The 72,089-nt window shown below is 43.1% G+C and overlaps 1 protein-coding gene across 1 annotated transcript; it reads right to left on the bottom strand.

Moving 5' to 3' along the window:
* Positions 1–28,416: 28,416 nt before the first annotated feature.
* LOC127673007 (cytochrome P450 3A11-like) lies at positions 28,417–53,343 on the bottom strand. The gene is made up of 13 exons (XM_052168522.1): positions 53,273–53,343; positions 51,363–51,456; positions 49,231–49,283; positions 47,271–47,370; positions 42,512–42,625; positions 42,344–42,432; positions 41,930–42,078; positions 39,110–39,237; positions 38,146–38,215; positions 35,266–35,426; positions 33,123–33,349; positions 31,292–31,454; positions 28,417–28,512 (listed from the first exon to the last, which is right to left on the bottom strand). The coding sequence occupies exons 1-13, from the start codon at positions 53,341–53,343 to the stop codon at positions 28,417–28,419; spliced, it is 1,515 nt and encodes a 504-aa protein (XP_052024482.1).
* Positions 53,344–72,089: the final 18,746 nt, after the last annotated feature.

Genomic DNA, 72,089 nt, shown 5'->3' with positions numbered 1-72,089 from the left:
TCTTCCAAAGTCTTAATGTTAGTGCATTGTTTTTCCTCGGGGTAGGGAATGTTGTTGTGAGCACTATGGGACATCCTGCAAACCAGAACTATGTCACCCAATGTCTGGAAATAAAGAACAAGCACACTGTTGCCTATGGAAGCCCAAAAGGGACAAACATAGAAAGGGAGGGGACCCTTGCCAGCTCTCCTAAGAGAAAGGCACAATTAAAGATGAACACATACACTTAGCTAAAGTTCATTACCCCAACACTAAAGTCTACCAAATAGTCCTAATGGCCACCTAGGAGGGGCTGTTCTATATTGACATGGTCTTAGACATTTGTAAATGAATGCCCTGTGTGTCCCTGGGCCTGTGTCGTGTCTATGTGTCCATGTGAGTTTGTGTGTACATGGGTTTTTGTGCGTGCTTATATTTTCATGTGGATGTGTGTGTGTGTGCATGGGCACAAGTGCCCATGTGTGCCTTCACTTCTAGCAACACTATTAGAGGGTTTCTCAGAAATAGGGCATCTGTGATCATATACACATGATGACATACTAGGAAACCCATGCTAGAATGATCTTCACAGAGCAGGTCAGGACACTGAGAAGACCCTAAGAGGAAAATGCTGTTTCCAGGGATGCTTGTGCTACAGAGGGGATGGTTTGGAAATTTCTGCCTGCCTTCTCAAAACTGCAGGTCGTCCTGAAGCCAGGCTTCCCAGTACAGTGTAGAGGCATGAGTTTATGGACACCACTGTGTCCCATTGTACACATTGAAGACAGAAGGACAGCAATTGGTAGTGCTAGTAACCCCATGAGAAAGTTTCTGAGGAGGCACTCACACTGGAGGACCTCAGGAAGTGACCTCACTTGCTTAAAAGTCCAGATGAGGTCATAATGCTGGCTCCCAGGTAAGCAGAGCCCAACAGTTGCCTTACCTGACTTGTCTGGAGGCGGTTGACGCTGAAAGATGCTTTCTTGTTTCAGGTCTTCCCGTGGCTCAGGCCACACAAAAACCAAGAGTAGTCGCCTTGGACGCCTGTGGAGAAGCTTGATCCACACTCTGACACTCTGCTGGCACAGTTCCCCCAGGGATCCCCAGGTAATGAGGGCCAGCCTGTAGCAGGGAACATTCTGGATAGCCCCCCTTATCCCCTGAGGTCCCTGCCTGGGTGTGTGTTTCTGAAGACACTGAGGATCTTTCTTTATGCTCACTCTTCAATGGACAGTGTATTATTGCTGATGTTTCTGAGTTTCTACATTTATACCCTCTTGCCTTCCTAGGACTTTCCACAGAATAAACAGGAGTCAGGCTATCAGCCCAAGACACCCAGGTCCACCAGGAAGAACAGAAAATGTGTTAAAGAAATACTGTACTATATCCCAGGTGCTGTTCAGCGCAACGACTACACTTCCATCGACATTTTTCTTGACATATACAGAAACTATGTTACCACCTGGGAAGTGCTGGACCAAATGATGAGAATGTGAGTGGCTACATTCAACACAAGTTTTTGGAGGGCTCTCCTCTTCTCCAGGACTCTGTGCTCCCAGGGCAACGATGATTGTACCCTGGCAGTGTTGGTCCTGGATCTGAGCTTGCAAAATGACATGGCCACATATGGTTGTGGGACTCTAATTTGTGTCTTTCCATGTCCCCAGGTAGTGTCAAACACTATCATCTCTTGTGCTTTTGCCCAAGCTCTTTCCCCATTTGTATAAAAGGTTCTAGATCCTATCTGACTTATATGCATTAATGGAACCAGACATGGGTTCCTGGGGGACCACCTAAGTATCCTGGAACCAAACAAGAGCCTTGACAGGGAGCAGCAAGGCTTCTACGGATTATGTAAACATCCCTGAAGACCTGTGAGCACAACATAGAAGTCAGAACACTACAGAGAGACCCTAGGATCCATGCTGCCTTTCTAGATACCTCAGACCCAAGTAGCTTCCTGTAGATCTATTAGTAGGTTGGAGAAACAAGGCCCTAATGATAACACCCTCCTGGTATGCCACAGGTATGGTACCTTCTGGCCTGATTCAGAATGGGACGAACAAATAAAGAGGTGAGTGGGCTTCAGATGAAAGCGAGGTAAGATTCCATCTGTGCAGTGAGGTGCAGGGGAAGAGGGAGGCCAGGGCCCAGTTGTGCAGTGAGATGTGGGTGGGAGGTAGAGGGATGCAAGGGCCTGTCTGGACAGTGTCTGTGTTGGGGGGAGTTTGTACTGAGGACTAAACACTTGTCGGGTGCCCTCTTTGGGGATTCCCACTAGAGGGATGATACCTGAGATGTCACCTGCAGGTAGAGAAAATTGGAGGTCTCCAATGGGCTCCTTGGTTCTGAGCAGCTGAGGGAAGGATGGAAGCTGAATGGCCCTGGGAGAGTCCATCCCCACTACAGCCCAGCCCCATCTGTCCTCCAGGGGACAGACAGCGTCTGGAGCCCTATGCACACAACCTAACCACTCCTTACACTCCTAACCACTATGCCCATCAGCACACAGGCTGGTGGCCATTGCCTTATCTGATGGGGCCCACAGCTCCACTGGTGATGCAAGGTCAGGCTTCCGACTCTACTTCACTCAATCCTCCTCTTTCCTGCAGTTCAATATTCATTTTTATCATCTACTGGCTTAGAAAATTTCCAGAGGATTTCTGTGAATCAGCAAATCTTAACATCATTAAGCACCTCAAGGTGTATGTGCTGCTCAATACCGCAGATGGAGATCCCCAAGCCAGGGAACTTTTCTCGGTGCTGGAGGATGTCGAGGCTAAAAATCTCAAGCTGGAGAATGGTGAGGAGGCCTGGGTGGACTGCCTGGGAAGGTAGGAGTGGGTTTAGATGATGGGTTCCACCTGGGAATGCTCTAGTGCTTTGGCCTGAAGCCAGGGCTGGACAGCAGTCAGGTAGGATGCCCCAGTATGTGGGAGTATCCAGGCCATCATGGGAAGCTTACCCAATCCTAGGGTGCCTTCAATAAAATCCCATCTTCTTCTGCCTTTAGGTGGGAAAGCAACCCCAGAGGCCCAAGTGCAGGATGTCCAAGTCTCTGCGATGCAAGAACGTCTGCCTCCAAGGCCAGCTTCTGAGGCCGAGCCACAGGAAATCCTGCCACCCCGAGAGGACACTGAACTCTTGGAAACAACACTTGTTCAACCCTTTCAGCCAGAAGCTGGTCCAGTGCAGCTTCCAACTTTAGAGCAACCTCTGCCAACATCATCTGGTACACAGTCACCTGTAGCTGTGTCTGCTGACGTGTCTACAGATGGGGCTGCTGGTGTGGCTGCAGAAGTTGCTGCAGATGTGGTTGCAGATGTGGCTGCATGTTTTTCAGCTTTCCAGTACATAGTTTTCTCTGCAGTGGTGCAATTAGGTGCACCAGAGTGTTATTTCCCATTGCCTGAGGTAGACATATAGCTCTAAAATTACCTGCTGTGGTATACCAGCAGTGGTTCCCACATAAGGTGTTATTATTTCTTAAGAAAAATTATCTCCATTTATTGTTGGATGTTATTCTTTCATATTGTTGATTTCCTTGTTGAATTTTTATGTTTGGATATTAATGAAAATGATCTGTTTACTCATCTTAAATACTATAGTTCATTTCCCAAGTGGTATTATTTACTCATATCTACCTCTGCACTGCATCTCTGAGACACACGTCAATCACAGGAAGGGAACCCTGGCAGGCCATCCTGGATTCAGGTAAAGCAAGCCTCTGAAGTTGTAGTAAGTGGGCAAATGCCAACAATGGTGAACAGTATAAACTATGTGACTGTGACCTGGAGGTCTTGGCCTCAGCAGTGCCCCTGACAATTAGGGACACAGATTCTAGATGAGCCATATTGGGGCTCATGGACAGAAGTCTCTACTTGCTGGGCTTCTTCCCTGTCAAACTGGACAGTGGAACCATGCAGAGGAGAAAGTCAGTTTAATTGTAAACAAGCTCCCCATTCTCGCCATCCCTGAGCCCAAAGCATCACGTTTTAACAGATGGTTATCATAAAGAATTGCCAGGCTTTACCATAATTCTAGGGGTGATCAACACAGGACAAGGGTGAGTCCCTGAAAATTTTACACATTTGGTCTGTGGGGAATGGGTTGCATGTAGTCATACTTTTCTCTCTATATAAGGAAGTCTGCATGGGTCAAAGTCAGGAGTCACCAGGAAAAAATGGCTCACTAAGTCCTCATCCTGGGCATGTGTGATTCCTGAAACCTTTTAGCAGATACTCAGTGAGGTCTGGGCCCCTTCCAGGGTGCAGGGCAACTCATGTGGGCTCTGATGATGGAGGACCCACACACAAACCACATCACTGGCCACCTTGACATTTGGCTTGGGAAAAGTTTATATACAGCTGGCTAGCCCCTGTCTCATCAAGAATTGAGCTGTACACTTCATCTAGTTCCTGAGCTGGGGTGTCCAGTGACCCTGAGGCCTGGAGACACAGGGTTACTATGGTCAAGTTTAGGAAAACCCTACACAGGCTGCAGGTTGGCTTCCTGGGTAAACAATGGAGGCCACTGCAGCACAGAGAGCACAAAAGTGGTAGCTAGAAGTGATGGTGGCAGGGGGTCTAGCTGTCATCTGCACACAAGGAAAGGGGACCTAGTCCATTGCCAAGGTGTGTAGAGAATCTTGAGGAACATTATTAAAGCTGGTAAGCAAATCCAACAATTCTGCAAAGGAAACACTTCTGCACATGAACTGAAATGAAGTCATCACACAGCTGCACAGCAGCCATGGGCAGATGACAATATTGACTGGACACCACGTGGGCAGGAAAATAAGCAGGCATGGCCATTTGCACAGGCCAAGGTTCTGCCTTGTCTCCTACTCTCTGCAGTGTTTGAAGTCCTCTCAGAAAGTATGTAAAGGAGTGTAAACAATGGGTAAGGCCTACAGCAGAAATGATAGCATGTAGGTTAAAAAGAAAAGATAATGAAAGTCAAAAGATGCTGACAGCATCTTGTATTGAAGAATGGTACCATTTGAAATTAGCAGCATAGGAATCAATCAACACATTCCAACCGATTACAACATACAGACAGCAGGGGCATTCTTATGTGAAAGTCCCTACGCCCATTCTGAGGGACTCAGCAAACAATCACAGTCCATATCAGGAATTAGGAGATGCTGTCAGTATGGCACCTGCTGAGAAAGTGTAGGACCTGAGCCAGGATCCTCAACATTCATATCAAAAAATGGTGTGGTCATGTGCATAGGATAACCTAGATGTTGGTGCCTTGTTTTGTTTGTTTTCAACTTGACAAAGGGTAGGACAAACTGGGAAGAAGGAACATTAGTTTAGAAAAATGCCACCATCACATTGGCCTGTAGGCAAGTCTGTGAAGCATTTTCTTCATGAATCCTCTTTGTGGGATGGTCCAGGCTATTGTGGGCAGTGCCATCCCTGGACTGGTAGTTTGGAGTGGTGTGAGAAAGGTTGAGCAAGCCAGTAAGCTGTGTTTCACCATGGCTTCTGCTTAACTTCCTGCCCTCTCATTCCTGCCTGGGTTTCTGCCCTGTCTTCCCTTCATGATGGACAGTAATCTGAAAGTGAGATAAATCGAGGCTTTTCTGAAACTGTTTTGGTCAGTGTTCTAACACAGGAATGGAAAAGAAAACTAAGAGACCCTAGGGTCAGGCGGGACCCCCTAGCTCAGTGCTGGGCCAGTTTTATAGCTTGGTGAGCACTGGATTCAGAGAGAGTACAGCTCAACAAAAACTAAGAGCAGAGGGACTGAGGAAGAATCCTCATGTCAAACTCCTGCTTCCACCCACATGGACATAGAGATGAACACAAACACACACGTTCACACATACAATACACATGCACATACACATACACATACAGACATAAACCACACGTATACACATATTTACACACACACACACACACACACACACACACACAGTTTCACAGTTTTACTGCTGTGAACAAATACCATGAACAAGGCAACTCTTATTATAAGGACAGCTTTTATCTGGGGCTGGCTTACAGGTTGAGAGATTCAGTCCATTATCATCAAGGCAGGATCATTGCAGAATCCAGGCAGACATGATGTAAGAGGTGAAAGTTCTACGTCTTCTTCTGAAGGCTGCTAGCAGAATACAACTTTCAGACAGCTAGCATGAGGGTCTTAAGCCCACACCCACAGTGACACACCTACTCTAACAGAGCCATATCTCCTAATAGTGCCACTCCCTGTTTCGAGCATATACAAACCATCAGACACATACAGATATACATACATACATACTTACATACATACATACATACACAAACCACACAAACACACATATACACACAAACCACACAAACACAACTACATCACTGCCAATTTCAAATCACACCTCAAGCAGTTCTTACCAGCTATGATCAACAGTCAGGAAAGTAATCAGAAGGGTAAATGGAGCTGAAACCAGAACCTAGGTGTATACACAGAAAATAATTCTCCTTTTAATTTAGTATTTTATGTCTATCATTTTATCTGCATTATTTTTCATGATAGTCTTCAATTTTAATATGTCTTCCTATATACTCCCTCTATTTTATCAGAAATGTTTTGAATGTAATCTTTTGATTTTTATCACAAATGTTTCTAATTCCACCTTCAATTAATTTAGAAAGAGTTTTTATATCAACCATTTTTATGTAAAAATTGCCATGAAATAGTAAATTTTAACATGTTTGTTTATTTTTTGAATTTTACCAGAAATATTTTCCATGTAAATCTTCAATGTTATCTGAAAATGTTTATAAATCTGCCTTCAATCAACTTAGGATTATTTTTATGCCTATCATTTTATCTATATAATGTCCATGATAATCTAATTTTATCATGTTTTTCTGTATACTTCTACAATTTTATCAGAAATATTTTCCATGTAAATCTTCAAGTTTATCAGAAAATGTTTATATTCTGCTTTAAATCAACTTAAGAATACTTTTATGCCTACCACTATTATATCTATATAAAATTTCCCACGATAATCTTCAATCGTAACATGATTTTCCTACTTTTTCTACAATTTTATCAGATATATTTCCCTGTAAATCTTTGATTCTATCATAAGATGTTTCTATCCCATATTTCAACTAATTTAGCAATGTTTTACATACATGCCTATTATTTTACACCTTGAAAATTGACAATTTTCAAGTGTTTATCTGAAATAGTTTCTATGTAAATCTTTAATTTCTTCATAAAGTGTTTTACCTCCCTTTAAAAAATAAAATAAAATAATAAAAAGAGTCTCTAAGCAATTTATAAAAAAATAAAGTAAAATAAAATAGAGTAAAACAATTAATTAAAGATCATAAAAAGGGAAATAACGATTTATTATAGCTGCTAGGACAAAAGATAAAATATTGACTGCGTTTATGTATACAAAACTTCACTTATAACTAAGTTATAGTTTTAACCTTTCTATGAACATGTAGAGAAGAAAAGTGATAGTTGTCACTAGATAATTACTCCTCATGGATATGCACGTAAACATTCTCTGTTGTAAACTTCCATTTCAATTTATGATTTGATTTTTGTGTGAAGGTCTGATAAACTCTGTAACCTGTGATCATGGATTCTGATAGATGTCTAAGTACTGAAGACAAAAGAGAAAGGGCACTACTTCTCTCTCTTCTCTCATGTGTGCTTTTTCCTCCTCCTCCTCTCTCTCTCTCTCTCTCTCTCTCTCTCCCATTCTCTCTTACTTTTTACCTTTCTCCAATTAGAAGAACTTTCCCATTTCCCCATATAGTAAATTTCTGCTTTTCTCTCTTAGATAGCTTTCATAGGAAACTTTTTACAACTTAGTAATAAACTCATTAACCACTTCTTTAAGTGTCCTGTTTTTCTCCCTGCAGACTTCTGACTAGCAAGCTGAAAGTTAGAGCCCAGCAGTTCCTGCTGAGATAGAACAAAGACCACATTGCTTAATCCTCTGCTGTTAGGCTACAGGTGTTAATCACCTAAGCCAGCAGTCTTTCACCCTCAGAAAGAGCAAGGAAGTTTCTAGGACCTTTTAGAAGTTATCATCAGCATTTTATTACAACTAGAAAGCCCTGAGACCCTCAGACTTCAAAGCCATCATTACCAGAGTCCTACTCTGTGCCTCTACCACTACCTTCTCCAGGCCTGTAGGCTCCCAGCCTTTGGCATATGAAGGTTTTATTCAGGCCATAAAACTCAACATATAGCCAGGACCACCTTCCAAAACTAAAGGAAAGCCTTCCTATTCCATGGAAGTCCAAAGTTCTGAGAAAGTCTACATACTAACCTTGCTTTTTTGACTTCTGTAGTTCTACTTCTGGCTACCTGTCTTGCTAACTGAAGCATGTCAACCCAAGACATGTTTTTTTGTGCTTTAAAGCTCACCCTGAGAAAGACTTGTGGCTACACTGTGATACCAAATACCCAGTGTAGTCAACAGGCAGCTAGAGACTAAAACTGGTTGACTAAAATCCATATCTGAGCAGTCTTCTCTGGTGAAAACTGAAGTAACTAAATAATGTAATGGAGCACTAAAATAGTCACTTCCATCAGCTGTGGCCATCCAGGGCAGGCCACACACTCACTCTTCTCAGATTGCCAATGGTACCAAGATCCAAGATCTCACTGTTCCATTAAGAACAGCCGTGGTTAAACATTTCCACAACAGGGAAAGACACCCCATGCTGCAATTCTGTAAGCATGCAGAAGTGAGAGTTCTGTGGAGCCAGCTTGAGGCTTCAACCTGCACAGGGCAGAGCCTGATGAGTACCTCTGCCCCTCTACCAGCACTGTGGTAAGATGGAGTGGCCCAGCCAAACACCAAGCTCCTTGAGTGATTTGGTGAGCTTCAAGGCTGCTTTGAAATTCTGATTTCTGCATATCCACCCCAGGTCACTGCCCCATTTGAGACAAGTGTTCTGCTCTTCACTTCTGCCTCAGGGTCTTTCCTCTCCAAGTCTGGTGTTGCTCAAGAGAGTTGCAGAGTCTAGGTGAGCAGAGCAGTTTATCATGGTCTTCGCCTTAATGGAGAGTGTTGTGCTCTGAGACTTCATCCTTTTCATGAGAATTTGCAAGCTTTATCATAAATTGCTTTTTTGCCCTTTAGACAAGGTCTCACTCTGTCGATGTGGCTGGTCTAGGACTCTCTATGTAGACCATACTGGCCTCAAACTCATAGCAATCCCCTGCCTGTGCCTCTTGAGTGCTGGGATTAAAGGCATGCACCACCATGCCCAGACATTTGTTTATGTTTGTTTGTTTTTTAATGTCTAGAAGCTATTAAACAAAATTTCCCATTAAAATTCAAAATTTTACTTTTTTACTGGTTTTGTCAGAGTTCTGACTTTTATTCATTTCCTCAAATAATATCACTATTTGGCTTTCATGACTTTTTTGGTAGTTTTCCGTTATGTCCCTTATGTATTATTTATCTTTATTCTTGGGAAATCTCAACTTCTTTCTTTGTCTTTATTTTCTGTTTTTCTAAGTGTTCCTCAGAGAGATTCCTACTTCCTTGGTTTTTTAGCCCTCTTCTTTCCTAATAAAAGGCTTTAATATGTCTTTTCACCATGACGTTCTCTGCACCCCAAATTTAATATATCACACTTAATTTTTTTTTTAATTTGACGTATTATGTGGGTTTTGCCTACATGTGCATATAACCACCACATTTATGCAGTACCCACAGAGGCCAGAGGAGGGCGTCTGATTCTATAGAACCAGAGTTACTGCTCATTGTGAGCTGCCATGTGAGTACTGGGAACTGAACCTGGGACTTCTGAGAGATCAGTAGTGCTTTTGAGCCATCTCTGCAGATGTAATATTAATAAAAAGAATAATCTATTAATCAATGACAAAGAATTAATTGTTAATTGATAATTAATTGATATTATTAATAACAAGTAAGTAGTACTGAAAACTAATAAATAATTATTGGTTAACAACCTTCTGCCTACTGTTAACTAACAATCAATTAATTATTTATAGTTGATAACTTACTGATATCAATAATTTGGGGGCTGATCATGGAAATTCAATTAATAACCAGTTGCTATTATTTACTTTATTAATTTTTATTTGTTTCACTAATTGCTAATTTTTAATTAGTGCTCAATGATTGTTTAAATTATTTCTGCATTCTATGGGGGTTATTTTATTTCTTCAGAGTCCCTTTAGTAAAATAATGCTTCACTTCTAAGCAGGTGAGAATGTCCTGGGTTTTTGTCACTGATTTTTCTTTAGTAAGAAAACCCATCTATCTGTATGGCGTTCCTCCTTGGAAACTTTTGTGACTTTAGCATATGATGAAATGCATCAGCAAGCCTCAGGGTGATCTGTTACCACTAGGTCCATTAGGTACCATTTGCTGATAACTTACAATAATTTGTATGCATCTAGTAATCTGAACTGTCTATGTCTCTCTAATGTCTGAGGAAAAAAGAGGCAGATGATATCAAATTTCTCTACCCCCACCTTTATTTTTTTTAATTAGTTATATTCTTTATTTACATTTTGGGCCAGGTTCCTGGACTAAGTAGAAACATAAAAGGGAGCTCAGCACTGGGTGTCTCTGCATGGTTCTTCTTGAGTGGAGTATGATTCCAATGGAACCAGATAACTCAAGCTCCTGGTACTACCATAGTGTCCTGGCTAAGATGGACTGTCACCTTGAACTATGAACCAGAACAAGACTTTCTTCCCTTAAATCGCCTGTACTGTGTCACAGTAATAACAAAAGTATAAGATGGTTGTGTTATTGTACTGTGAGTCTTTACTGGTGGTGCCAGAGATAATATTTGTAAGTCAGATCACAAGAACACCTAGTTTTCTTTGCTATCACAGAAACAACATTGGAGAAATGATCAAATTGCTTCCTCTACAATGTTTACATTTTTTTATTTAATTTTATTCAATATATTTTTTATTTACATTTCAAATGATTTCCCCTTTTCTGGTCCCCCACTCCCCGAAAGTCACATAAGCCCCCTTCCCTCCCCCTGTTCTCCCACCCATCCCTTCCCACTTCTCTGTTCTGGTTTTGTCTTATACTGCTACACTGAGTCTTTCCAGAACCAGGGGCCACTCCTCCGTTCTTCTTGTACTTCATTTGATGTGTGGATTATGTTTTGGGTATTGCAGTTTTCCAGGCTAATATCCACTTATTAGTGAGTGCATACTATGATTCATCTTTTGAGACTGGGTTAACTCACTTAGTATGATGTTCTCCAGCTCCATTCATTTGCCTAAGAATTTCATGAATTGATTGTATCTAATGGCTGAATAGTAAGTACTCCATTGTGTATATATACCACATTTTTTGCATCCATTCTTCTGTTGAGTGATACCTGGGTTCTTTCCAGCTTCTGGCAATTATAAATAGGGCTGCTATGAATATAGTGGAGCATATATCCTTATTACATGCTGGGGAATCCTCTGGGTATATGCCCAGGAGTGGTATAGCAGGATCTTTCGGAAGTGACGTGCCCAGTTTTCTGAGGAACCGCCTGACTGATTTTCAGAGTGGTTGTACTAATTTGCAACCCCACCAGCAGTGGAGGAGTGTTCCTCTTTCTCCACATCCTCGCCAACACCTGCTATCTCCTGAGTTTTTAATCTTAGCCATTCTGACTGGTGTAAGGTGAAATCTCAGGGTTGTTTTGATTTGCATTTTCCTGATGACTAGTGAAGTTGAGCATTTTTTAAGATGTTTCTCCACCATCCTAAGTTCTTCAGGTGAGAATTCTTTGTTTAACTCTGTACCCCATTATAAATAGGGTTATTTGGTTTTCTGGGGTCTAACTTCTTGAATTCTTTGTATATATTGGATATTAGCCCTCTATCTGATGTAGGGTTGGTGAAGATCTTTTCCCAATTTGTTGGTTGCTGATTTGTCCTTTTGATGGTGTCCTTTGCTTTACAGAAACTTTGTAATTTTATGAGGTCCCATTTGTCAATTCTTGATCTTAGAGCATACGCTATTGGTGTTCTGTTCAGGAACTTTCCCCCTGTACTGATGTCCTCATGGGTCTTCCCCAGTTTCTTTTCTATTAGCTTCAGAGTGTCTGGCTTTATGTGGAGGTCCTTGATCCATTTGGAGTTGAGCTTAGTACAAGGAGACAAGGATGGATCAATTCGCATTCTTCTGCATGCTGACCTCCAGTTGAACCAGCACCATTTGTTGAAAAGGCTATCTTTTTTCCATTGGATGTTTTCAGCCCCTTTGGCGAGGATCAAGTGGCCATAGGTGTGTGGGTTCATTTCTGGATCTTCAATCCTGTTCCATTAATCCACCTGTCTGTCACTGTACAGGGTCTTCCATGCAGTTTTTAACACTATTGCTTGGTAATCTTGCTTGAGGTCAGGGACACTGATTCCCCCAGAATTTCTTTTGTTGTTGAGAATAGTTTTAGCTATCCTGGGTTTTTTGTTATTCCAGATGAATTTGAGAATTGCTCTTTCTAACTCTATGAAGAATTGAGTTGGGATTTTGATGGGTATTATGTTGAATCTGTATATTGCTTTTGGCAAAATGGACATTTTAACTATATTAATCCTGCCGATCCATGAGCATGGGAGGTTTTTCCATTTTTTGATGTCTTCCTTTAGTAAAATAATGCTTCACTTCTTTTTTTAAAATATTTTATTTTCTATATTCTTTGTTTACATTCCAAATGATTTCCCCTTTCCTGGATCCCCCTCCCACATATGTCCCATAAACCTTCTTTCCATCCCTTCTCCAATCACCTCCCTCCTTTTTCTCTGTCCTTATATTCCCTTCCAATGCTAGATTGATCCTTTCCAGGATCAGGACCCTCTCCATACTTCCTCATGGGAGTCATTTGTTATGCAATTTGTGTCTTGGGTATTCAGGGCTTCTGGGCTAATTAATATCCACTTATCAGAGATTGCATTCCATGTGTATTCTTTTGTGATTGGGTTACCTCACTTAGGATGATATTTTTCAGATCAAACCATTTGCCTAAAAATATTGTGAATTCATTGTTTCTAATTGCTGAGTAGTATTCCATTGTGTAAATATACCACATTTTCTGAATCCATTCCTCCTTTGAGGGGCATCTAGGTTCTTTCCAGCTTCTGGCTATTATAAATAAGGCTGCTATGAACATAATGGAGCATGTGTCTTTACTGCATGCCGGGGAATCCTTTGGGTATATGCCCAGGAGAGGCAGGGTTCTCTGGAAGCCTCATGTCAGTTTTCTGAGGAACCTCCAGACTGATTTCCACAGTGGTTGTACCATCTTACATCCCCACCAGAAGTGGAGGAGTGTTCTTCTTTCTCCACATCCTCACCAACACCTGCTGTCTCCTGAGTTTTTGACCTTAGCCATTCTGACTGGTGTAAGGTGAAATCTCAGGGTTGTTTTGACCTGCATTTCCCTAATGACTAATGATGTTGAGCACTTCTTAAGGTGCCTCTCGGCCATCCGAATTTCTTCAGGTGAAAATTCTTTGTTAAGATCTGTACCCCATTTTTTAATAGGGTTATTTGGTTCCCTGGGGTCTAACTTCTTGAGTTCTTTGTATATATTGGATATTAGCCCTCTATCAGATGTGGGGTTGGTGAATATCCTTTCCCAATTTGATGGTTGCTGTTTTGTCCTTTTAACAGTATCCTTTGCCTTACAGAAATTTTGTAATTTTATGAGGTCCCATTTGTCAATTCTTGATCTTAAGGCATAAGCTATTGGTGATCTGTTCAGGAACTTTTCCCCCGTGCCCATGACCTCAAGGGTTTTCCAGTTTCTTTTCTATTAGTTTCAGTGTGTCTGGTTTTACATGGAGGTCCTTGATCCACTTGGAGTGAAGTTTAGTACATGGAGATAAGAATGGATCAATTCTCATTCTTCTGCATGGTGACCTCCAATTGATCTAGCACCATTTGTTGAAAAGGCTATCTTTTTTCCACTGGATGTTTTTGGCTCCTTTGTCAAAGATCAAGTGACCATAGGTGTGTGGATTCATTTCTGGATCTTCAATTCTATTCCATTGGTCAACTTGTCTGTCACTGTGCCAATACCATGCAGTTTTTAACACTATTGCTCTGTAGTATTGCTTGAAGTCAGGGATACTGATCCCCCAGAATTTCTTTTGTTGTTGAGAATAGTTTTAGCTATTCTGGGTTTCTTATTATTCCAGATGAATTTGAGAATTGCTTTTTCTAACTCTGTGAAGAACTGAGTTGGGATTTTGATGAGGATTGCATTGAATCTGTAGATCGCTTTTGGCAAGATGGCCATTTTAACTATATTAATCCTGCCAATCCACAAGCATGGCAGATTTTTCCATTTTCTGAGGTCTTCTTCTATTTCCTTCTTCAGAGACCTGAAGTTCTTGTCATATAGATCTTTCACTTGTTTGGTTAGAGTCACACCAAGATACTTTATATTGTTTGTGGCTATTTTGAAGGGTGTCATTTCCCTAACTTCTTTCTCAGCCTGCTTATCCTTTGAGTATAGGAAGGCAACTGATTTGCTTGAGTTGATTTTATAACCAGCCACTTTGCTGAAGTTGTTTATCAGCTGTAGGATTTCTCTGGAGGAGGTTTTCGGGTCACTTAAGTAGACTATCATGTCATCTGCAAATGGTGATAATTTGACTTCTTTCTTTCCAATTTGTATCCCCTTGACCTCCTTATGTTGTCTAATTGCTCTAGCTAGAACTTCAAGTACTATATTGAAAAGATATGGAGAGAGAGGACAGCCTTGTCTAGTCCCTGATTTAGTGGGATTGCTTCAAGTTTCTCTCCATTTAGTTTGATGTTGGCTACTGGTTTGATGTATATTGCTTTAACGATGTTTAGGTATGGGCCTTGAATTCCTGTTCTTTCCAATACTTTTAGCATGAAAGGATGCTGGATTTTGTCAAATGCTTTTTCTGCATCTAATGAGATGATCATATGGTTTTTTCTTTGAGTTTGTTTATGTAGTGGATAACATTGATGGATTTCCTTATATTGAAACATCCCTGCATCCCTGGGATGAAGCCTACTTGATCATGGTGGATGATCGTTTTCATAATTCACTTCTAAGCAGGTGAGAATGTCCTGGGTATTTGTCACTGATTTTTCTTTAGTAAGAAAACCCATCTATCTATATGGCGTTCCTTTTTGGAAACTTTTGTGACTTTAGCATATGATGAAATGCATCAGCAAGCCTCAGGGTGATCTGTTACCACTAGGTCCATTAGGTGCCATTTGCTGATAACTTACAATAATTTGTATGCATCTAGTAATCTGAACTGTCTGTCTCTCTAATGTCTGAGGAAAAAAGAGGCAGATGATAACAAATTTGTCTCCCCCCACCTTTATTCCACAAACATTTCCTTCTTCTAATTTGAAGCTATATTCCATTGTGAATATAATGAAGTCATTTTAGGCCAAACATGATAAGTCTCTCATGGTGTCTGTGGGAGGCTAGCCTGCTGTCTCTTTCTCCCAGCCGGCTGCCTTGGTGGTGAGATGCTTCAGGCATATTCTGGTAACTGCCGCTGAGGCAAAGGACACTTCCACCTCAACAAGTTTTTTGGACAACCACGAAGATCATTTGTTTTAGAGCCAAAGATGAGTGACCAGGGCCTAGGAACATTAGGTTATAAAAAGTAAATACCATGCTACAAAACTGTAACAGTTTGGTGACATTTTATAGTACCAGTAAGAAAACAATAAATCAAGGATATGTTGCTAACACACTGGCCTGCACATCTGGTAGCTGGGCAGCTGCAAGATAGGGATACTTTGCCATGGGTGTCAGAGGTTATTTGATGCCACCCTCAGCCTCTGGGTTGGTAGACTTCATAACATGCAGATCCTGTGAGAGTTGAAGGTTCTAGTGTCCCTGTCCTGGAGGTAGGTGAGCAGGTCATGGCAGCAAAATATCCTGGGAAGAGCCTCAGAAGACACGGATTTATCGAACAACAAATTCCTATGCAAGGAGAAGTGTGGCCTGAGTCCAGGTGTGGTCTTTTTATAAGCCCTCTTCCACTACATCTGGGCCCTGCTTCTATCAAAATCAAATGAAGCCCCTATGAACTGTGGGGATGGTGACCCCCCTCCCAGAACCATGGACAGGTACCTGCTTCTGATTGCTGGGGACATTAAACCTCATTGGCTCACCCCAGTTCTGAATAAAGCGAGAGATACAGCTAACTCCAGAACTACTTATGTATGTCTGCCATGTGTGCCCAAGTGCCCAAGGAATCCAGAAGAAGGTGACAGGTGGGTGTGGACTGTCCAGTGTGGGTGCTGGAACCTAACCTCGGATACTCTGGAAGAGCAGCAAATGTTCTAGCCCTCTCTCATTCTAGCACCACCAAATAATTTGTTACAAATGAAAATGGGGAATTTTGCTTTACAGCTCCTAGACATAAAAAAAAATAAACAAAAACATCTAGGTGAGCGTGGTGGCGCATGCCTTTTATCCCAGCACTGAGGAAGCAGAGACAAGATCCGGAGTGGGCAGACATCCAAGCTATAGGGCATGGACAGAGGTCAGAGAGGACCTTGCAGGAGTCAGCTCTCTTCTTCCCTCATGTGGGTCCCAGCGATCAAACTCAGACTGCCTCTCAGGTTAGGCAACAAGTACCCTTACCAGCTGAGGCATCTCCCCAGCCAGAGATTTTTTTTAACTTATTCACTTTACATCCCACTCACTGCCCCCTTCCCAATCTCTCCTCCAACATTACATTCTCCTTCCCTTTCTCCTCTGAGAGGGTTGAAGCCCGCCCAGCTATCCCCCTATCCAGGCACTTCCTCTCCCACTGAAGCCAAGCAAGGCAGCCCAGATAGAAGACCATATTCCACATATAGGCAACAGCTTTTCAGATAGCTTCTGTTCCAGTTGTTTGGGACATACATGAAGACCAAGCTACACATTTGCTACATATGTGTGAGGGAGGCCTAGGTCCAGCCAGTACATGTTCTTTGGTTGGTGGTTTAAACTCTGAGAGCCCCAAGGGTCCAGGTTAGTTGATTCTATTGTGTGAGGGGCCACCCGTTGCTCCTGCAAACTCCATTACAAGATGGCGTTCGCATCTAGCTAAAATGTATCATTAACCGGCTAACAAATCAGTGCGCATGCCTGAAGTGATTTAACGTCCTTCGGTCTCTGCCTACCTCGTGGCGTAATATGGGCTGATGAGCTGCAACCAATTAGGAAGTGCCACGTCCTAGGCGGGCTTACCAGCCTATATAAGGGCCGGTTTTTCAGACCGTTGGAGTCTCCGTTGTTGTAAGCTTATGCTCTCCCTCTCAAGAGCCATTAAAGCCTTTCTACAGAAGGATCCTGAGTGTGCCGCGTCGTTTTGCTGGCGAGACGGTAGCGCGGGATGACTGGTGCCAAAAACCCGGGAATACGACCAGACCATCGTCAGCACCAAAGTGGAGACCCCTTAAATTCAGGTTTCAGAACTGTAGGTAATGATGTTCAGAGAGGTATGTCTTTTCCGGACTTTGGCTTGAGTTTTCTCCGCTTCAGGAAGATAGTATTGAGGCCTTGGTTATTGTTCTAGGGGCACTTGTGGTAACATTTGTATCCATCAAGGTTGGTGTTAACATTTGTATCCATCAAGGTTGCTGTTAAGTGTAATAAGATCGACATAGATAAGCGGCAGCAACTGGGTCTGCATCTCAGTCTCCTGTAAAGGAGCTGAGCACAGTTTTTTTACTTTCGCTTTCCCGCAGGTTTTTACTTTCACTTTCCATGCAGGTTTTTACTTTCACCTTCCTCGCGCTGGTAAGGCGAGCGGTGGGCGCTCCCCCCCCTTTTTTTTTATCATCATGGGCTCCTCCCAGTCGGTTGTTACTGCTATAGAAGCCGTGTTGAAACAGCGAGATATAAAGATTGCCAACCAAACGCTCAGAAACTTTGTAAAGGAAGTGGATCGGGTGGCTCCTTGGTATGCCTGCTCCGGCTCACTAACTTTGGCCTCTTGGGACAAGCTGGGTAGGGACCTCATTAGACGAATGGAGGAAGTGTTCTTGAGGAAGTCCAGGATAGCATGTCAGAAACTGAATGCAGTGAGAGGTTAGGCGCGCAAAGGAAGAAACGGGCCCAGTATAAGGAAAATGGACCTCCCGGAAAGTCTGCTGACAAGGGAGTGTATTTTAAGGAACCTAGAGACTCTTTATTTGTTGAAAAGTCAGACAAGGGGACTAATTTATACCCCGTCCGAGAGCTGAAAGCTCTGCAATTAAGTAGTTCAGACAGCCCTGGAAGCTCAGAGGATGAAAGCCTCGACCCCGAGGAGGAGGCTGATCTAGATGAGGAAGTGGCAAAATATGAAGAGGAGAGTTACCATCATTTGCAGGGCAATAAGAGACACCAAAGACATTCACATTATGGGAGAGCCACTTCACAGGTGGTCCCTTTGGCACCCCCTCTGTATGAGGTCCGCCGAGGATCCTTCTCCCTCCTACCTGATAAGGTGAGAAGGAAGCTACACTCGGCCTTCCCTGTTTTTGAAGGCCTAGAGGACGGGCGGGTATACGCGCCCGTGGAATATAATCAGATAAAAGAATTAGCAGAATCAGTCAGAAAGTATGGCGTTTGTGCCAACTTTACATTAGCACAATTGGATAGGTTGGCAAGAGATTCTATGACACCTGCTGATTGGCAGACAGTGGCCAAAGCCACGCTTAGCAGCATGGGCCAATACATGGAATGGAAGGCCCTCTGGCACGAAGCAGCTCAAGAACCGAAGCTGCTCCTACAAGTTAATGGCAAAAGTTTTGACACTGGGGCGGATAAGAGCATCATCTCTTCCCATTGGTGGCCAAGGTCTTGGCCAATTAACAAAGCCTCACATTCATTACTAATTTGTCTAAGAATCTTTTTCAGTTCATTTTTCAGTTCATTTTGCAGAATTGGACTTCTGAGTTTGAGCAGACACTTCGCGAATTAAGGATGGCCGTGCTCCAGATCAACTCCACATGTCTTGCTGTCATCTTGGATCTCTTCGGCCGTCTCCTATTTCAAAGAATGGGTGGGGGTTGGATTGTTTGGCATGGCCATCTGCTGTGGACTGGTGTTTCTCCTATAAATGGTGTGCAGACTCAGAACCCAAAATAAGCGAGACAAGGTGGTTATTACTCAGGCGCTTGCAGCCCTGGAACATGGGGCTTCCACTGATGTATGGTTAACTATGCTCAAGCAATAGATCGCTGACCGGACAGCTCTTGCACGCCTGGAACTCAGGTTCATTGCACTGGGCAGAGTGTCCAACACAGCACCCAAGGAGGGTTGTTGAACAAGGTATCGCACAGAGGGCCACTATCCCTCTGAGAGACATGTCGTTCCGCATAAGGGTTGCCTGCCCAAGTCTCCCTTTCCCAGAAAAACGGCAGAGGACAGGTCGAGAGTATCTCGGGCTCCAGAATAGGCCTAGGGATAACTCCCGCACATGGTCTGATCAATATTTTTGGCTGGGAGGTGCGACCACTGTCTCTACCCTCTCTATTGGGAGATCTATTTGCTGCATAATAAAACAAAAAGAGGGAGATGTGAGGGGCCGCCCGTTGCTCCTGCAAACTCCATTACAAGATGGCGTTCGCATCTAGCTAAAATGTATCATTAACCGGCGAACAAATCAGTGCGCGTGCCTGAAGTGATTTAACGTCCTTCGGTCTCTGCCTACCTCGTGGCGTAATATGGGCTGATGAGCTGCAACCAATTAGGAAGTGCCACGTCCTAGGCGGGCTTACCAGCCTATATAAGGGACGGTTTTTCAGACCGTTGGAGTCTCCGTTGTTTAAGCTTATGCTCTCCCTCTCAAGAGCCATTAAAGCCTTTCTACAGAAGGATCCTGAGTGTGCCGCGTCGTTTTGCTGGCAAGATGGTAGCGCGGGACACTATTGGTCTTCCTGTGGAGTTCCTATGTGCTAGGGGCTGGAACCCTTCCTCTTATTCCTCCATTAGAGTCCCCAAGCTCCATTCACTGTTTGGCTGTGGGTGTCTACATCTGTGTGAGTCAGCTGCTGGGTGGAGCCTCTCAGAGGACATCCATACTAGACTCTTGCCTGCAAAGATAACAGAGCATAATAAGTGTCAAGAATTAGGGCTTGTCCTTGGGATGAGTCTCAAGTTGGTCAGATTGGCTATTCCCTCAGTCTCTGCTCCATCCCCCAATCCCTGCATTTCTTGTAGGAAGAATAAGTTTTTGGTGGAAAGTGGGTTAATATTTATTCTTAAATGGAAATCAATTCTCAGAGGGGAAATCAAAATTCATTTTCTGGAATATGTGAAAATATTATTCATTTGCTGCTTCACCTCTACTGTACATCACATAAACTTTGTACATTTTTCCATTCATGTAAAATGATTTCTGGGTCTGGGGATGCTGCTTGGTGGTAGACAGCCTATCTAGCTTGGCTCAAAATCCTCCTGGTTTAGGTCCCCAGAAAAGGATAGCTATAGAGACAGGAAGTGAAAGAGTGGAACCATGAGGAGAGGTACAAAAAGCATCGGGAGAGAAGACTTGGATCAAGAGAGGATTAATAATGCAAGTAATGTGGAGATGGTGTCTGTGAGGAACCCTGAGGAGCTTGAAGGGTTAGAATGAAGTGATATTTGCTCAATATTTGACTCAAGTCTATTTTAATAAACCTTACTTTTCTGTGTGGTTGTTGGGGACAATCAAATAAAAGAAATAGAGCTGCCAGATTAATTTATTGCTTAGATTTATTTTAAAAAATAATTCATTTTACACTAATCCAGGCTCCTACTTCTATTGCATTCATGTTGTTAGTTTTGGATATGGGCATCATCACTCAAGTCTGACCTGTACAAAGGAAGACTGGGGAAACATAATTGACTTGGAAAAAGTGAAGACACTCCAAAGAGACACTGCACCCCTCCCTTCAGATACTAGAAAACTAAAGCAGGCACACCAGAAACATTTGGAATCCCTTTGGGAATTTACTGCAGACATGGGGCCTGGTACTGGCAGGAGGAGAAGCTTGGCTCCCACAAAAGCCTCGCAGAGTTCTGGTCACTTGTCCCTAGTGTTGTAGACTCCTTGCTCTGTATTACACAGGACCCCTCATGTGAGGACCCTAACTTGGGGTACAGTGACCTTGGAGCACATTATTTGTTCCTCTTCCCAGTGTGCTGACTAGAATCACATCTCCTTTCCTTGCTACTTTTTGTTTTTTCTTTGTTTTTTGATCTTGAGAGAGTCCATTATATAGCTTGACTCTCCTGGAACTCATAATGTAGAATTCACAGGCATCCACCTGCCTCTGCCTCCTGAGTACTGGGGAAAAGTCACTCAACACCATACCCACTCTCTTTCTGTTCCTCACTTTGTCAAACAGATCCATGGAAAATGGGTGGCCACAGTCTAGGTTCGTAGGGCTGCCAGGGCACAGACTCTGACCCTAAACACCCTGGGGGCTTCCCTTCTATGTACCCTCTGGTGGATGTCTGGGGGACAGGAGTGGATATTTGAGGAGCTGGGTTGTCAGGAAACAAGTACTTCTGGCTGGTGTCTGGTGGCATCTTGGGTCAGAGAAGCCCCCACAGTTTCCCTGGGATGCTCAGCCATTCTCCCGTGGCTCCCCTGGGAAAATAGAAGGAGCCAGACAACATGGAGCTGGTGTCTCAGCCCCACCCTGTGTAAGTGAACGTGGACTTTATATGAACACAGGTTGGAAAGGGGCCATCATCCAGACCCACCCAGAATACACAAGGTGCTTCGATGGCCTTGAACATGGGACATGCCCCAGCATTCCTAGGTAAAGCTGAATCTGTCTGGAAATATACTGCTGAAGAACTCCCATTACTTGTCCTCTACAGCCTCTGCCGCAGGAAAGGAACTGTCAGTCCTGGTCAGGCCCGTGCTTCTGCAGAAGATGGGATTAGAAACGCTCACAGCAGCAGGGCCCCTTGCTCTGCAGAGAATAAGATAACCTGAAAGGTACATTATCTGATTTTACTTCACTGCCTATCAAGAACATCTGAGACAGGAATGAAGCCGCAGCCCCAATCCTGTTCTGTTGAGCTCACTGCAGTGGCCACCCCAAGCCCCATCCCTATCTGAAATGTCACTAAGTTGCTAGCACACAAGTCAGGGAGGCCCTCCTGTGCTTTCACGGAGAACCATCGCCCTCTAGTGGCCACAGATGCAGCATCCTATTCTTGGGAAGAGGCTCACAGGCACTCAGTCCATTTTTGTCAATTAACCTGTTGTTAAAGATATTTATCCCTCCTCACATTGCTGCTGGGAGAGAATTTGTACAATTTCCTAGGTGCACAATTTATCAAACTTTAGTTAAAAATAAAAAACATATGTTCTCCAAAGTATGTCAGGCTCTATTAGTATAACCAGAGAAGTCTGGACAAATCATTTGTTCTAGAAATTTCTATGGACTATGACCAGGAGTACTGTGCTCCCCCACCCAAAGCTGTTGGGGTTTTGTTACTGCCTCACTGCATGACTGTCTTCTAAGGACGGGCTCTGAGAGGCCTTCTAGTGGGTCTCCACCACCGTGCTGTGGGGAAGCCAGATCACTGCTCTCCCAGCTGGGAGACAATATAGAACCCCTTGGCAGGCCCAAGTCATATAGACTTTGGACCCTTGAGACCTCATCTAGTAGGAAGCCCACCTGTATCCTGGGATCAATTCTATCAATCCGCAATGAGCTCTCACAGAATAGGGATGGTCATCACCTCACATTGCTAATATATGATGGTTTTGATACAATAATTAAGGACACAGAAATTAATCACACTCACTACCATGTTATATCCAATAACCCAGCTGGAAACTTTCTGCTGGGTGGCACTGGACACTATTGTGATTTGTACAATGGAGTACTCTGACCAGTAAATTACTAAAAATGATCCTGAGAGATGGCTCAACTGTTAAGGGCACTGGCTGCTAGGGCAGAGGACCTGGGTTCAATTCCTTGCACCCACCAAGCAGCTCACAACAATACATCCTTCTTTCCCCATTGGACTCCATTGATCCCATTTACCTCCCAAGAGAGTTTCATGCTGTGTATACCAATAAGAATTTTTGATATTTCTATAAAATCTAGGAACCACAAACTCCTCTCTTTTTCCTTCCTTCATTGTCTATTTTTGCACAGAAGGATTACTTTTTTCATTTCCCTTCAACAATCTGAGACTGATTGAATATGAATATATTTTAAATATGAATATGATTTAAAATATCATCAAAGATTTAGGATATGGAAGGTCTTCCAAAGTCTTCACGTTAGTGCATTGTTTTTCCTCAGGGTAGGGAATGTTGTTTTGAGCAGTTCATGTAGGATCCTGCTATACCATTACTGGGCATATACCCAGAAGATTCCCCAGCATGTAATAAGGATACGTGCTCCACTATGTTCATAGCAGCCCTATTTATAATAGCCAGAAACTGGAAAGAACCAAGATATTCCTCAACAGAGGAATGGATACAAAAAAATGTGGTATATATACACAATGCAGTACTATTCAGCCATTAGATACAATGAATTCATGAAATTCTTAGACAAATGGATGGAGCTGGAGAACATCATACTAAGTGAGGTAACCCAGTCTCAAAAGATCAATCATGGTATGCACTCACTAATAAGTGGATATTAGCCTAGAAACGTGGAATACCCAAGACATAACCACATATCAAATGATGTCCAAGAAGAACTGAGGAGTGACCCCTGGTTCTGGAAAGACTCAGTGAAGCAGTATAGGGCAATACCAGAACAGGGAAGTGGGAAGGGGGTGGATGGAGGAACAGGGGGAGGGAAGAGGACTTATGGGACTTTCAGGGAGTGGGAAGCCAGAAAAGGGGAAATCATTTGAAATGTAAATAAAAAATATATCGAATCAAAAAAGATGACAAATACAAAAAAAAAAAAGAAAGAAAATGTGCAAAGATGATATAAAATCAGATGAAATCCCCTGGATGCTCTAACGTACCAGGATTCCACGTCTGCCATTCAAAAGCAAGCATCACACAGAGGAACATTCAGATCCAAAGCAGCTTTGGTTGAGGCTTTGGCTGTCACCACAGTTATTCTCTCAGCAGATACCTAACATGACATACAGAACCAAGTACCTCTCACATCTCAGGAGAGATATAGACAGATTCAAGCCATAAAAATGCTAAGGTATCAGTGAGTGTTCCCAAACAGAGTCATACACAGCATGTACTCAAGAAAATAGGAGAGTAGGCTGCTTTCCTGACTCTGTTTTTTAATTTGAAACTCATCATCACCATCATCATCACCACCACCTCAACCACCATCATCAGCATCACCACCACCACCACCACCATCATCATCAATGTATATGGGTGCTTTTGCCTACATGTGTATCTGTGCACCACATGTGTGTTTTGTGCCTAAACAAGCCATAAGAAGGCCCTGCATCTGCGTCCCCTAGGACTGTAGTTATAAATAGTTGTAAGCCACTGTGTGGATGCTGGGAATGAAACCCAAGTCCTCTGTTAGAACAGCCAATGCTCTTGACTGCTGAGGCATCTCTCTATCCTCTCCCCTAACATTTTGTTTGTTTGGGTTTGCTTTTTCAGAGACAGGATTTCTCTGCAGATTAGGCTGGCCCAAGCTCAGTGATTTGCCTGTCTGTGCCTCCTGGGTGCTGGAATTAAAGTTGTGTACCACCACAACCAACCAACTTCCTCTCTACTAACATTTTATAGCATGCTTCATTTACCTGACATTGGACACCTACCCAGTTCAATTTGGACTTCAAACTATATGGATCTCTTAGGAATCAGGAGTCATGGGTCCTATTCACAACAGCTTTAAAAAAGTAACACCTAGCTAAAAAGGAACAAGATCTCTACAGTGGGAAAAGAATAAGATAACTAGAAAATGGAAAAATCTCTCATGCTTATGGTTTGGCAGGATTAAAAGATGAAAATGTTTGTATTGCCAAACTATAGTTCCTAGACAATTCTAACCAAAATTCCAATGATAACCTCACAGACCAAGAAAAAAAATTTACATTTCAGATGGAAACTCCAAAGTCTCTGAATAACCTAAACAATCCTAAGCAGAAAAAAGCAATGCTGGGGTGAGATAAATATTTGATTTCAAGATTTCAATGTGAAAAAAAATAGCATGGCACAGATCAGATGGGGGAAAGTTGATCAGTCAGATAGACTAGGCCAAGGAATGAACCCACCCAGCTACAGCCATTTGCTCTGTAAAAAGATATTTGTTTTCAATTTATGTTGGGGTTGGGGCATATGTGTGTGTGAATGTGACTGTCCTTGAAGGTCAGAAGATGGCTTTGGATGTTCTGGAGCTGGAGCTACAGGTGTTTGTGAGTTGCCAGATTAGATGCTGGGAATGAAAGCTGGGTTCTCTGTGGGAGCAGCAGTCCTTTTGTAACTGCCAAGCCATCCTCCAACCCCCACCTTATTTTGACCAAAATGCCAAAAACATACATTGGGGAAAACGAAATTTTTAGAAAATAACTAGATCTGGATATTCACATGTAGAGGATGAAATTAGATTCTCATCTCCTCTCCGACAGAAAGAGCAGTTCAGACCAGACAAAGACCCTAAGCTGAGACCTGACACCATAGATAAGGCCACAGAAAACACCTTAAGATGTGGGTGTAGGCATGAACATTCTGAGAAGAAATCCAATAAGCAATACAATCCAAAGAATCAACAGAGTACATGAAAGGCAGACCACACTCTGTCAGAAAGGAAGCCATCTCAGTGACAGACTGGCAGCCATGTCAGTTAGCAGATTAATATCTAGGATCCAGGAACTCTAAAGATTAAACATCCCCAAATCATCCAATCAATAAATGGATGACTTGAACAGATCCTTCTATAAACTACAAAAAAAACCCATTAAACATTTGGTGGGAAAATGGTTCAATAACACATGCCTTTGGGGAAACTCAAATTCACATTGTGTGGTGATACCATCTTATTCCAGTGAGAATTATTATATTAAGAAATCAAGACCCACCAGGAGGATGTGGGGGAGGGCTCTTCTACCCTGCTGGTTAGAGTGTAAATGGATGTGGTTGCCATGGAAACCACTATGGCACTTGTTGGTGACTTCTGTCATTGCTGTGACAGAATACTTGGGAAAAGCAGACTTGACAGAAGGCAGATGTATCTTGGCTCCTGGTTAAGGGTTGAGTCTATCATGGTGGGTAGGGAATAGGGACAGGTGTCTGAAGTGGTTGGTCCCATTGCCTCTTCAATCGGTTAAGCAGAGAAAGGTGAAGCCTGATACTTTGCCTTCACTTTACTTTTTAACCAGTCAGGAACCCTAGCTAGCTCATGGGATGGTACTGTTCAGATTCAGAGTGGGTCTCCCCTTCTCCATTAAACCTCTCTGGAACCAGCCTCTGGGTGTGGCTTCTAGAGGATTCCTGAAGCAGGGGAATCTAGGAGAAGGAGGGGATCAACTGTCATAGGAGGTTACAGAAAGGAAAAACAAAACAAAACAAAAACCCCATAAAAACAAAATACCCACAGGAAAAACAAACAAATCCTCTGAAGGCCAGAAATATTTAGTTCTCTGGTGTCTGGTAGACATGACAACATTACACTCATGAAGTCACAGAACCTATGGTTACTTGCACAAAACCCACCCAAGATCAAGCCAGTCAACATCCCAGCAGGGGATGCGGAGACACATGAGTTTTCACCACATACCTGAGGAACTTGTGATAGTTGATGGCTGCTAGAGGAAGAAGAGTCAGTTTTTCTTCCAAGGACGCAGCCCCAGATAGTAGCCTCTGCTCCAATGGATGGTCCCAATCTATGCACATATGGACAGCACTAATTAAACTTAGTGGGCTATAAACAGAAAAGAAGATATACATTTGGGGGGATGGATTTGGGGGGCATTCAAAGGAACTAGAAGGGAGAGTAGGGGATGTATACGAACAAAATATATTGTGCTTATATTGAACACACGTATGAAATTCTCCAGGAATAAAATGTTTTACTATATTTTGTAAAAATATTCTGTTTCTTATTCTCCTTGATTCATATATATATCTTGCCTCTTACTATATGTCAAACCCTCAGGTCACTGGGTCATATTCACAGTACTGGAAGGTGCTATACACAATACTAGATCGGAAAAGTAATCATCATTCTCACCCGACTGTGAACCTCTGAGCTACAGTAATTACTTGACTGAAAGACAAGCCCACTAGAGCAACTATGGTACAGATGTTATGGGAGTAACCAATCACTTTATTAGTTGGATGTCAGTCCCACTCCATGAGATGAAACCTATAATTTATAGGGTCTATGAGGCCACAAACCTGAGACTAGATACATCCTGTGTCCTAGGAAGAAACCTACTACTATTAACCTATTAAATGGATGTAGCAATAAAAAGATTCTAATGAAATACTGCCATATCCATAGAATAGTGTATTACTCATTAGAAAAGTTTCTTCATTCAGTAGTTTACTCAGTAGTATTTAACAAGAAAACCTACAACTTGTCAACAAAAAGAGACTTTGGAATGCACAACTCTAAGTAGAATGAGTAGATCATACATCTTGCCTCAAAGCTCAGGGATCTACCAAAAAAATGGAAAGAAGAAAGATTGTAAGAGCCAGAGGTAGTGGTTGACTTTAAGGAAACAGCACTTCCAGACACATGTCAGGTACACATATGAACTCATAGAGGCTGTGACAAAATACATACAATCTGCACAAGCTCAAGCCAAACAAAATCCTAGCTGAGAGGAGTTTAAGGTCCTACCCCTAGTCAAGGAGATATGGTCAGCTGAGAGTGCCTGACAGAAGAAAGGTCAGCTTTCTTCAAAGGAGTGACACTGGATATATGAACTACACTCCAGGATAGGCCTCACACACAGGAATAGCTCTCCAGCACAAAGTGGACTACACAGATTTGGTTTGGTTTGGTGTGGTTTGGTTTGGTTTGGTTTGGTTTGGTTTGGTTTGGTTTGGTTTGGTTTAGTTTGGTTTGGTTTGGTTTGAATTAATATGATCAAAATACATTCTATGAGGCTCTCAAAGAATACAAAAACACTTTTAAAAGGAGTATTTTTAAAGAAGTGTTTATTTACATTTTCCATGCAGCATTTATTGTAGAATATGGCAACTAAAACATCTGATTACAAACATATGGTTACTATCAAAAGAGATCAAAAGAAATTAACAGAGACTACAAGATGAGGATGGGGATGATCCCACGAGAACCAGTGAAGGCGAAATTCCTGTGCTGTCACTGACTTAACTCATCTCCTTTATATTAGATGGCAGCTTGTATGGTCACTGAGAAAGCTCAATGGATGTCCTGAATCTTTAACCATACATCAAAACCAATCAATTAAGCCCCATTTTCATCTGAATTTTATTCATGGTGAAGATAAGTGTCCAATGTTCGTTGACTCTGCCTTTCTGAAGAACTCAGCAGAACTCCTTGAGGGAAAGTCACGATCCAGTTATGACTGTATCCCGAGGCACAACCTTTAGAACAATGGGTTTTTCTGGTTGAAGAAGTCCTTGTCTGCTTAATTTCAGAGGTATCTGCAACAGGGAAAGAAGACTGTTGAGAACCAGTGAATGAAACAACAACATCACCAAAAGAAAAGTAATAAACCAGTGTTAGGGATAATATGCAATGCAGAAACAAAAAAAAAAGCTGCATTTTAAGTCATATGTTTTCACTTCTTTTTTTCTCCAAGCTGTCTCACTTGGATGGTGAGAGTATGCATCCAAACACACATTGTGCAAAATGGTGATTAAGAATCTACTGTGTTGGGGCTGGAGAGATGGCTTAGCGGTTAAGAGCACTAACTGCTCTTCCGAAGGTCCTAAGTTCAAATCCCAGCAACCACATGGTGGCTAACAACCATCTGTAATGAGATCAGATGCACTCCTCTGGGGTGTCTGAAGACAGCTACAGTGTACTTACATATAATAAATAAATAAATCTTAAAAAAAAGTTAAAAAAAAAAGAATCTACTGTGTTCACAACCTGAAACAAACTCATGCTGGTTTATATTGATATTCTGTGCTGATTTAAAGTAAAACAAATGAGTTTCACATTTTTATCCTTATTCTTAGGCTTTTTTTTTTCAGTCATGAAAAGTTAGGCTAATTTTTTAAGTCATGAAAAGTTATTTTTGGTTTTGAAACTTGCGAGATAACCATGGAAGGATAAATTTCAACTCTATTAACAATCCTCAGCTCCAAGATTATGTATCACCACTGTACTTAGCATGTTCAGGGCAAGTCTTCTGGAAGAGACATATGTTACTTGCTTTTCTAGCATCTGTTCTTGGCTTCCAAGGATATGGTAAAAGAGAATGTCTGACTCCACAGGGTTTTCAATAGTACTTTAGCATCATACTCTTTAGTAATGAAGGGGAAAGCTTCCAATAGACAAATCTTCTATTCAGAGAAAAAGGAAGGGGAGCAATCTTCTCATGGAGAGAGAGAAGTATCAATTTTAAGATGACTGGAACTTGAAAGAGTATCTGCCCTATGTCAAGTTTGCTATGGGGTCTCAAAACAAGAACTGTGTTTTGTCTGTCTAAATCCCTGTGAATAATGTAAATGCTTTACCAATAAATACTAAAATAAGTGGGGTTATGTGTAGATAAAGCTATACAACTGTATTAAGGAACAGATCAAAGAATAAACACTTCTGTCCCTTTGTCCAGAAAAGACTCCCATCAATACACAAGTCTATATTTAATACATAATACTCAAATACACAAGTCCTGTAATTTTAGCCATACCTTTACATGAAACAAGAACAAGATAGTCAGGAAAATGCAACGCAAATGCTTTTTCTAAATGTCTTATTTTACTCATTTATAATTTAAGTACTATACACATGATTTTGATGGAGAAATACAATAAAGATATGCATGTAAATACTTACATGAATAATACTAATTTTTAAATGAACGTTTTAATGAGATAATATTATAACTGTAAGGCATACTTTCAAACAGTTACCAGGTATCCAATGTGAAAACTCTCCTCAAAGAACTATTTGGAGTGTGTGGAAAGAATAATATGAGGTGCTACAAAAGAGAGGGAATATCCTTCAATACAAAGAGAACAAATATAAAACAACTGGAGGTTTTAATGATATAGAGGTGATGAAAACAGCCTACAGGACCCAAAAGCTGAACATGGAGTAAACAAGGACAGAAACCTAAGAAGAAGATTCACTTGGAGAGTGAATAGGGACCTGAAGTATGAGAGCAGAATAAAAGGGAGAATAAAAGATACATACTTTATGGAAATATGACAACTACCTATTTTCTAGAGCAGGGTTCCTGAGAAATGATCCAGAATAATCACAATGTCCCAGGTTGAAGTTCATCATAAAAAGCAAATTTATAAAGACATATAGTTTTTGTATAGGAGTGTTTTCCCAGCACTTTGTACATATACCATGTGTGAATTCTTGAGAAGCCAGAGTGGGCCATCAGAGCCACTAGAATTGGACTTACAAATGGTTGTGAGCCATTATGTGACTTCTGGAAACTGAACACAAGTCCTTCTAAAGAGCAGAAGATGCTCTTAACCACTGAGCAATCTCATGAGACCAAGCAATTGTCTTTTAAAATAATAATTCTCAACTTAGCATGACATGGGAAATCAGAGATGAGCTTTTAAAGCCACATTTTGGGTGAATTGTTTTAGGATTACTGAAATGACAAGGCATCTTGAGTTTCTGGTTTCTTTTTGAGACACACAGCCCATGTTTGCTTCATATATACTAAGTGGCCAAGGATAACTTGAAATTCTGATCCTTTATTCTCTAACTCCTGAGTGCAGAGATTATAGGTATGTACCATCACAACTTGTTTGTGTAGTTCTATGGATTAGAACCAGAGATTAGTGCAAAATTAGTAGGATCTTGCCAACTGAGAATATCCCAGACCCTATATGAGTTTTAAAGCTCTTCTGTAACTCTAATGTACATACATGGGTTGAAAAGACCATGAAAGAAGGGCTTCTGTGAACTACGGAAGAAGAGGACAATACAACAAAGACTGAAGACATGACCATTGCACCTCTGCATGGCACATCATATACACAATCTCCAGTAGACATGACTAGATTTTCACGCTGGTCTCCTCTGACTCTTCATAATGCTAAATTCTAGTCTATACAGACCTAGAACAAAGAGCCCCTTAGCTAATGCCTAGATACAAATAGCTCAGATGGCCAAAAATCCAATTATTAGACCTCAAACACGCATTATTATTTTTATACATAGAACCTTAAGTTCTAAAAATGCTTCCCATAAAACACTGTTTATAGAGATAGTTTTCTCCCTCACCTGTGTTTCCTTGCAAGACTGGAAGGAGAAGTTCTGCAGTACTTTCGTGAGAGCAAGTTTCATATTCATGAGAGCAAACCTCATGCCAATGCAGTTCCTGGGTCCATTTCCAAAGGGCAGATATACATAAGGATCAATGCTGCCCTTGTTCTCCTTGCTGAACCTGGAGACACAATAAGTGATTCGTTGACAGAAGATGAAAGCATAAGAGGTACACATGTGAAGTTGCCTTTTGACATCTAACCAGTAACTCACAGGTAGTTTGGGAAATGTTCATTGAATTTCTACTTGCATGTATTTGGCTATGAGAATTTTACACTAAAGATCCTTTCAATTCCCTTTCCTTAGAAGACTCTCCATGTGGCTGAGATAAGATAAATGCTGTTTGAAAAACTGCATCCTTATGTGGGCACACACTAGTGTAATAATGGTATTATGGGATAGGGGGAGACTGACCATTTAATGATTGGTTGATGGGCCAGTTCATTGGGGAAATTAATGTCTAGCACTGAAAATCTGTTCAAGAACCCACAGCTGCAGACATCATAGAGAAGAATGCAGTCCTGTTGTTTTGCTACTTGGACGTGATACAAAAATGCCTTCTAAATATTTATCTTTACACACAAAAAATTACTGCTGATCTCAGTCTTGGTCAGAAAAGCTTCAGTTTGCAGTGGGAAACAGTTAGTGCAGAAACTCATGACTGGTCATAGTGCTGAGAAGTGGTAGTAGCGGGCTGGCGACATGGCTCAGTGGTTAAGAGCACTGACTGCTCTTCCGAAGGTCCTGAGTTGAAATCCCAGCAGCCACATGGTGGCTCACAACCATACATAATGAGATCTGGCACCCTTTTCTGGTGTGTCTGAAGACAGCTACAGTGTAATTACATATAATAGATAAATAAATCGAAGAAAAAGAGGAAGAGGAGGAAGTAGAAGAGGAAGAGGAGGAAGAAGAAGAAGAGGAAGAGGACTCAGCCCCTTCAAGGCTCAGGAAACATCACAGAAGGGGCAGAAAAATGTAATAGACAGGGCATGAAATGGATGGGAAGTACTATCTTCTGGACACGACATGCCCATTGCACTCATGAACTCATAGCATCATTGTGTGGATACCTACACAAGACTAGACACATCATCATTCCATTATGGGAGGGATATAGAGTTCATGAGATGCCACCTCACTAAGGAGCTGTTGACAATAAATGCTTGGTGAAGGTGGAGAAGTTTTTCTTCAATGGAGCAGCCATTGGTGAGTTGACCATTCTCCAGGAAATAACCCCTACACCTATGCTTATGTGAGCCTAAGTAAACTCACAAGTCACCAAAAAATCCAAAAATACATGATACAGGAGGAGGACTGGTTGAAGACAGACAGGGATTCCACATGAGTGGGAGGGAGAAGAGGCAGGGCAATGTGAAGAAGTGAAAATGACCAGAATTCATTATCCATTCAAGAGATTGTCAAAAATACAAAGGAACAAGAAAGGAACTACATCTTTAAACACTAAAAATCCATTTGGGATGATGCTGTGTCCCAACTCTGAAAAGCACATTTCATTTCAACTTCAGCAAAAGTGGGTTTCTGACCCACACTTAAGCGGGTCCTTAACTATTTGAGGAAGAAGGAGGAAAGTATTCTGTAGCTAATGAGCCATACTTTCTTCCCATCTCACTTCCCCTCTCCTCTCTTTTCTTCTTTCTCTACCATTCTCCTCTCAGAATGCAAATGGATACAAAATGATACTTAGATCATCTTCCTATAAGAGGCATCATAGAATACACAGGCCTGTAGAGTACAGAGTGGGTTCCTGCCCATGAGGTTCTGATACCTTTCAGGGCGGAATTCCTCAGGCTCTGGCCAGTGCTGTGGGTCATGCTGGAGAGCATAAGATGGAATCATCACTGTTGACCCTTTGGGGATAAACACACCATTGATTTCAACATCTTTTTTGGAGACTCTCTCCAGTCTATTAGCAATGGGATATAATCTGAGGGTTTCACTCAGCACCATATCCAGGTATTCCATCTCCATCACGACATCATAGGTGGGAGGTGCCTGGAAAGAAAGAAAAGGATTTGTGCTGAGATCTTAGGTTAACTTACAACCGTGTCTAGTGTTGAATTCTCAGCACCCCCAAAGTCAAGCTCAGCAGCTCAAAGCAGTTAGTACTTACAATTCATTTTAAGGCATTTTTAGTTGTTTTAACTCATAAATGTAGATTTTTTGTATATGTTAATGTACACCATATGAGTACAGCGCCCACAGAAGCCAAAAGAGGGCACCAGGTCTCCTGTAACTAGAGTTAGAGCAGTCGAGAGCTACCATTTTCATGCTGGGACTCAAGTACGAATGGATGCTATGAAGGAGGAGCCAGGGCTTTTAACCATTGCGCCATCACTCAGACTCCTTACAAAGTAGAATAATTGTCACTTGGGACCTGAAAGATGGTCAATTATTGAAGTTTGTACTATGCAAGCCTGAGGATGAGAGATCAGATACAAACCATTTATAAACCCTAACACAGTAGCACCCATCTATGATCCCAGCAGCAGGTAGACTGAGAACAGGGCACGCCTGGTTCTCATTGGCTAGACAACCTCACCCAATCTATAAGCTCCACGTTTAGTAAGAGCCTGTATCATAAAACATGGTAGAAAGAGAATCAGAAATGTACGCAATGTAAATCTATAACCCACACAAACGAACACACACACACACACACACACACACAGAGAGACAGAGAGAGAGAGAGAGAGAGAGAGAGAGAGAATTTGACTCGTGATTTAGACACCAAGGCTCACACCTTGGCTTCTTATCCTATAAGTAGAGGGAATCATGGCACAGAGCTGAGTCAACCCAGGCAGCTTAATCAAGCTAGGCGCTCTCAGTGCACAGTTGGACAGCACAGCAGGTCCTGCAGCATCACTGAACCCTGCAGAGATCTGTATGATAAGTGCATGTCTTTAACATCACACAGGTTGTGTGCATGCTACTTGCTTGGTCCTAGAGAACAGGCACAACAGACCCAGCCCTGTCACAACAACCTTCTGTTTCCATGGGAGGTTTTATTGACCATTTCTCTTTCTCTGTCCCTTTTATAATTTCTAAGTGGTGCTGGGGAAAACCAGTTTGTGGTTGTGCTCTTGTTAGAAATTATCAAGGGCTGCTGAGACATCTCAGAGAGCAAAGTCACCTGCCACTGAGACTCCTGACCAGATCAGGACCCTTAAAACTCACGTAGTAGCAAGAGAGAACCTTCAGGTTGTCCTTTGTTTAACCTCTACACACATGCTGCCGCACATATGCCCACATACATATTTATACTCATAACATACATAAGTACATACATACATACCTGCATACATACATACATATATACATATAAATATGTAAATAAAAATCACCAGAATTGGAAGGATTGCTCAGTGGTGTGACTGCTTACTCACTCACTAACACACAAATTCACACACAAAAAAATGCATACAATGCATACACACCACACACACAACATACACACACTAACCCTTACTCACATACTCTCTGTCTCCCTCACAATATACACTTTCTCTCTCTCTCTCTCTCTCTCTCTCTCACACACACACACACACACACAAACACAAACACACAGACACACTCTCACACACACATATACACACATACTCTCTCCCTCAATCCCTCTCTCTCTCTTTCACACACACACTCTCATACAGTCTCTCTATCCCTCTCTCTGTCTCTCTGTCTCTCTGTCTCTGTCTTTGCCTCTGTCTCTCCCTCTATCTCTGTCTCTCTCTCTCTGTCTCTCTGTCTCTCTGTCTCTCTGACTCTCTCTCTCTCCTCTCTCTCTCTCTCTCTCTCTCTCTCTCTCTCTCTCTCTCACACACACACACACACACACACACACACACTGTTGGAGGTGACAAGAAGGTGTCTTTGTTGAGGCTTTTTCTTTTTCTCCTACACCATCCTCTCACCTTATTGGGCAGAGCTCTGTCGATCTCCTCCTGCAGTTTCTTCTGGATATCAGGGTGGGTGGCCAGTGCATACAGGGCAAAGGAAAGTGTGCTGCTGGTGGTTTCATATCCAGCAAAAATAAAGATAATTGACTGGGCTGTGATCTCTGTGTCGGAAAGGGCTGAAAGTAAGAAAGCATTTCAGGTGAATCATGTCAGGATGGACTCTCACGGAGTAGATGAGGAGAAAATTATATGTCAAGTCAGGATGGACCCTTACAGAGGAGATGAGAGAAAATCAAATGAGCCCCCATTTTCCTAGACAGACTATGGAGATGTCGGTCAGTCACTCTGAGACTGTCATCATGTCACCATGACACCATGACAGCAACATGACACATCCAAGAAGAAAAAAGAGAAAGCTTCAGGTAGGTTGTCCTAGTGTGTCTACAGTTTGTCACCAATCCCAGTGGTCAGGTTCAAAACGTGGACTTTCTTTTTTGTAAGTTTTAAAGTGTGTGGGGTGCCATGTTTGTGAGGAGGGTGCCCTTGGATGTTAGAATAGGGCACCCTATTAGATTATACTTATATAATATATATATATATATATATATATATATATATATATATAATACTTATATACTTATATATAAGTATGTATATACTCATATATAAGAATAAGAATAATAATATATAGGGATTATACAATAATCCCCTAGAGAAGTAGTTATAGAAGGTCCCTCATACAGATCAATGTTTTTTAATTCTATTTATTTATGTGTGTTTCTCCAGGTGCCCATGGAAACCAGAAGATGGCATTGTGGTCCACAGGGCTAGAGTTACAGGAAGTTGTACCTCTTCTACCATGAATGCTGTGATTCTCTTGTTCATAAATTCTTCCTCCCAATTAGTGTAAGTACTTGTTACTAAACTGAAACTGGACTATAAATCTACAATTGGTGGCTGTTTTTAAAATTAATATTTATTTCAGCAATCGAAAGTTAAACAGAAGGGACGATATATGCAGTCAGTAGATAGGGGTGCTTCCCTAGGAATCATGAAGCCCTGGATTCAGTCCCCAGCACTTTATTAATCAAGTATGGTAATATCTGTATTCTTGGGGACACTGAAAGACTGACTGGAGAAAAGACAGCCAGTTATGGAAGAATTCTGCTTCTCAGCATCAGGGGGATCACACCCTCAAGGACTGAACTCTTCCTAGGAGCTCTTTTTATTGTTACACAGAAGGCACCTTAGCAAGTCAATTTCCATACACCAAAACCTCTTATCTAATCTATGGGCTGTCTTGAAAGACCCATCACCTAAGCTGTTCTCAGCCATAGGAAACAGCATGGTTTGCCAGGAATGCCTGTAGACTAAGGTATGCCAAGCTCTGGGAATGGTTCCAAAGAACACCATAAAATCTCAGATAACAATCACTAACAGAAGGCTACTTCAAAAACAAGGTGCTACCACTCCAGATTCATGCCAGATACAACAGTTCTGCTAAAACTCTGCTGCATGGTAGCACAGCCCTGTAATTTCAGGAGTTAAAGGTCCTCACGCACATTGTGAATGTGGGTCAGCCTGGGCTACATAGAAGCCTGTGGCAAAAGGAGGAGGTGTAGGAGAGTTTGAAGTTATCTGATCACATGAAAGGGTATCAAGTGGGCAAACAAGAAAGAACTCAAAACACAAAGTACAGGATCACATCAAACAGTAAGTGTGGGGACCCAAGGGACCATACTGCTGCACATAAGCAAGTGAGTGCATGGGAAATGAACAGATGGTTAAGAATGGAAGACTCCCTCTCCATTAGCTACTGATGCACACCTGGAGAATAAAGTCAGGAACTGAAATGCCATCAGTTTGCAGCCATGATAGTGAAAATGACCTTAAACAAAAAATAAAGACAGATGGCAGGCTAGAGACATGGCTCCAGGGGTAAGTGTGCTTGTTGTACAAGCTTGAGAACCTGAGTTTCAATCCTCAGTTCCCACGTAAAAAGGCAGGTGGGCAGCAAACCCCTGTAATCACCACACTGTGAATTGTTGGGACCTCCTGGCTGCCAACTTAGCCCCACGTTTGATAAAAGACCCTGTCTCCAGGAAATAAGGCAGAGAAGGATTGAATAAGACACTGTGTGCCTTCATCTCTTCTCTGTACACATACCTAGGGGTGTGCACATGTGCACATACTCCTGCACATGCATGTACCACACAAAGAAGATAAAAATCTGGAAGTTATTTTTTTTATGGTTTTTCAAGACAGGATTTCTCTGCATTGCCCTGCCTGTCCTGGAATCTATGATGAAGACTAGACTGGCCTTGAACTCACAGAGATGCAACCCCATCTCCTCCCAAGTGCAAGGATTAAAGACACACTACAACACCGCGCAGCTATGAGTGATTTTTAAGTACATAAAAGAATGAAGAGGACCAATGCATTTGTACAGAGAGGCTTTCCCCAGAAGCTACTTACACATCACACAAAGGAAAGGTAAATCTTTACCATGGATTAGGCTAGAGAAGACATGTCCAACACAGGCTCCCAAAGAGGTTCAGCACCACTTGGATACATGCCCCCCCCCCCCAACAGGATGTTAAGGCACAGATGTCTAGGAAGAGCACTAAGAATGCATGCTGGGAAAGACACAAACACCACCTGTGCTCCCTCAGGTTACAAACAGACCACAGGAGACATACATCATGGCCACCCTTCATGCTAGGAGCATACTTTTGCACATGTGCATCCCGAAAATTCCATGTTGATAATAGCTACTTCTGTTGTTTGACAACAGAGGTATCCCTCTACCAAGAAAAACCTCCTTGCATATTTTATGAGCAACCCACTCACTCTCTGAGAGCTTCCTTGTCCATCGACCAGGAAGGGTTTGCTTACCTTTATGAGACTCTTTGTCTTTGGTATTATTATGAGCATTCATCATCAGCTGAAGAAAGTCCACTCGGTGCTGGAAACAGAAAGAAAGGTTGCAAAAATGGATGATCAATGGTAAGGTCAGAGATCAGAGGTAGATCAGGAATGCAGAAACTTAATTATCTTCTTTCTGACAATGTAGTTCCCTTAAATTCATTTCATAACTTTGGCTCTGGTTGCTTGAGTCATCATGGAAAAAAAAGCCAGAAATGGATCAGCTGGGAAGAATCTAGATTCCACATCAACCACTTTTACAATAAATTACAATACAATTTTAAACAATCACTTTTATTCTTAGAAAATGTTTTTGAAGGAGAGGAAAAAATATTCCCCCTTTTTGATCATTTTTAATTGTTATTGGAGAGTTTCGTATATGTACACGATCAGATATGGTCATCTCCACCCCACTGTTTCCTCCAAACAATTCCTTCTATATCATCTGTAACATTTCTTCCTCCATTCTCCATGCCCTCTTCTTAATCACCCACTAAGTCCAACTAGGGAGGCTCACTTGGGCATGCCTGCAGGGCCATCTACTAGTGCATGGGAAACCTACCTGTGTCCACACCCCTACAAACACAGCTATCAACTGCCAACTGTTCCTCAGCAAAGGACAGAGCTTGGAGAGATCCTTTCCCATGTATGCAGGAGTTCTGACAGGCTTGATCATGTTCAGGTCTTGTGCCATGCCAATGCTTTTTCATTCCTTATGCGGGATGTTCTAGTTTTCATTCCTATTGCTAAGGGTCGATTCCTGGCTTATTATCAATTAACTTTTTAAAAATTCAACTTCTCTTCCCTGAGAAAATATATTCTTTCTCTCTCTCTAAAGCTAGCCTTTTCTACATGCCATTAGCACACAGCTCACTTGTTCACAGCCCAACATGTAATCAAACTGTGAGCCTCTCATGAAACTACCATGTTTTACCTTCTGCTTAGCATCCAGGCGGTTTTCCTTCATTCTGTCCACAAATTTTTTGAAAAATGCTATTGAATCCTTTGGGAACGTGCAGATATTTAACATCTCATAGATTGGGGTGAGAAATGGGAAGAGTACTGGAAAAAACCAAAAAAAAGATGTTTTCATTGAAATGGAAGTTTCATTTAAAGAAATCATAAAGCAATCTGTATAAGAAGTCACCAGTTTCTCAACCAGAAGTCATTCTCTCTGTGACCTTGTTTACACTGGGTCAGCACCATACTTCTTCTGTGCTTTGGAGTAGCCAAAGCTGCAACCTGATTCTTAAATTTAACTGTGCTCCTGGACTTCATATGGATTCAGAAAGAAAGTTCAGGCACCAATAAGATGGCTCAACAGCTAAAGGTTTCTGCAGAGAAGCCTAAAAATCTGAGCTTGATCCCAGGATCCCACTCTGTTGAAGGAAAGAACCAACTGCTGTAGGTGTCCTCTGACCTCCACATGCCACACAGTCACCAAGGCATGTGCATGTGTATGCGTACACATATGAACAGCCAAGACTACACAGAGAACCCTGTCTCAAAAAAACAAAGAAAACAAAAACAAAAACAAACAAACAAACAAAAAACCCAAGCACAAAGATAGGAAGCACAGGAACCCAAGCACAAAAAGCAGGAAGAATTAAAAATCACATACTCTGCCACACTTCCAGATTTGAGCCTATATCAATAAATATGTAAACAGGTCTAAGTGTAGCTATCATACAATGCTTAAAAGGAGACACAGAGAATATTAGGTGACAAGGATGGAATGTGGGTATAGGGATGCATGAGCTGGATATGAAAATATAATTGACAGGGAAAGTATTAAAACCCTAAATGACACAACATGGTTAATTATACCAAGAATGTATACAAAAAAAAAAAAAAAAAAACAGTTGGCACTCCCACAAGAGCCAGGTTTGATTCCCAACATCTACATGGTTGCTCTCAACCACCGGTAACTCCAATACAAGGAGATTTAAGACCCCAATATGCCCTCTTTAGGCACTTCATGCATGTAGGCAAAACACCCATACACAGAAAATAAAAATAAATAAATCTTATAAAAATGATAAAGCAATTAAGCTATGTAAGAGAAGATCTACCACGGCAGGGTAGTGCATGTCTATAATCTCTGCACTCAGAAGGCAGGGGCAGGTTGAGTTAGGTGAGTTCAAAACCAGACTAGTCTACAGCCTGAGTTCTGGGATACAGAAACATAGACAGGAAAAACCCTGACCCTAAAAATTAAGAGAAGACAGAGACAGAGAGAGGCAGAGAAAGAGTTGAAGATGATCTAAAATCATACATTGCAACATCTAAGTCCTGCATTTATGGCAGACATTTATATATAAAGAAGCCACAGCTACTATAGACAATGTATGTTCAGTTGCTTAATATGTTGAAAATTCAGTTATGCTGGGTAATGGTGGTACACGCCTTTAATCCTAGCACTTGGGAGGCAGAGGCAGGCAGATTTCTGAGTTCAAGGCCAGAACTAGAGTGAGTTCCAGGACAGCCAGGGCTATACAGAGAAACCCTGTCTCGGAAAAAAAAAAAAAAAGGAAGAAAGAAAGAAAAATTCAGTTACTTTTTGACTCAGCAATGCTGATTCTGAATGTGACCCCCAAAATAAATATTTAAACATAACTTTGTATATGAAAGCTCATGACAGAGAAATTCTCGGCAAACGTGTGAAACTAACTTCCATGTCCATTGTCAGACAGGGAGTATAATTTGGTCCCTGGACAAATACACAGGACACAGTGACACTTGATTCATTTAATATTGTGCTAAATGAAAGAAGCCTGTCACAGAGACCACAGAGTCTATGATCCCATTGATGTGAAATGCCCAGAATACTCAGATACAGAGGAAGTGAACTGGTGGTTGCTTAGGTCAAGATTGCTTGAAAGTTCCAATGTGGCTACAACGTAGTCCCCTGTGATTGACATTGGTAATAGGCCAGGTGCCCTTCAGTCAATGCTGACTCCTAAGAGATCAGAGTACTGAGAATAAGGGGCTATTGAGTCCTGAGCCCTAAATGGAGCATCTACATCAGCAACCCCACCCATGAAGTCTCAAGGGACATCATGAAACAGGGTGTGGCACTAAAGTCAGAGGCAGGAACAGGGAGTGTGAAATTCCATATCTAAGACATGGCATGGCCCTCCCCTGAACTGACCGCCTGCAGCAGATGAAGCCAGTTATACAGGTCAGCCTCCTAGCAGGCAGCACTGAATGGACTCAACTGGTTACCAAAGCAGACAAAAGGCCAGGAAATTGGAAGGAAGATGTGTCTCAGTGTCTAAGTGATGTGGGAAGTAAGAGTTAGGGGTGGGGGTAATCGAGACAGATGAGATGCATGTATGATATTGCGACCATGGAGAGTTCTGGACTTACAGAGTGCCAAATTTGTATTTATACAAATGAAAGAAATCTAAAATAAAACCAGGGCTCGGAGGTGCACACTGTAATTGCAGCCCTCAGGAGGCAGAGGCAGAGGCAGAGGGATCACTCTAAGTGCAAAGGCAGCCATTTCCAGGCCAGCTAGAGCTACATGGTGAGACCCTGTCTCAAAGAAAAAGGAAGTTCAAAACTAGAAATAATCGGGCGACATGTCTTCGAATGCTCTCAAAATACTGAGCTGTGCCTTTAGGGGAGGAATTACAGGACAGGTGAACTACACAGCACTAGAGCTGACCGTTTGGGGAAAGTGAGAAAGAAGGAACAGACAAACATGGCCACAGACGAGAGCAATGACCAGAAGACAGAACCGCCCACTCACCTACAGACAAGAACAACGGGTCAAAAAAATCAAATCTTAAGAGCTTCTTGGCTTTCTCCACAAAAGGATCATTAGGGTTATTGAGGGAATCAACGTTCACTCCAAATGATGTGCTGGTGATCACATCCATGCTGTAGGCACCTAACACTCTGAGGAGAGAGAGCCGGGGAATTTAACATATGCATCAGAGAGTGGGAAAGAATTCTCAGGGAACAGACAAAGCCCCCTCAGTATAGACTAAGCTCTTCCCAGCCTTCCCAGCCTCTACACCTGCAAATTTCTGACTCGCATGCTTCTTCCTTTTAAACTGTCTATAATGTCATCTACTGTCAAAGGGGCAAGGACAAGCAGTTGGACCTTCTGAGCTGCACCCCAGATGCCCTTCCTCTCCCAGAAATACTGTGAAGGACTTACTGTTTCACAGTAACAGGCTTGCCTTTCTCTGCCTCTTGCCTCAAGTATTTTACCAAAATGTTTCCATACTGTTCCATGGTAGGGAACATCTAAACAAAGCAGAAAAGCGTCCACAGTTAGGATGGGGACTCCAGTCACACAGGCTGCAGTTAAAAGAGTGTCACTCACCTCCTTGAGTTTTCCACTGGTGAATGTGGGGGAGAGCAAGGCTCGAAGTCTCTTCCATTCCTCATCCTTAGATATGGAGACGGCTTTGCTCATGATCCCCACTGGGCCAAAATCCTAGAGTCAGAAAAACAGAAAAACAACCTCAGAATGCCTCACAGCCTATGAGAAATCACCTGTGCACTCAGCTTCCTATTGTGGTTCCAACCCTTTATATTCCAGGATTCTTTTAAATGGAAATTGTTCTGTGGTTGGAAAACTAGGTCTAGGGGTTGAGGAGAAGATGCAAACAAGACTTAGTCAATCTCCAGAGCTGTGCAGATGGCATTTGACTTGGGGAAAGATAGAAAGTTAATTTTACATCAGACAAGTTCTCCAGCTCTGTATTTACAACATGAGCAATGTGAAAAGGCTATCTTCATATGCTGTGTGTCTGTCTGTCTATCTCTCTGTGTGTGTGTGTGTGTGTGTACATGTGAATGCTAGTGGATGTTGGACGGTAAAAGTAGCTTGGTCCCCGGTTGAGCTAAGACTTGAAGCCCTGGAAATTCTGAAGAGACTGTAGACACTTCGCCTGTTCGAGGGCACCAGGCCCCTGTCACTAGCCACAGTACCCCCACCCCTGGATTTTTGGCCAACAGTCACATAAGGGCAATGCCTCAAGCCCCTGCTCATGTAGAGGACATGACCTGTGGTCACACAGGCTCAAGACAGATCTCCATTTTAACAAGGTACCTAGGGCTAATATCCAATATATATAAAGAACTCAAGAAGTTAGACTCCAGAAAACCAAACAACCCTATTAAAAAATGGGGTACAGAGTTAAACAAAGAATTCTCACCTGAAGAACTTCGGATGGCGGAGAAGCATCTTAAAAAATGCTCAACTTCATTAGTCATTAGGGAAATGCAAATCAAAACAACACTAAGATTTCATCTTACACCAGTCAGAATGGCTAAGATTAAAAATTCAGGAGACAGCAGGTGTTGGAGAGGGTGTGGAGAAAGAGGAACACTCCTCCACTGCTGGTGGGGTTGCAAATTGGTACAACCACTCTGGAAATCAGTCTGGCGGTTCCTCCGAAAACTGGGCACCTCACTTCCAGAAGATCCTGCTATACCACTCCTGGGCATATACCCAGAAGACTCCCCACCATGTAATAAGGATACATGTTCTACTATGTTCATAGCAGCCCTATTTATAATTGCCAGATGTTGGAAAGAACCCAGGTATCCCTCAACAGAAGAGTGGATGCAAAAAATGTGGTATATCTACACAATGGAGTACTATTCAGCCATTAGAAACAACGAATTCATGAAATTCTTAGGTAAATGGATGGAGCTAGAGAATATCATACTCAGTGAGGTAACCCAGACTCAAAAGGTGAATCATGGTATGCACTCACTAATAAGTGGATACTAACCTAGAAAACTGGAATACCCAAAACATAATCCACACATCAAATGAGGTACAAGAAGAAAGGAGGAGTGGCCCCTGGTTCTGGAAAGACTCAGTGAAACAGTATTCAGCAAAACCAGAACGGGGAAGTGGGAAGGGGTGGGTGGGAGGACAGGGGAAGAGAAGGGGGCTTACGGGATTTTCGGGGAGTGGGGGGGCTAGAAAAGGGGAAATCATTTGAAATGTAAATAAATTATATCGAATAAAAAAAACAAAACAAAAACAAAAACAAGGTACCTAAAGTCCTAGAGGGTTTATCCAATAAGCAGTCCTTCCCAGCCACGCCTCCCTGCAAAAGGTATTTAACCTTAGGCCCACACTGAGAAGTGGGGTAAGGTTTTACGCATGTACTTTCCTCCAGGACAATAAATGCCTTAAAACCATAGCCTGCCTCTTTTCATCAGTATCTGCCTTGGGGAGCCATGGAGAAGGCCTTTGTCTATGGAGCCGCTGTCTAGTCTCCTGAAGAAGGCCTCTCTCTGCTCCTAGCCATGGCTGCCACCTAGCCTAAGCTGAAACCTGCCACCAGCCATGACGCCAAAGACTCTACTCGCTGGACCAGACAGAGCTCCCCTCTTCCCATCCCACCCCCCATCCCAGGCTTGATCCAGCCTGTGGGGGCCCCACTCTGTTCTCAGCTCTTCCTCCATTTCCAGTGGTGCCTGGATGTCCAAGAGCCTGAGAACCAGACAGCTCCAGCCTCTTTGCAAACTCGAGGACCACTGTTTCAGCTCTGGCTGTCCCACACCTCAGACTGTGCTTTCCCACCCCAGGAGTGGTGTCCCGAGGCTTCCCTATACCAGACATCTACCTGGCAACAGCATGGGGTAAGTAAGCATGGTCAACTTCCCTCCTCCTGAATCTCTGAGCAACTGTGCCCTGCATGGATTGGACTCAGGACCCCCATAACCCTACAGTTACACATGCCTGTATGTGCTCATATGGAGACCAGAGGTCAGGTATCTTTCTCTATAGGTCTCTATGGCATTTTTGTGGCCATATCTGAATCTAGAAGGCTCTGGTTTGGCTAGAGTCGCTAGCAAACAAGCCCCTGGGATCTACCTGTTTCCACATGTAGCGCTAGAGTCCCACAGGAACACTGCTCTGCCCAGCTTCCTTGTGGATGCTGAGGATCCAAACTCAGGTCCTTTCCCCACTGATCAAGCCATTCTCCTAGGCCTGGGACCCTTAAATGATTGATATTTGGGTTTTTGTAATTTACTATTGTATGGGTTTGACCTAATGTTGCTTGTGTTATATTGTTAATTTTTATCTTCAAATCTGCTCACAGGAACATCTGCACATAAGACCCTGAAGGATGGTGCCCCCCAGTTGGCTCCAGTTAGTAAATAAAGGAGCCAGCAGCCAACGCCTGGGTAGAACAGACAGAATCCGGTCTTTTAGGATTCCAGGGCTTGGGAAAGAAAGGAGGAAGAGGCAGAATCACCACGAGAGGGACATAGGACAGACCAACCACGTAAGAACTCAGGTAAGTGGCTCTAGTGGCCATGTTTCCAATTGGGTCTGCAGTAGCAGAGATGAAATAAACATTTTAAAGAATATTAACTCCAGAAGACCAAGGTGGAGTGTTTGCTAGCCTCAGGAAAGATTAGAAGTGCCCAACCATTAAGCTAGTCAAGGCATATTAAAATTAACTGGTGTGTGTGTGTGTGTGTGTGTGTGTGTGTTTACATTTGTGTGTCTGTCAGTCTGTCTTTCTCTGTCTTTATGTGTTATGTCTGTCTCTATGCATGTGTCTGTATGTGTGTGTGCCTATATATCTGTCTCTGTATGTGTGTGGCTGTGTGTGTATTTGTTTCCGTGTATGTATGTCTCTATGTATATGTCTGTCTCTGTGTGTGTGTCTTTGCATGTGTATGTCTTTGTGTGTGTATCTGTCTCTCTGCATGGGTCTCTCTCCCCTCTGTGTGTGTTTCTCTACATATGAGTATACACATGAATGCTAGTGCACATGCCCATGTGTGCTCATGTGGAGACCAGAGGTCAGACATCTTTCTCTATAATTCTCTATTGTGTTTTTGAGGCAAGGTTTCTGCTCACATCTAGAAGGCTCTGGTTTGGCTAAGTAGCTAGAAAGCAAGCCCCTAGGGGGCAAATGGATGGAAGTAAAAAATATCATCCTCACTGAAGTAGCCCAGGCCCCAAAAGACCTGCATGGTGTGTACTCCCATATGAGTTAATGTTAGCCACAAAATACAGGGTAACCATCCTACAATCACAGACCAAAAGAAACTCAGTAATCAGGAGGACCCAAGCGAGGAGGCAAAACCTCACAGAAAGGGAATCAGAATAGACTTGGGAGATGGAGGGAAGGAACTGGATGGGAGAGGGAGTGGAGAGGGGAATGGGGGAAGAGGATCAAGTGTTGGGGGACAGAGAGGGCTGGGAGAGATAACAGGAATAGGTAGTGGGCATATCTGGGACTAGCCAGAATCCTGGAATGGTGTAGGTTCTGAGAAGTCTTTGGGAAAAACCCTAGCTAAGACTCCTAGTAGCTGTGGATAAGAGCTGAAGTGGCAAACTCCCGTAAACACGCAAGACTTCTGGACGAGGTAGGGGGCACTTCAAGTCACACACAAAACCACCCACCCATAAACTGTCTTGCTAAAAGCTGTGCAGGGATAAAGATGAATGAATGACCAAGTAATGACTGACCAGACTTGAGACCCACGCAGTGAGAGACACTATTAATGACAATCAGCTTTCAGACTCACTCTTGAGAGGCTTCATCCAGCAACAGAAGGAAACAGATGTAGAGACCCTCAGCCATACATCATCCACAACTTGGGGAGTCATGTGGATGAGTCGGGGATAAGAGTGAGTGAGCCAGAAGGGTCAGGGACCCCAAAGAAAACATACAGAGTCAACTAACCTGTCCATGGGGGCTCACAGGGCCTGAACCACAAACAAACTGCTTAAGGGGCTGGACTTAGGCTCCTTATATATTACTGGCTTATGTTCAGCTTGGTCTTTGTGTAGGCCCCCTAACAATTAGAGCTGGGCTGTCTCTGAATCGGTTGCCTGACATTGGATCTCCTCCTGCTAGCTGGACTGCCTGGTTGGGCCTCACTGGGAGAGGATGCATTTAATCCTGCTGCTGTTGCTAGAAGTCCCAGGGCAAGGTGAGACACAGTGGGGAGTTCCTCTTCTCTGAGGAGAAGGAGATGGGGCAGTGGGGGAGCGATCAGTAAGAGTTGGACTGGGAGGAAAGAAGGGAGGGGAGCTGCAATCAGGATATCAAATGAATAAATAAATTAATCAATGAAAAAACAGTGTGACCTACCCGTCGGTTTGTGAAAACTGAAAAGCATTCCTTCACCAGCACATTCTTAATCATCTCTGTGTCCGTGATGGCAAACAGAGGCATCTGACCATCAAACAACCTGTGTGTTGAAGACAGCTGATGAACCAGGTTCTGACATGAGAGCCACACCCAGACATTGATCCTAATGCTGCAGGACCCGCACTCTGCCTTATACAATACAGGGTCACAGGAGTTCCCAGTTCAGTTTAGGGTTTCTGATCATGTACACAATGGAGTCTCTGTAAAATGATATGTAATGTCATCCAAGACCCAGTGAGTCACTTAAAGGCAAAACAACTCTATATGGCAGCACACTTAGAAATAACAAGTGGAAATTTGCAAAGTCTAGATGTGTACATGTGAAAATTGCCTATACCATTTTCTATGAATTCTCATTTGAAATAGTGCAAGAAGCTGGAGCGGTGGCTCCATAGTTAGAAGCACATACTGCTCTTACAGAGGACCCAATGGGTTCCTAACACCCACATTGGGAAGCTCACAACCACCTCTAACACCAGCTCCAGGGATACCTAATACCTCTGGAGTACACCGGAGTCAGAGGCAAGCAGATCTCTGAGTTCAAGGCCAGCCTGTTTACAAAGCACGTCCAGGACAACAAGGGCTACACACAGAGGAACTCTGACTTGAAAAAGAAAAAAGAAATTAACTGAAAAATACTGTAATATGTCAAACGTGGTGTTGGGATGCAGCTCAGTCTTAGGATGCCTGCCTAGGGTGCAGACCCTGGTTTTGATACATTGAGATGAAAACACAGAATTCAACTGAGGCGCCTCCTGTATGGAAGACAGGGCAGGGAGAACATAAGAACCAGGAAGCAGAGGGGAGAGCTTCACAGACTGCCTTCAGTGCTCCTGAATTCACTGCGGCTGGGATCACATCCACACACCCTGAGCATGACTATCAACATTCCAGCAGAAGGTTTAAGGTCCTGACCCTGCCTGAGGATTTGCACACAGCTAGTTCCTGGAAGGGGGAAACAAAATGGCTCAAAGGTAGAGGCACCTGATGATGTCAGCTCAGTTCCTAGGAGCTATATGGTGGAAAGAGAACAGACTGGCACAAGCCGTCATCAGATACACACTTTTACCAAAAATCTTGGGGGGTGGTGGTGGTTGGGAGCTGGCACAACAGATGAAGGCACTGATGATCTGAGTTCAGTACCCTGGAAGTAGAGAACTAACTTCCACAAGTTATCCTCTGGCCTACATGTATGTACCAGGATACATGTCCCCATTCCAGGAAAAAAAAGTTGATGTAAAATAAAATATAAACTACAGCAAACTCTCTATATGCACAGAGGAATTTTTTATGCTACTCATGAATTATTTACCAAGCCCTTAGCTAGGTCATCGACCCTCACCCCTACTGTGAAATGGAATACTAAAGTCAATTTAAAAACGTGAAGAAATGTGGGCTTCTATATGTAAATGAGCAGTGTGGCAAGGAGACAGAACAAGACATTTGCCAGAGCAGATCAGAGGGACCTGAAGCAATGCATGCTATGTCAAGAAAAGGAAGACTCAGAGGAGAAAACAAATTAGAAGAGGACACTGGATAAAACACAAGGTCTGGCGAGATACTCGGGGGCCAGACACTCTCAGAGGACTAGAGAGAGGGGAGAGAGGAGGAGGTAGAGGCTGTGTGAGGGGAATAGGGAGGGGGCAGGTACCAGGTTGCAAAATGAATAAATAAATAAATTAATAAGAAAAAAAAAAGCTCAAGTCCATGGAACATCAAAGCCTGTCAAAAAGCCACAGTGTGCAATGTTCTCATGTCAATTGACATTTGAACCCTGGCACTTAATGACATGCGGTATCACCTTTATACAAGGCTACATTGAGGCTGGCATCATCCTTACACAAGTGGAGTGCCTTCTTCTAAAAACAGTTAACTCAATGGAACTTTCCAGAATACTCACCCCCATATTTTTCCATACTTTTTATAGCACTCAGTGTCGAATTTCCATAAACCCTGGAAAGAGAAATAGCATGAAATCCATTATTGTCCTGTATGTACTGACCCTTCTGTATCCAGAGCACCAAAAACCACAAATACCATGAAGTCAGATTTATTGTCTCTGAAATGTTTGACACATCAAGAGCAGGATGGGTCAGTGGGAAAGGGCAGAATGAGTGCAGGACATGTGACATACTCTGTGGCCTCTATATGCCAACTCATGGACAGAGACATGTACACACCCTAATAATGATTATGAAAATGATTGTGATGATAATTAACACAAGTGCTTTAAAGAATGTGCAAGGTAAGCACAGAACCTGTAGGAAGAAAATCCTGAGCAGACAGCAACAGAAGCTTTGCCACTCAGCCTTTGGGTGTGAGCTTGGGAATGTCTGTCTGGAGGACAGATCATGGGCCAGGCACCAAAGCAGGTTAGTCACAAATGATTCACATAGACTTAGATCCTACATGGCACATTACATAATTTTCTAGTAATTTTGCTAAATCCTCCATTCCCTAATTGCTTTTAGCAAACCTTTAAAAGAAAATAAAATTGCATTATGTAGAAAAGTAAGATAATTGACAACTCTCATCCTGTCTCAGATATTTTCACTTGCTACTCAGAGTCATACATAAGTTTACTGCTTTTAAAAGAAGAGAGGCAGCTGTGGATGCATTAAAGAAAAACAACTTAAATAAGTCACAAGGCCTGGAGATGTGGCTCAGTGGTTAAGAGAACTGGTTGACCTTGCAGAGGGTCCAAGTTCAATCCCCAGAACCCACATCCTCCATCTCACATCTATGTCTTACTTTAGCTCCAGGGAATCCACCACCCTCTTCTTTCCTCCATAGCTATTGCACTCATGTGCACAAATACACACATACAACCGTATACACACAAAATCTTTCTAAATGAATCAGTCACTAACCAGAACCCCAGTACCTAAATGAAGAGAGAAGCTAAATGCTCTAGTTCTGAAGAACCCAAACATGAATGGTACATGCTGGGTCTACTGCTACAGAAAAACCTTCATGGGTTCAAAGATTAAGCAGAGAACTCAAGTTATGAAAAGCCTCCCAAATGTGGGGGACGGGGGTCTGTGATAAGCTGATGCTTCAGGAATATTCAGAAAAAAGAACAGTCTCACTCATAAGACCTCGTACAAAGATCATTTTAATCTAGTAAATACAGATTGGTGTCCTAGAAGTTGGAAACCCCTTCAAGATTTTCTCCAAATAACAACAGCAGTGCCTTCCTGGACTCTACACTGAGCAAGAAACAACCTCTTCCTTTATTGCTCACAAGATCCGAGCATCATGTCCTCGGCATCAAGACTGAATGAGACAGAGATCTGGGCATTTTACTCAAGGTGAATTTCAATAAATTGACACTAGGGCAGTGAGATGGCTCCAAATGAAAAGGAACTTGTCACCAAGCCTGATAACTTGAGCTCCATCACTAGGAATAAGATGTTTGGAAGAGAAAACTGACTGCCACAAACTGTGCTCTGACCTACATACACCTACTATGGAATATACACACCCTCACCCAAAAATAAATAAATGAGGGCGTGACAATGGGAGCTATGGAGATGCTTCAGTGGGAAAAGCACCCTGTGGAAACCAAAATTTGACTCCCCAGGGTCTGTGTAAATGCCTGGCAGGAGGTAATAGAAGCAGCTTGTAAGAGTCAGAGACAGGGGAACCCGGAGAGAAAGCTGGCTAGCTATACTAGTCAAGTGAGAGAGAGCTGGGTCAAAGTGAGAGACTGCCTCAAAGGACCAAGTGCAGAGACACACAGTGTCAACCTCTGACCTCCTCATACACACATGTATAACTAAATATGTCCATGGGCACTCACACAAATGCAAATTCCTGGATACACTCTATAATATATATATATACAAACACACTATTAAGTTTTAAGTTGGCAATAGAGCCCCAGGGCACTTGCAAACATTCTCAAGAATCGAGAGAACACACAGTGTGAGGGCCTGAAGTCTCAGGGTTTCCTCATAAGGAGCATTTAATAGAACTAAGCCATTATTGGCCACAAGAAGAAGCCATATGGAAAACTCAGTCAATGCTCACCTTGTAGTAATTCAGCAAAGTGCCTAAAAAGGGCAGAGGTTTGGGCCCAGGAATTCCCTGTTTCTTAAAAATTCCATGTGTACGGGTTCCATATCTATAAAGGGAAACAGAAAGACTTGTATTCACACACAGAGAAGAGAGGAAATAAGCAAGACCATCATCAAAAACTGAAACAAATCAACAACTTGGCTCCCTCTCCAGTTCCCATAGAGCTTTGGAAATGGTGAGTTTGCATGCCAGTCCATTGTTGGTATCCATGTCTGCTGAGTTTCCATGGATCTAGGGATAACTAACACTAAGTCATACCTACTATAACTCGTATCAATAAGCTAGCGGGGGATGTTTGCATGCACTGTGTAATCAATTACTGATTCCTATACCCAGAGATCCAGTACAGTTCAGCCTTTGGTATTGTATTATCAGGAAGCATCTCCTGAGTCAGTATTTTGTAAACACTGTTCTCCACCATCTTCTGATTGGTCAAATCAAGGGTACAACAGCATATAGCTGGGCGCGAGAGAAAAGGGTGGGACTTCTGTGTCCAGAAAAAGGAAAAGGATCTCAAGTGTGACCTGGGGACTCAGTAATTGAGATACAATGAAGAAGGAGGTGCCAGAGCAAGACTACGATGGCAGGGTTGGGAAGTAGGCTGGGAAGTTGGCCAGGCCAGCACAGTCAGGTTAGAAGAGCTCATAATCTGTTGAGATTAGTGACTGAAGCTTTAAAATTATATTTATAAAGGTCTCTGTGTCATTATACAACCCAAGAGTAGGCATAGAACACCCCATACTTTTACAGTAAACCTCAAAAGAAGGTATTAAAGAAGAGTGGGGGGGGGTCCAATGGATCCTCAAAATGTAAGTATGAACTTTAATAAGAATTACTACCACTGGGGCTATAACTCAGAAGTAAAGAGTTTGCCTGGCATATATAAGCTCTGGCTTGATCCTCCATACTGCCAAAACATTAAAACACAAAATTAACTCGGTTGTCATTCCATTTGGAGCCTTCAGGATGACTCCGTAGGCAAGGCACTGACTGATAGTGTTGATAATCTGAGTTTGGTCACATGATAGGAGACAACTGTCCCTGTAAAGTTGTCCTCTGACCTACATACAGACACACACATACACACACTGTAGCATGCGATGGCCCTAACAACAGTAAATAAAAACATGAAAATTTGAAAACTGAGACCTTGATACAGTCCAGATATGGGCAATGTCATGAGTGTGAAAGAATCCCCTGTATCCGTGTGGTGTAAAGAATGCTCCGAGTTATCTCTGGTTGGGTAATAAAAGACTGAACAGTAAGTGACTTTGGAGAGGACAAGTTGTGGGCAACAAGGCAGGTGAGGGTCCAGGAGAATAAGGACCAGGAGGCAGGTAGAGGAAGAAGAAGGTCTCCATGAGGTCAGGCCTGAGAAGGAGTCACCATGGGAGCTCACCATGAGGACACACATGGAGCAGAGCAAGTCAGAGAAAGAGTCACACAGCAAGTAAAATGGAGCCCATGGCTGGGATGTAGATAGTTTTGTGTGTTAGAATAGCTTAGAACCTGCACAGTCACAGTGCTTAAAGCTTGCTAATAAACTTAATAGGTCTCGATTATTTAGCAGTTAGCCAGGCTAGAAAACTGCCACCTTTAAATACCATCCTAGCTATGCCTGTGGAAGGAGTCAGATCCCCTGGAGTTGTGAGTTAGAGATGATTCTGAGTTGCATGTAGATGCTGGGGATCAAATTGGGGTCCTCTGAAAGAGCAGCCAGTGCCCTTAACCACTGAGCCATCATCTCTCCAGCCCCTGCTTCTGATATCATTTTGATTCTCCCAATAATAACAGAAGAGAGGTCTGAGTATCACCCTAACACTGATGACGTGAGATGGGAAGGATCTGTGAAGATCACTCACCGATAGAGGAGCACCAGGCCGATTGCCAGGAGCGCCCAGGTTTCCAGTGAGAGAGCAGGAACCAGGTCCATCCCTGCTTGTCTGTCAGCAATTTACTCCTCTGTGTTCTCTCTCCAGCTGTGCGTGTGACCCTCTGTAGGGCTTCCCTTCTGCCCACTCTGCTGCACTGAGAACAGCCTGCAGTACTTATATGCTGGGAAGATGGGTGGCACCAGGGATCCGGCCAATAGATGGATCACCTCTGCATCACCTGGACTTTGGTACTCTCTTCTCCTAGCAAGTTCATTGAGTTCATCCACAGCCTATTTTGACCTCCTTTGAGCTAACATTCTGTGTGGCATCAGTAAACAATATTGCCATACAGGTAAGATCAAAGGTTCTTGCTTTCTATCAGAAATTCAAGCAAATTCAATAACATGAAATACCCTCTCACCAAGGCTGGCGTCATTCAAAAATACACAATCAGTAGAAGCACGGGAATCAGAAATGCAAAGATAATGTTCAAAGCCACATAATGTGTTTGAGACCAGCCAGGGATATGGGAGACCATGCCTCAGAAAAATTCGTCTGATAAATCTATCCACCACTTCAACACCTGCCATCCCTTGGCTATGCTGCCAGTGAGAAAGAGACAGGCCTGCCACTCACTGCTAAGAGAGAGGGAGATAGTGTACTTTGTTGTGACCCACTGGTGACTGATGACTGACTGGTGACCCACAGTCTCTAATGGATAGTTCCAAACCCACAGTCACACATCTGGCACTAGATAAAGGACACAAAACAAGTCATAAATATGGTAAGAAGATTTGCAGGAAAGAACTGAGACTGACAGGGGTGGGGTAAGAGAGAGGGGAAAATGTAATCAGAATGCATTCTATACACACATAAAATTGTGAGACACACAAAGAGAGATAGAGAAAGAAAGAGAGGTAGAGAGATTGACTTAATTAAAAAACAATAGCTATTAAAATCCATCCAGCTAGGCAGTGGTGGTGCAAGTCTTTAATCCCGCACTTGGGAGGCAGAGGCAGGTGGATTTCTGAATTCAAGGCCAGCCTGGTCTACAGAATGAGTTCCAGGACAGCCAGGGCTATACAGAGAAACCCTGTCTCGGAAAAAAAAAACAAAAAATAAAATAAAATTCAACCATTCATAATTAGACATCAGGGGAAGCCCAAGGAATCCTGTGGAAGAGTTGGGGATAGGACTGAGTGAGCCAGAGGGGTCAAGGACACCACAAAAAATTTACAAAGTCAACTGACTGGAACCATGGGACTGACAAAGACTGGACCACCAACCAAACAACATTCAGGGGCAGGACCTAGGGCCCCTACACATACATGTAGATGTGCAGCTTGGTCTTCATAAGGGTCCCCCAACAATTGAAGCAGGAACTGTCTCTAACTCTGTTGCCTGACATTAGAACCCCTTCCCCTATCTGGACTACCTGGTAAGGCCTCAGTGGGAGAGGATACATCTAGTCCTGCTGAGACTTGGTGTCCCAGGGAGGATACACAAGGAGGGGCTTCACCTTCCCTGAAAAGAAGAAGAGAGGTAATGGGGGAGCAATTTATGAGGTTGGGACTAGGAAGAGAGGAGGGAGGAGTTGCTTTTACTAATTTTTTTTTTTAAATTACGTAGGAAAAAACCAACAAAGTCGCAAGCCCAACCAGGGTCCAAGTATAGGACTCCTGTGTGTGGGAGAGAATACTGAAAAAGAAGATGGACTTTAGAAAAGTCACACAGACAACACTGTGCCCCTAAGGTCTAAAAATCTATTGTTTCCTGAGCTGGAACCCCAGAGTGCAAAGGGTCATAACCACAGGTGCACAAATACACATGCACCCCATACCCACCAAGCTGACATCACACAATGATTGCTAATATTTACAGTCGTGAGGACTTTGCCCACATTGGCAGATATCATCCACTATACAACCCGGTGAGGGATAACTCTGTCACAAGTGAACAAACCGTGCCCCAAATGATAACTGATTCAATCAAGGTTACATAATGCATCCCTAACACAACCAGGATCCAAGAGATTGTATAGTTCTAAAGTTCAAGGTCTCTATCTCTTTTTAATTATTAATTGAGATGAAATTAGATCATCTCCCTTCATTTCCTCCCATCCCCCAACTCCCTATCAAATTCAAGGCCTCTTTTTGATTATTATTATTGTTCTATATATATAAATATATATTTATATCCTGTTTTATATATATATATGTGTGTGTGTAGATATATACACATATATGTAGACATGTACATATATGTAGATACATACATATATATGTAGATATATACATATATATGTGTGCATGTATATAGATAGATAGATATAGATCCTGTTGAGTTCATTTAGTGTAGCTTGTACACATATATATGTTTTCAGGTCTGACTACTTGGTGTGGACAATCAATTAAAGGACTCATCCCTTGGAACAACTGAGTCTCCCTGTCTCAGGAGTCAGTGATTGCCTGTAGTTCTTCATCTACCAGAGGGGTCCTGTGAGATTTCCCTGCCCACTTTAGCATGTCTATTCAAAATGTCATTGTTCATATCTTGAATAGATTGGTGACATTTAAAGGGTCTGACTCTGCCTGCATTTCTGAGAGACACCATCTGACAGGAGACTTTCGAGTCCTCTGACTCTTAAAATCTTACTGCCTCTCTTCCTCAGTGTTCCCTGAGACTTAGGTGTGGGGTTGTGTTGTTGATGTTTCACCTTTAACAGACTCCCCTTTGCCTGATGCCATACAGGATTAGTTGGGAAACCAGCACTTCATTCCAATTGGGATGCTCCCCAGTGGGTAATAAACACCCTGCACTCATCCCTCTAAGCAGGAGCAAAGTAAGGGGGAGGTAGGAATTCCATGTTGCCCTTCTTGCTCTAAAGGATGAGCCATGCTATTGATTTCATAGCAAAGAAAACTGACAAGGATTCCACATGATGGTTACGTTCCAATCCTTCCAAGAGACTGTCTCGAGGTTAGCTAGCCATTAATATGCACACAGCACTCCACAGATGGTGGCTCTACACTCTCTTTGTGGTCCTCATGATAAATCCTTGAGATAAGTAAGCTATTGTCCCCATGTTGGAGCTGAAGCTATGGATCAGAAGTTAAGATCATTGTCTGTTCCTGTACAGGACCTGGGCTCAATTCCCAGGATCCTTCTGGTGACTCACAACAGTTTTTAGCTCGAGCTCCTGGGTATTTGTGGCCATATTTTGGCCTACACAGGCACCCAGGCATACACATAGTGCACAGACATACATGTCAGCAAGACACCCATATACATAAAGATTTCTTCATAAATCTCTAAAGCCCGTGTTACAGAAGTGGAGACCTACAGCTAAGGAATGAATTTGCGCAAAGTGATTGTTACTCGATATTTTTTTATTTTTGTCTTTTTACGATAAAATTCAAAAGATTTCACAGAGCCATAGCAACCCAGAGACTTAGTAAGGAGGGCACCATGCCCAGCACATCTATAACTTACTCCAAATCAAACTCAAAAAAGAGAAATATATGAGTGCCTTTCTTGTGAGAATTACTACAAAAAAAAAAAAAAAGGCCCTAAGTTAAACAGTAAGAAAGAAAATTCAGTGACAGGGATCACAAGAGAACACTCCATGACAACCTGGATTCAACTCAAACTCAAGGTAATTAGGAGAGAAAACAACGTGGGTATCAGCTGTCACACTAACAAAGGAAGAAAAAGACACAGGCTCTCAAGGTAGCTCAGAGAACAAAGTCACCTTTCTCCAAACCTGACACGCTGGGTTCAATTCCCAGCATCTATGTGATAGAACAGAAGAATGAATTCCCACAGGTTGTCTTGTGGTCTCTTCATCCTACACACGTAAATACTTACACACAAACAAGTAAATATCTAATAAATACTTATGTTGTTTTGTTTTTCTGAGATAGGGTTGTACTGTGTAAACCTGGCTAGCCTATACTTGCTGTATAGATCAGGCTGGCCTGAAACTTGTAGAGATCTGCATGCCTCTGCCTTCTGTGGGCTGGGATTAAAGAAAAATGTGCCCAGGAAAGTGGGGAGAGGGAGCATGGGGGTTCAAGATCTGGTGTGGGGAGAGACAAAAGAGAAAGCCAGAGGGCCAGGAGGGTGAATGAAAAACTGCAGCTGCTGAAAGTGAGGCGTTGGGACATCTCTGTGTGATGCCAGAGACCTGGAATAGGGAAGGATCTCAGGAATCACTGTGGGGGGCCTTAGCTGAGAATCACAGCAATGGGGATATGGAACCTGAAGAGGCCACCTCCAGTAGTCAGGCAGGACCCCCAGTGGAAGGATTAGGACACCAATTCACCCACAAAACTTTTGACCCAAAATTTGGTCCCTCTACAAGAAATTCAGGGACAAATATGGAGGAGAGACGGAGGGAATGGACAATGGACAACCATTAATCAGCCCAACTTGAGACCAATATCATGGGCAACCATCAATCCCTGACAGTATTAATGATAATGTGTTAAGCATGCAGGGAGGAGCCTAGCATGGCTGTCCTCTAAGAGGCTGCACCCAGCAGTTTACTCAGATGGACAAAGAGATTCACAGCCAGACACTGGACAGAGCTCAGGTGTAGGGGGGAGCTGCTTGCCCGTTAACTGTCATTAGCTGTCATTAACTGTTAACAAGTCCTTATTTGGGTGGAGCCTGTTGAGTCTTGCGCCTTCCGCGTGGATACAACCTATCAGCAATGCCCACGTGGCTAAGCCTGATTGGCTGGCTATTAGTATTTAAGGGCTGGGCTGATTCTCTTGGGGTCAGAAGAAGAAGTACAGGAGGGAGAAAAAGAAGTACAGGAGGGAGAAGAAGAAGTACAGGGGAGAAGAAGTACAAGGGTCCTGAGTAAACTGCTTGAAGAAGATCTTCCTGTGTTGTGTCATTCCTTGCCGGCGAGGGTGGACGCTACAACTGGTGTCGAAACCCGGGAAACTCTCCTCGTTCGTGGGGTTTGAAGATCAGAACTTCTCGCAGTCAGGGTAGCACGCTGGTAAGTTCCCGGTTAAATGGGACAATAAAGTTCCAGGTTAAATGGGACAATAAAGTTCCAGGTTAAATGGGACAATAAAGTTCTGGTGAGAGACAATAAAGTTCCCAGGCAAGGTGGGACAAAAGGGACCATTAAAAACGGACAGCCTGTTCCTCCCTGTAAACAAAGAGGGAGGGAAAAGTTTGCAGAAGGCAAACCAAAAGTGAAAGTAAAGTCCGCGGAGGTTTAAGTTTGCAGATTAGCAACCTAGTGAAAAGTAAAGAGTTACAATTTATATATATATATATTTTTTATTCGATATAATTTATTTACATTTCAAATGATTTCCCCTTTTCTAGCCCCCCCCACTCCCCGAAAGTCCCGTAAGCCCCCTTCTCTTCCCCTGTCCTCCCTCCCACCCCTTCCCACTTCCCCGTTCTGGTTTTGCCGAATACTGTTTCAGTGAGTCTTTCCAGAACCAGGGGCCACTCCTCCTTTCTTCTTGTATCTCATTTGATGTGTGTGAAAAGTAAAGAGTTACAATTTATGGACCCTGCTCTGATAGCAGTGTCCTACATTTTTTCCTGCGTTCTTTTTGGGGAGTCGTGTTCTGGTTTTGTTGACCGTCGTGCACCCCTGGTGATCGCAAGTAAAAGGACTTAGAGCCTTAATTTTTAAAATGGGGACCTCACAGTCTCATCCAATTTTTCTGGCTCTTTAGGAGTTGCTTTTATCAAAGAATTTAAAGATCAAGAAATCGACCTTAGAGAGATTTCTTAATGAATGTAATACCTTGGCACCCTGGTTAGCTGTTTATGGCAGCCTAACGGTCGCCTGCTGGGATAGGTTAGGGAAGGATCTGGACTTAGCCTGGGATTGGGGCACACTCAAAGGAGGAGTAAAACCTATTTGGAAGCTTGTTAGGGGCTGTTTAGAAGATAAAAAATGCTGTAAGGCCGTAGAGGATGGACAAACTGCTTTAGAAATCTTACAAGAGGAAAGATCAGAAAAGGCAGAGAGTGTTAAGGAAAAAGGGGCAAAGTCTCTCTACCCTGCCTCAGAAGGGTTAGGAGATTTCAGTTCGGAAGATTCTGATCTTGAGGAGGAGGAGATACATGCTCTGGTTGAATAGTTGGAGGGAGCAAGCCTAAAACAGAGGAAGAAACTTAGAGATAAGTCAGGGGTGGCAGCACCATCAATGGGTGTGGTCGTCCCCACCCTGCCAGCACCTTCCACTCCTACACCTAATCTAGAGACTACCCAGTATACAGGGAGTTCCTTTTGTCCACAAGTTTGGTCACAGATTCGCACCGAGCTCTCTTTAGCTTATCCAGTGTTTCAGAATCCACAAGGGCAAAGGAGTCATGAGCCTTTAGACTTTAAAGTTATCAAATCTCTGGCCGAATCAGTTCGAAATTATGGAACATCCGCTGCCTTCACGGTGGCTCAAGTTGAGGCTCTTTGTTTAACAAAACAAAAAGAGGGAATTGGGTATGGTAGAACACCCAAAGAACGACTTTCATTGGCATTATTTACTTTAAATTTTTTGAATCTGGATAATGATGGTTTGGCTGCAGCTGATTGGCACCAATGCCCTAATAATACCTTGAAGGGTTATGTTAAATGGAAGGATGTGCTTACTGGATTATGGCATGGCCCTGATCCAGTGTTGGCGTGGGCGAGAGGTTCTGTTTGTGTGTTTCCTCAGACTTAACAAGATCCACTGTGGGTGCCTGAGCGGCTGACCAGACGCTGCAATAAAAATGAAGATCCTCCTGCTGTTACTGATTCTCGGCGAGATGTTGATGCTGGTGTAGATGGAGCCAAGATGGGCGATCTTGTCGGTGTTCCCGAGACCCATGACGATACGCCATGATACTAAGCTGTTTCCTTGTCTTTCTAGTTCTAACAAGTCTCTTGATATACCTTATTCACCTTTAAAGAGGAGGGAAGTGTAAATGAAAACTATGTCCTTGCCATCCTTTTGATAGTACTTTCAATTGTTTGCCTGTGGTGCATCTGCAGGATGAGGTGTATCCAACAAAGACAGGTTGCAATGATGGTACAGGCATTCACAGCCATTGAAGCTGGACAGTCCTCCTAGGCCTGGCTGGCAGCCATGAAGGCCTAATAAGATGCTTTCCATGCTCAGGATGTGAGGCTAAGTACTGCACTCAGGGGCCCATGATTAGAGAGCCCTTGAGGGGGGCATGTTTGACTGCACATGGGTTGGTACCCCAGAACCCGTCTCTGAGCAAAAGGTACCGCATGGGTTTGACGAAATCCACTGGGCTGATGGCTCAGAAGGGCGTCGAAACAAGGTCCATGAGTCCACCCGATGGGCAAATGACATATCAGAGGTCAAACCTCTACTCTTGCCTGAATGCGTGTTTAAAAAGAAAAAGGAGGAACTGTAGGGAGTTGCTTGCCTGTTAACTGTCATTAACTGTTGTTAACTGTTAACAAGTCCTTATTTGGGTGGAGCCTGTTGAGTCTTGCACCTTCCGTGTGGATACAACCTATCACAATGCCCACGTGGCTAAGCCTGATTGGCTGACTATTAGTATTTAAGGGCTGGGCTGATTCTCTTGCGGTCAGAAGAAGAAGTACAGGAGGGAGAAGAAGAAGTACAGGAGGGAGAAGAAGTAGTACAGGAGGGAGAAGAAGAAGTACAGGGGAGAAGAAGTACAAGGGTCCTGAGTAAACTGCTTGAAGAAGATCTTCCTGTGTTGCGTCATTCCTTGCCGGCGAGGGTGGACGCGACACTCAGGGACTCTTAGGGAGAAACTTGGGGAATGATTGAGGGCCCCAAAAGGAATAGGAACTCCACCAGAAGACCAACAGAGTCAAATAACTTGGGACCTCGGGAGCTCTCACTGAACCGCCAACCAAAGAGTATAGATGGGCTGGACCTAGCCTCCCAACACCCACACATATGTAACAAATGTGCAGCTCAGTCTTCAGATGGGTCTCCCAACAACTGGAGTGGGTTGTTCCTAAAGTTTTTGCCTGTCTGTTGTGTGTAGTTTTATAAGCACGACCCGCCTTTGCCCAGGAGCTGTTGCCTGGGCTCTGGCCTCTCCTGGCTCCCTTATGTTCCTCCTGGCTTTGTCCAGGGATCTGTCACAACCAGTCTACTCAGAGCTTCCTTTTCTCCCTGCCTTATGTCCTGGAGGGGTTGAGTTACCAGCCCAATCCCAAGACATTTAAATCCATGGATAAAATACACAAACACTGCTCCATTACCTTTAGAACTTGCCTCTAGGCACAATTAATTCCTGGACACAGATACCTACTGACAGAAAATGCTTGCCTTTATCAATTTATTATCTCTGTCTCTCCCACAGCCCTAAACTTTGTGACTTGCATCAGCTAGGCCCTGTCAACATCCTTGGTCCCTACCCAAAGCAGAACCCACAGGCCTAGCTGCCCTGAGACCTTACATGACTACTGCTTTCTACTAGTTCCAAAGCAAGGGAGAAAAAGCTCCTATCTCTTTCCCTGCATCTCCTTTTCCTCTTGGGACTCAGAAGTCCCACCTGTACCTTCCTTTCAACAATTAACCCCTGGCCTTCTTTATTGATAAGTCAAAACCAATTGAGTTATAAACCTTAAAGACAAGACTTGCCCTTATTCCTGTCTTTGGAATCTGTTCCCCTAACTGGGCTGCATTTTCTGGTCTTGGTAGGAGAATAGCACCTAGCCCTGCAGAGACTCGATGTACCAGGGTGGAGGGATACACAGTGGGGCCTCCAGGCCTCCACCCTCTCAGAAAAGAAGGGGAGAGGGAATGGGGGAATGACTGTGGTGTGGGACCAAGAGGAGACAGGGATCGGGAGGTAAAGTGAATACATAAATTAATTAATAGGGCAGAGGGAAGTAACAAAATAAAAACAAGTACTGTAGCCATCCAGCAGCCATGGATGAACTGGGTACATGAAAAGGGGCTGGAAATGAAAAGGGAATTGGGGTGCAAGAGAAGGATGAAGCCAAGACAGAGGTTCTGATCAAGGCTCAAAGTTGAATATTCAGCACTACATTTACTTAGGGAAAGCCCACAGACCATCCTTTGTTTCAGCTGGATTATATTGCAAAGCAAGCAGTCTACTCCTGTAGGAAATTGTAAATGTGGCAAGGCTGGAGGTCTTAAAACCATCCTGGCAAGCACTCAAGGTCTCTTTAGCCTACTCAGTGCTGGGGGAAGGGAACAGAATGCCAGCACTACCACCACCCACCCACCCAGGTTCATAGCTACTTTAAGCCTAATTCCAATGGATCCCTTTTTCTGGATTCTGCAGGGAAGACATGTACACACACACACACACACACACACACACACACACACACACAAAAGGAGCCTATAAAATGAGAAGAAGTCAGGTCTTCCCAGAAGGTTGGAAATATTATACTGAACAACTATTTGTGTATAGAAATGTTAAACTATTAGATTTCATCAACCTAACAAAAATATTCTCCAAAAATACAAAGAAAACATTCCTTTTTTTTTACATTTCCTGAGAATATTACACAAGTATACTGTATTTACATCATTTGCCCCATTCTCTGTCTCCTCGACAACTTTCCCTATTACCCCACTCCTCTCAACTACACACACACACCCCGCATATACATGTCAAGACCATTTAGTGCTGCTTGTGTGTACATCAGATTAGGGATGACCAGTTGCAGGTGTGTCAACTCCCAGCTAACAAGCCACAGACACCCAGAGTCACTCTGAATGCAGCCCAACACAAAACCATAAACTAATTTAAAACATTTTAAGCTCTGGAGTTTGCAGGGAGATTCAGTCTCTTATTTATTACTCAATTTTTTACTCAATTACTCAAAACTCTGGCATGAGTTTTGTAGATGACAACACTTTGTCATAAGGTCAGTCAACTCAAATGTTTCACAGTTTCATCATTAACACATTCAACTTTTTCTCTGGACATCTCCACCCCAAAATTTTACAAAAATAACAGATTTTTCAGAACACAGTCCCTCAGCTGACTTTTTTCTGTTGACACTTGTCTTCCTTTCACAAGACCCACTTGTGCATACAGGAGTAATCGGGAGGCAACGTTTGAAGATAACTGAAGAAAATAAATATTTATTTGACCTCTCCATCAAACTCAATGAATGTCAGCAGTAGCAAGAGCAAGGAAAATGAGTGTATACAAAGGTTCATTTACCAGTTAGAACTCTAGAACACTAACTGAGAAAAGAAAGAGCTTCCTCGATCACAGAACGAATCTGTTGCTAAAAGTCAGTAAACACCAATCGCTTTCTGTATTTTCTTTAAGTTACAATTACTGTGTATTGGAAGGGCATACCACAGTGTGGGTGAGGAGGTCAGAGGACAATGTTGAGGAGCTAGTTCTTGATTTTCATTATATAATCTCCAGGAACACACTTAAAGTCCTTATGAACGGCAGCAAGTAACTTTACCCACAGAGCAACTAACACTATCCTTTTGTTTGTTCAATTGGTTGGTTGGTTGGTTTGATTTGATTTAATTTAGTTTGGATTGCTTTTTTTTCAAGATAGGGTTTCTCTGTGTAGGCCTGGCTGTCCTACCATTCTCTCTGTAGACCAGGCTGGCCTCGAACTCAAAGATTCCCCCTGCTTCCGCCTCCAGGGAGCTGTAATTAATAAATAGATATGGGCCACATCAGGCTGGCCCCCATCCTTTTTTTAATGTGACAAAATTATGTTCTAATCTAGCTATCCTGGTTAGCTTTAACTGTCAGTTTGGCACAGAGTCACCAGAAAAGGAATCTCAGTGAAGGGACTATCCACATCACATCTGATGAGGACATGCTTTGAATAAATTATCTTGATTACTAATTAATGTGTTAGGGTCCAACCACTTTGGGGACACCTCCTCCCCTACACATGGGGTACATAAGAAAGCCAACGAAGCATGAGCCTGGGCACTCCAGCAAGCAGCAAGCAGCACTCCTCTATGGTTTCTGCTTGAAATTCCTGCTTGAGTTGCTGCCCTGACTTCCTTCAGTGATGGGCTGTAACTTATGAATGGGAACAAAAGCCATGGTCCCCTTTACTGTTGGTCAGATTGTTCTATCCGTGTAACAGAAAGGCAACCAGAATGACAGCCCAGAATGATGAGGCTCACTATGTAGTCCAGGCTGCTCTGGAACTTGAGGTCCTCTTGCCTCTGCCTATTGCATGCTGGGATTACCAACCTATGGTCACCCCTCCCAGCTCACAGTCCCTTTTGCATTCTGTGGTAAAGGCTGTCTAAGGAAACAAGTGGCTATGATGTCTGCCATGCTCTATGATTCATTGTTCTGCCAGCCTAGATCAGCTCCTGGTACCCCAGTCTTATCTCACACTTTTCCCTAGAATCCTGAGGCTCTTCTATTTGTCCAAGCTGAGTCTTCACTTGCCCTGGACTTAGATGCCTCTGTCGGAGAGCAAGCAGTGAGATGAGACGTGAACAAGAACAGTACAGAGACACTGAGCCAGGAATAGTGGTGCAAGTCTTTAATCCCACCACCAAGGAGGCAAAGGCAAATGGATCTCTGTGAGTTCGAGGCCAGCCTGGTCTACAGAGTGAGTTTCAAGATAGCCAGAGCTACATAATACAGAGACCCTCTCCTACAGGTTTGCTTGAGGGAAAAGCAGTGAGATCCACTGGTTATATAACCCACTGAAAGATGTCTTCAGAGGAACCAAGAGCTAAGGGAAAGTACAAAACATGTGAGGTGGCCCGAGAGTGTCAGGGCTCACCAACATGTCCCTCCACATGCTCTACCAAAGAATACTAGGGCAGAAGATTAATTACGAGTTAATTACAACTGCTGTCTTGATTCATTCCATGTTGATGCCACAAGTTCATTGAGGCTGGTGACTTATTTATCAAGAGCAGACAGGGTTAGTAACTGTTGCCAAGATGTGATGATGACACAGAGGTGGCAGGAAAGCTGAGAGGGAGGAGAGAGAGTGCAAAGGGAGAAGGAGGAAGACACTTGGGTAAACTGACACACGGGTATTCCAGTTCCCACTCTGGGGGGATGGGGAGCAAAATTTTGACTGGAGAGGAGGGATTGAGAAGGGGGAAGAGTGAACATCTTTGCTAATGACACAAGGGTGTATTCGTTGTGGCTCATAAGAGAAAATGGTGTTTGTTTCTCTTGAGAATGAGGGAGGTGCCAGGCAGTGGTGGCACATGCCTGTAACCCCAGTACTCTGGGAGGCAGAGGCAGGCGGATTTTTGAGTTAGAGGCCAGCCTGGTCTACAGAGTGAGTTCCAGGACAGCCAGCACTACACAGAGAAACCCTGTCTCGAAAAAACCTAACCCCCCCCCCAAAATAAAACAGAGAGAGAGAGAGAGAGAGAGAGAGAGAGAGAGAGAGAGAGAGAGAGAGAGAGAGAGAGAGAATAGAGAAGTAAGAATGCTCTTCATTGTAAAAATCAATGTCCCCACAACATTTTGTCACCATTGCTGCAGAAGCAGGCTCCCCTCCATGTTATTTTTGTCATTGGTTTGTTAAGGGGAACTTTCTGTTCTTTTTTGTTTTATGCTTCTTTTTTTATTCTTGAGGTGGGTGGTTTTGCATATGTATATGAGAGGCATGTGCATGCTCACACAGGTTCATATATGTGACATAGCACAGCACATGTGTGTGGAGGCCAGAGGCTGCTGCCAGGTGTCTCTCTCTGTAGCTCCACACTACATCTAGGATCTCGGGGTGAGCCCTGAGCTCACGAGCCTATCTAGTCTAGCTAGCCAAGCTGGACCTAGGAACCCTGTCTGGTTCTACCAAATGGATGTAGTGTCTTCACCCCTTTTTTAGGGAGAGTAGGGGTCTGAATTTTGATCCTCAGGCTCCCACACAGTGATTTGTCCTCTGACTAATCCATCTCTTGGGTGTCTGGATGAGTAGTTGACATTTCTTTGGTTTTTATTTGCCAAGGCAGTTCAACAACTGTCTTTTGGGGGGATTCCTGCTGCTTTTCAAAATGATATTTATTTATTCTTTGAATTTTTCATATATATATATATATACACACATATACATATGTATAGTATACCTTTATGGCCCATCCCTCTGGAAGGTTCCATCCTATTGCTTGAAGAGTTAAGGTTTCTAACACATGAATTTGGAGAACCCTCATAAGCCACAATAATTTTAATCACTTAATGTGTATGTCATTTCATGGTTGCAAGCTACAGCATCTGAACTTGATTTTAGTTATGACTAATAATAAAATAATCTAGTTACAACAAGCAAGGTTTTAGCACACACACAGGGGGGGTATTATTAATGTGTATGAGAGCACACATATAATATATATACCCAAGTATATGTGGACGTTAGAGTGTGTAGATGGAGAGCAGAGGACATCCTCTGACATCTATTTTTTTCAGATGGTGTCTCTCACTGACCTGGAACTCACCAAGTAACTGGGAATGGCTCCCCAGTGAGGCCCAGAGACGAGCCTGTATCTCTCGACCGCTTCTTTGATTACAAGCAAATGCTGCTGTGCTGGCTAATTTCATGTCAACTTGACACAAGCTAAAGTCATCTGAAGGAGGTTCCTCTGTAAAATCAGGCTGTAGGCAAGCCTAGTGCTTGACTGGGGAGGGCCCAGCACATTGTGGGTGGTGCCTTCCCTGGGCTGGTGGCCCTGGGTTCTATAAGAAATAAGGCTGAGCAAGCATGGGGAGCAAGCCAGTAAGCAACACTCCTCCATGGCCTCTACCTCAGCTCCTACGTCCAGGTTCCTGCCCTGTGTAAGTCCCTCTTCTGGCTTCCTTCAGTGATAGACTACAATGTAGAAGAGAAAGCCAATAGACCCTTTCCTCTCTAACTTGTTTTTCTTTCATGGTGTTTCAACCCAGCAACAGAAGCCCTGACTAAACCAGTCACCACAGCCATTTTTCTGTTGGATTTTGATGATCTAACCCAAGTCCTCAAACTTGCAAGGCAAGCACTTTAACAAATGAGCTCTTTGACCAGGACACAGTCTGAGAGTTTTGTGGAACTGGTGTTAAAGATCAGTCTCTGGATAGTCAGCAGGAGGCTCAGTGATGGATAGGACCCTTGAACACATCATTGCTAGGTGAAATAGAAAGACCCATCTTAAGTGACTGGAGTCCTGAACTGGGTGGGGGGAGGAGCTAATCCCCCCTCTCTCCCTCCCTCCATCCCATTCCTGGCTTCCTGACTGGATGCATTGGGAAGAGTTGTCTCAAGTTCCTGACTGCTGGGACAGCATACCATGACACAGACTGCCCACACCAGGCCAGGTGGAGACATCTCAGTAACCTGCAGCAGCTCTTTGTAAAAAGAAGTTGTTTCCATTTCTCCTAACCTTAGCCTGGACAATGGCTGTATAGATTTGTGCATGACTGCTTTTCAGTTGGCCTTGGTGGGTATCATTATTCTATTATATCTGACTTTCCTACTCCCTTCTCCTTCTGCTCTGGTGAATTATGTGAAACTAGATGTTTCTTGATGTAATGATTCTTAAACAATCAAAACTGAGATAGGGGGCATAGCACAGCACAGTCCTAATGATCCAGGTGCAAGCTGTGTGCTCTCATCTTGGAAACAATGCAATACCTGCACAATGGTAGTTTCAGATTAATGTTTGACTTCCAAAGAAAGTTTGAAGAAATTATTAGGAAATGAAGCAGAGCCAACATTGGGACCCTGAGAAAGATAAAAGCTATTGAAGTTATTACGTAAGTTTTGCACAACATTTGAGAGTGGTTCCTGGATAAGAAACTACAGTATGCATAAAATTATATACTAGTAAAACTATGTCAAAACACAGAGACTCTTAGAAGAGTCATTGTGTGCAATGTGCAGAAGCAGAAAGCTAGTAAACTGCAGAGCTAAGGGTTAATTTGACTCTTTATGGCTACTGCCTGGCAGCTTTGCCCATGTCATTTATCATTAGAGCGTCACAAGAAAATGTATGTAGCTGACCTCGGAGTTCTGACCTCTGACGTATAATAACTGAAAAGTTAAAGTTTAAATTATGATAAGTTTGCAATTATTATTTTGGCCACAGACCTGGGAACAGGGGGAGCTTGAAACTTTGGGGCACAATTGTAAGTCTTGATTCTTTGTGAGATGCGGTTATTCTTTTGATTTTTGTTTGGCAATGATCATACAATGTCTCTTTTTCTACCTGCTTTTGGAGTAACAGTAAAAGGCTGGGCAAGGTAGAGGCAAGAAGAGAGGATGCTGTGTGCATGAAGAGAGTGAAAATGTGAGTACAGAGAGTGTGAAAGAGTGTGAGGAGTGTGTGTGATGTGTGTGGGTGAGTGAAAGGAGATTGCACAGAGGTGTAGAGAGGTGTGCGAGTTTGAGAAAAGAAAAATGCACAGGAGAAAAGCAGAGCACTCAGGAAAATACACAGCTACAAGCTGCTACCAGGAGAGCGAGTGGGGACAGACAGACAGACAGACAGAGAGATAGAGCAAGCCTTGATGTTTGCCTGTCAGCCTGGGCCCAAAATGAAATACTTGTCTCTGTGTGTTTATCATTCACCTTTGAAATATACCTGCTTCCAGTTGAGAACTCCAATCCTGTGTCGAGGCTGGACCCCAACACCTGGCACCATGACACTTTCATCAAAATGAACATGACATGCGGGCTAAAGCAAAGCCTTCTTTCTCAAGTTGTTCTTGTCGGCTATCTTGTCCCAGCAACAAGGGCACAGAAGAAGTGGTGCTGGGATTCTAGTGTAAGTGGCTCCTGGGCTTTTTGTGGACTTTGAAGACATCTGTTATGTACTCTATAGACAGCTGGTAAGTTGACATCTGAGAATATGATTGACGGGAGCCCCCTTGGATGATAGGAGCTTCCTCATCTTCAGTTGTCCAATTATAAAATGGATGTTATAACGTTTATGCCTTTCCCTTCCAATGGTACCCAGAACTGATCATTCCCTGGTCTGTGACCTGTAGTGGGCCATGGGAGCTAGATCCATGAACCTGGCCATGCTACCTTTTACCAGGAAGAACAGTGAACTTACTCACCATTTAACCCTTGTGAAATGAGTTCAGTCAGTAGTTCAGAGAGGACAAGTTATAGAGTAACACCAAATTGCCTAATAGGTTTTCCTTATCAACAATAAAAGATATGGAAGCTGATGAGACAGTTCAGCTGTTGAGAGCACATGCCCTTCTTGCGAGGACCTAGTATGGATCCTAGGACCCACAATGGTGGCTCACAACCATATGTAACTCCAGTTCCAGAGAACCCAATGTCCTCTTCTGACGTCTGCTAGTACTGTGCACAGACATGATGCATTTACCTATGTGCAGGTGAAACATTTATCCAACTATTTTTTTTTCCATGACAGGGTTCCTCTGTGTAGCACTGGCTGTCCTGTAACTCACTCTGTAGACAAGGCTGGCCTCAAACTCAGAAATCCATCTGCCTCTGCCTCCAGAGTGCTGGGATTGAAGGTGTGTGCCACCACTGTCTGGCTATGTATTTTTAATATAAAAGAAGAGGAACTTGGGAGGTAGAGGCAGGCGAATTTTTGAGTTTGAGGCCAGCCTGGTTTACAAAGTGAGTTTCAGGACAGCCAGGGCTACACAGAGAAACCCTGTCTCAGAAAAAAAATTGGGGGGGGGCAGATAAAGGAAGAGACACGACCAGATATAACTCCTCCTTAGGCCCACAGGTGCTCAGGATATTCCACACCTCACAGCCACTTCAGCAGATGATACAGACCCAGGGTGGGAACCAAAGTTGATTGCTGCTCAGCTCTGCAGATACATGACAAGTGTCATGGAGGCTTCAGAGGGAGCTATAGCTCCAATAGCTCCAACGGTATCTGATGATTGAGAATGATAATCATATCTGACTCTGGGTGAAGCCCACAGGAGAGAAGAGAGAGAAAGCTGCAGACCCAGGCAAGTGTCAACAAATACAGGAGAACTCGAATCACATCTGCTTTCTGTCTGACTGCCACAGAATAAAAGTGGATATTGATAACCACAGAAACTACAAGAAAGTATACATACTCATGGAACCTAAACAGCACATTGCCGAGTGGCAGTTGGGTCAAAGAAGACATCAAGAAGGAAAAGTCTGAATTCCTAGAAATGAATGACAATGAAAACACAACACACCCAAATATACTGAATGAAAATATAGCACACCCAAATATATGGAACACAATGAAGGCATCCTACAAACACACAAATATACACAACAAATTGAGGGCATCCTATGAGCGAGGTTTACAGCACTAAGTACCTACATCGATACACTGAAGATATCTCATATTAGCAACTTAATGAGGCACTTGGGGTCCTTGGAAAAATAAAAACAAACAGGGCCCAAGAACCAGAAGAGTACACAGAAAGAGATTGTCAAAATCAGTGATGGACTTAATAAAATAGAAATATATGTGCACAAACTAGTTTAGAATAGAAAGTTGCTAGTAACCAACCTTCTCTGCAGGGTCATGCACTTGAGATGCTTTAATAAACAGAGAGTAAAACACAGAGATGAACCCTCACAAAGCCTTTGTTGAGAAAAAGAGAAATGTAGACATAGGGAAATGCTAAAACTAGGGTGGTGGGATATGCCTGTAATCCCAGGACTCAGGAGCTAGAAACTGATGGAGCTTAGTGAGTTCACAGCCAACTTAGTTTTCATAACAAGTTCTAAGCCAACCAGGGTTACGTGAAGAAATATTGTCTTAGAGAGAAAGAGGAGTAGGGGCAGTGTATTGAGATTTATAAACCATTTTCTGTGCTTACTCAGTATACCTAGCACTCTGAAGAATTTATAAAAAGAAACTATCTTACTTTCACGTCTGTAAGTCATCAGTACTCATATTTCAAAGCAAGGATCATGATTTATCATGTGTGCTTACAGCCTTTTGAAGCCTTGTTAGAAAAAAAATATTATATATATTATATATTGAAACTCGAAGTGCTATACTTTGTTTTTAATGTGTCCCATGAGAGATGGTGTATGGGAAGTTTAATCCCAAATCTGATGATATCAAAAGATAGTGAGACCTGGAAATTGGGAGCCACAGGATGTTCCTGGATGTCCCTGAGCTCTGGTCTTCCACCTCACCCAGGGGACACCCTGAGATTCAGCTCCCAGCTTTCCAGCTGATCAATCCTCAGATGCAACCACAGTTCCCAAGGACTCAAGCAGACTTGGCATGAGAGGCACACCGAGGCATCTACATGGCTTTTTCAGACTCACAGATCAAAAGTGATGTAGCTGTGGTGGTCTATAGAGATTTCCAGGAGAGCCTGGGAGTTCAGACAGATGTTTGCTGCAGAGCTGGAGCCTCTACAGAGAGTCCAAAGTGGATGGTGTCTGTGGGAGGTATGCAAATTAAGCTGAGCTTAGTACCCAGGCAGAGGTCTATAGTACAGCCTATCCACCTAGGAAAGCACAGTCCCTGTAGGAGGCAGCTCAATCAAGGAAGCAACCATGAAGCCCCTGATGAGTGACCAACCTCATCAAGGCAGAGCCAGGCCTTGTGGCCCTGCTGCAGTATGCAGAGCATCGTACTTGGAGCCTTAGGATTTAAAGCTTTCGTTGATATCTCCTACTAAGTCCATTTAGATTCTCGGGGGTGCACATGTGGTTAGGGCTGACCGCTCCTGATTGGATGACCCTTCAGTGGACTCAATGTGAAGAAGAGTGATTCTTCCTCCCTCGGCAGCCATTGATGGCCTGTAGCTCTTCCTCTAGTGGTAGGCCCTGTGCAACATCCCCCATCCATATTGGCAATGCTAGCTGATAGTGTTACGTTGGTCCTGTGTAAGCAGTCACACTGTAGAGATTTCA

This window comes from Apodemus sylvaticus, chromosome 22, assembly GCF_947179515.1.
Source record: "Apodemus sylvaticus chromosome 22, mApoSyl1.1, whole genome shotgun sequence".
Taxonomy (NCBI): Eukaryota; Metazoa; Chordata; class Mammalia; order Rodentia; family Muridae; genus Apodemus; species Apodemus sylvaticus.
The sequence above is the reverse complement of the archived record's forward strand: the minus strand, read 5'-3'. Positions and strand labels throughout refer to the sequence as shown.

What these genes read in the sequence shown, in the direction of transcription:
- LOC127673007 (XM_052168522.1), bottom strand. Translation starts at nt 53,343, where the DNA reads ATGGACCTGGTTCCTGCTCTCTCACTGGAAACCTGGGCGCTCCTGGCA. An exon ending in GGCCTGGTGCTCCTCTATCG is followed by an intron (nt 51,457 to 53,272) that starts GTGAGTGATCTT and finishes TTCCCTTTATAG; the next exon opens with ATATGGAACCCGTACACATG. An exon ending in CTTTGCTGAATTACTACAAG is followed by an intron (nt 49,284 to 51,362) that starts GTGAGCATTGAC and finishes TTCTCTTTCCAG; the next exon opens with GGTTTATGGAAATTCGACAC.